Below are 72,089 nucleotides of genomic sequence, written 5' to 3' on the forward strand. Positions count from 1 at the left end.
GTGAACTGATCGCAAAAAGAGAACAGAAGACAGATGGAGTAATGAAGACAGAGGGAGAAATGAAGAAAGAGAGGAATGATGGCACAGAGTGATCTAAAGTCAGAGGGAAACTGTTGACAGAGAGAGAGCTGAAGTCAGAGGGAGAACTGAAGGCAGGATGAACTGATCACAGAAAGAGAACTGAATGCAGATGTAGTAATGAAGACAGAGAGAGAACTGAAAACAGGATGAACTGATCACAGCAAGGGAACTGAATGCAGATGGAGTAATGAAGACAGAGGGAGAAATGAAGAAAGGGTTCACTGATCACTGAAAGAGAACTGAATGCAGATGGAGTAATGAAGAGAGAGGGTGAAATAAGAAAGGGTGGAATGAAGACACAGAGAGATCTGAAGTCAGAGGGAGAATGTCGACAGAGAGGGAACTGAAGTCAGTGACATAACTGAAGACAGGGTGAACTGATCACAGAAAGAGAACTGAATGCAGATGGAGCAATGAAGACAGAGGGAGAAATGAAGGAAGGGTGAACTGATCACAGAAAGAGAACTTAATGCAGATGTCGTAATGAAGACAGAGGGAGAAATGAAGGAAGGGTGAACTGATCACAGAAAGAGAACTTAATGCAGATGTAGTAATGAAGACAGAGAGAGAACTGAAAACAGGATGAACTGATCACAGCAAGGGAACTGAATGCAGATGGAGTAATGAAGACAGAGGGAGAAATGAAGAAAGGGTTCACTGATCACTGAAAGAGAACTGAATGCAGATGGAGTAATGAAGACAGAGGGAGAAATGAAGAAAGGGTGGACTGAAGGCACAGAGAGATATAAAGTCAGAGGGAGACAGTCGACAGGGAGAACTGAAGTCAGAGGGGGAACTGAAGACAGGGTGAACTGATCACAAAAAGAGAACTGAAGACAGATGGAGTAATGAAGACAGAGAGAGAACTGAAAACAGGATGAACTGATCACAGCAAGGGAACTGAATGCAGATGGAGTAATGAAGACAGAGAGAGAACTGAAGACCGGATGAACTGATCACAGAAAGAGAACTGAATGCAGATGGAGTAATGAAGACAGAGGGAGAAATGAAGAAAGGGTGGACTGATCACAGAAAGAGAACTGAATGCAGAGTGAGAAATGAAGACAGAGGGCGAAATGAAGAAAGGGTGGACTGAAGACACAGAGAGATCTAAAGTCAGAGGGAGACTGTCGACAGAGAGAGAGCTGAAGTCAGATGGAGAGCTGAAGGCAGTGTGAACTGATCACAGAAAGAGATCTGAATGCAGATGGAGCAATGAAGACAGAGGCAGAAATGAAGGAAGGGTGAACTGACCACAGAAACAGAACTTAATGCAGATGTAGTAATGAAGACAGAGGGGGAAATGAGGACAGGGTGGACTGATCACAGAAAGAGAACTGAATGCAGACGGAGTAATGAAGACAGAGGTGGAAATGAAGACAGGGTGGATTGAAGTCACAGAGAGATCTAAAGTCAGAGGGAAATTGTTGATAGAGAGAGAGCCGAAGTCAGAGGGAGAACTGAAGGAAGGGAGGACTGAAGACACAGAGAGATATAAAGTCAGAGGGAGACTGTCGACAGAGAGAACTGAAGTCAGAGGGGGAACTGAAGACAGGGTGAACTGATCACAAAAAGAGAACTGAAGACAGATGGAGTAATGAAGACAGAGAGATAACTGAAAACAGGACGAACTGATCACAGCAAGGGAACTGAATGCAGATGGAGTAATTAAGACAGAGGGAGATTTGAAGAAAGGGTGGACTGAAGACACAGAGAGATATAAAGTCAGAGGGAGACTGTCGACAGAGAGAACTGAAGTCAGAGGGGGAACTGAAGACAGGGTGAACTGATCGCAAAAAGAGAACAGAAGACAGATGGAGTAATGAAGACAGAGGGAGAAATGAAGAAAGAGAGGAATGATGGCACAGAGTGATCTAAAGTCAGAGGGAAACTGTTGACAGAGAGAGAGCTGAAGTCAGAGGGAGAACTGAAGGCAGGATGAACTGATCACAGAAAGAGAACTGAATGCAGATGTAGTAATGAAGACAGAGAGAGAACTGAAAACAGGATGAACTGATCACAGCAAGGGAACTGAATGCAGATGGAGTAATGAAGACAGAGGGAGAAATGAAGAAAGGGTTCACTGATCACTGAAAGAGAACTGAATGCAGATGGAGTAATGAAGAGAGAGGGTGAAATAAGAAAGGGTGGAATGAAGACACAGAGAGATCTGAAGTCAGAGGGAGAATGTCGACAGAGAGGGAACTGAAGTCAGTGACATAACTGAAGACAGGGTGAACTGATCACAGAAAGAGAACTGAATGCAGATGTAGTAATGAAGACAGAGAGAGAACTGAAAACAGGATGAACTGATCACAGCAAGGGAACTGAATGCAGATGGAGTAATGAAGACAGAGGGAGAAATGAAGAAAGGGTTCACTGATCACTGAAAGAGAACTGAATGCAGATGGAGTAATGAAGAGAGAGGGTGAAATAAGAAAGGGTGGAATGAAGACACAGAGAGATCTGAAGTCAGAGGGAGAATGTCGACAGAGAGGGAACTGAAGTCAGTGACATAACTGAAGACAGGGTGAACTGATCACAGAAAGAGAACTGAATGCAGATGGAGCAATGAAGACAGAGGGAGAAATGAAGGAAGGGTGAACTGATCACAGAAAGAGAACTTAATGCAGATGTCGTAATGAAGACAGAGGGAGAAATGAAGGAAGGGTGAACTGATCACAGAAAGAGAACTTAATGCAGATGTAGTAATGAAGACAGAGAGAGAACTGAAAACAGGATGAACTGATCACAGCAAGGGAACTGAATGCAGATGGAGTAATGAAGACAGAGGGAGAAATGAAGAAAGGGTTCACTGATCACTGAAAGAGAACTGAATGCAGATGGAGTAATGAAGACAGAGGGAGAAATGAAGAAAGGGTGGACTGAAGGCACAGAGAGATATAAAGTCAGAGGGAGACAGTCGACAGGGAGAACTGAAGTCAGAGGGGGAACTGAAGACAGGGTGAACTGATCACAAAAAGAGAACTGAAGACAGATGGAGTAATGAAGACAGAGAGAGAACTGAAAACAGGATGAACTGATCACAGCAAGGGAACTGAATGCAGATGGAGTAATGAAGACAGAGGAAGAAATGAAGAAAGGGTGGACAGATCACAGAAAGAGAACAGAATGCAGATGGAGTAATGAAGACAGAGGGAGAAATGAAGAAAGGGTTCACTGATCACTGAAATAGAACTGAATGCAGATGGAGTAATGAAGACAGAGGGAGAAATAAGAAAGGGTGGATTGAAGACACAGAGAGATCTGAAGTCAGAGGGAGAATGTCGACAGATATAGAACTTTTTTTAGTTTAGAGATACAGCACTGAAACAGGCCCTTCGGCCCACCGAGTCTGTGCCGACCATCAACCACCCATTTATACTAATCCTACACGAATCCCATATTCGAATAACATCCCCACCTGTCCCTATATATTTCCCTACCACCTACCAATACTAGGGTCAATTTATAATGGCCAATTAACCTATCAACCTGCAAGTCTTGGGCATGTGGGAGGAAACCGGAGCACCCGGAAGAAACCCACGCAGACACAGGGAGAACTTGCAAACTCCGCACAGGCAGTACCCAGAATCGAACCCGGGTCCCCGGAGCTGTGAGGCTGCAGTGCTAACCACTGTGCCACTGTGCCGCCCTGAAGTCAGTGAGAGAACTGAAGACAGGGTGAACTGATCACAGAAAGAGAAATGAATGCAGATGGAGCAATGAAGATATAGGGAGAAATGAAGGAAGGGTGAACTGATCACAGAAAGAGAACTTAATGCAGATGTAGTAATGAAGACAGAGGGAGAAATGAAGACAGGGTGGACTGATCACAGAAAGTGAACTGACTGCAGATGGAGTAATGAAGACAGAGGGAGAAAAGAAGAAAGGGTGGACTGAAGACACAGAGGGATCTAAAGTCAGAGGGAGAAGTTCGACAGAGAGAGAGCTGAAGTCAGAGGGAGAACTAAAGGCAGGATGAACTGATCACAGAAAGAGAACTGAATGCAGATGTAGTAATGTAGACAGAGAGAACTGAAGACAGGATGAACTGATCACAGAAAGAGAACTGAATGCAGATGGATTAATGAAGACAGAGGGAGAAATGAAGAAAGGGTGGACTTATCACTGAAAGAGAACTGAATGCAAATGGAGTAATGAAGACAGAGGGAGAAGTGAAGACAGGGTGAACTGAACACAGAAAGAGAACTGAATGCAGATGGAGTAATGACAGACAGAGGGAGAACAGAAGAAAGGGTGGACTGAAGACAAAAATAGATCTAAAGTCAGAGGGTGTCTGTCGACACAGAGAAATCAGAAGTCAGAGGGAGAACTGAAGACAGGGTGAACAGATGATTGAAAGAGAACTGGCGACAGAGGGAGAAATGAAGAGAGGGTCATTTGATCACAGGAAGAGAACTGAATGCAGATGGAGTAATGAGGACACAGGGAGAATGAAGAAAGGGTGGACTGATCACAAATAGCGAAATGAAGACAAATGGAGTAATGATGACAGAGGGAGAAATGAAGAAAGTATGGACTGATTACAGAAAGAGAACATGAATGCAGATTGAGAAATCAAGACACAGGGCGAAATGACGAAAGGGTGGACTGAAGACACAGAGAGATCTAAAATCAGAGGTACACTGTCGACAGAGAGAGAGCTGAAGTCAGAGGGAGAACAGAAGACAGGGTGAACTGATGACAGAAATAGAACTGACGACAGTTGGAGTAATGAAGACAGAGGCAGAAATGAAGACAGTGTGCACTGATCACAGCAAGTGAACTGAATGTAGATGGAGTAATGAAGACAGAGGGTGAAATGAAGAAAGGGTGGACTGAAGACACAGAGTGATCTAAAGTCAGAGGGAGACTGCTGACAGACAGAGAGCTGAAGTCAGAGGGAGAACTGAAGAAAGGTTGGACTGAAGACACAGAGAGATCGAAAGTCAGAGGGAGTCTGTCGACAGAGAGAGAACTGAGGTCAGAGGGACAACTGAAGACAAGGTGAACTGATCACAGAAAGAGAACTGAATGCAGATGGAGTAATGAAGACAGAGGGAGAAATAAGAAATGGTGGACTGATCGCAGAAAGAGAACTGAATGCAGATGAAGCAATGAAGACAGATGGAGAAGTGAAGAAACGGTGGACTGATCACAGAAAGAGAACTGAATGCAGATGGAGTAATGAAGACAGAGGGAGAAATGAAGAAAGGGAGAACTGAAGACACAGAGAAATCTAATGTCAGATGGTGACTGTCAACAGAGAGAAAAGTGATGTCAGAGGGAGAACTGAAGATCGGGTGAACTGATGACAGAAATAGAACTGACGACAGATGTAGTAATGAAGACAGAGGCAGAAATGAAGATAGGGTGGACTGATCACAGAAAGTGAACTGAATGTAGATGGAGTAATGAAGACAGAGGGTGAAATGAAGAAAGGGTGGACTGATTACAGAAAGAGAACTGAATGCAGATGGAGTAATGAAGACAGAGGGAAAAGTGATGACAGGGTGAAATGATCACATGAAGAGAACTGAATGCAGATGGAGTTATGAAGTCAGAGTGAGAAATGAAGAAAGGGTGGACTGAAGACAAAAAGAGATCGAAAGACAGATGGTGACTGCCGACAGAGAGAAAATTGAAGTCAGAGGGAGAACTGAAGACAGTGTCAACTGATGACAGAAATCGAACTGACGACAGATGGAGTAAAGAAGACAGAGGCAGAAATGAAGACAGGGTGGACTGATCACAGAAAGTGAACTGAATGTAGATGAAGTAATGAAGACAGAGGGAGAAATGAAGACAGGGTGGACTGATCACAGAAAGTGAACTGACTGCAGATGGAGTAATGAAGACAGAGGGAGAAAAGAAGAAAGGGTGGACTGAAGACACAGAGGGATCTAAAGTCAGAGGGAGAAGTTCGACAGAGAGAGAGCTGAAGTCAGAGGGAGAACTAAAGGCAGGATGAACTGATCACAGAAAGAGAACTGAATGCAGATGTAGTAATGTAGACAGAGAGAACTGAAGACAGGATGAACTGATCACAGAAAGAGAACTGAATGCAGATGGATTAATGAAGACAGAGGGAGAAATGAAGAAAGGGTGGACTTATCACTGAAAGAGAACTGAATGCAAATGGAGTAATGAAGACAGAGGGAGAAGTGAAGACAGGGTGAACTGAACACAGAAAGAGAACTGAATGCAGATGGAGTAATGACAGACAGAGGGAGAACAGAAGAAAGGGTGGACTGAAGACAAAAATAGATCTAAAGTCAGAGGGTGTCTGTCGACACAGAGAAATCAGAAGTCAGAGGGAGAACTGAAGACAGGGTGAACAGATGATTGAAAGAGAACTGGCGACAGATGGAGTAATGAAGACAGAGGGAGAAATGAAGAGAGGGTCATTTGATCACAGAAAGAGAACTGAATGCAGATGGAGTAATGAGGACACAGGGAGAATGAAGAAAGGGTGGACTGATCACAAATAGCGAAATGAAGACAAATGGAGTAATGATGACAGAGGGAGAAATGAAGAAAGTATGGACTGATTACAGAAAGAGAACATGAATGCAGATTGAGAAATCAAGACACAGGGCGAAATGACGAAAGGGTGGACTGAAGACACAGAGAGATCTAAAATCAGAGGTACACTGTCGACAGAGAGAGAGCTGAAGTCAGAGGGAGAACAGAAGACAGGGTGAACAGATGACAGAAATAGAACTGACGACAGTTGGAGTAATGAAGACAGAGGCAGAAATGAAGACAGTGTGCACTGATCACAGCAAGTGAACTGAATGTAGATGGAGTAATGAAGACAGAGGGTGAAATGAAGAAAGGGTGGACTGAAGACACAGAGTGATCTAAAGTCAGAGGGAGACTGCTGACAGACAGAGAGCTGAAGTCAGAGGGAGAACTGAAGAAAGGTTGGACTGAAGACACAGAGAGATCGAAAGTCAGAGGGAGTCTGTCGACAGAGAGAGAACTGAGGTCAGAGGGACAACTGAAGACAAGGTGAACTGATCACAGAAAGAGAACTGAATGCAGATGGAGTAATGAAGACAGAGGGAGAAATAAGAAATGGTGGACTGATCGCAGAAAGAGAACTGAATGCAGATGAAGCAATGAAGACAGATGGAGAAGTGAAGAAACGGTGGACTGATCACAGAAAGAGAACTGAATGCAGATGGAGTAATGAAGACAGAGGGAGAAATGAAGAAAGGGAGAACTGAAGACACAGAGAAATCTAATGTCAGATGGTGACTGTCAACAGAGAGAAAAGTGATGTCAGAGGGAGAACTGAAGATCGGGTGAACTGATGACAGAAATAGAACTGACGACAGATGTAGTAATGAAGACAGAGGCAGAAATGAAGATAGGGTGGACTGATCACAGAAAGTGAACTGAATGTAGATGGAGTAATGAAGACAGAGGGTGAAATGAAGAAAGGGTGGACTGATTACAGAAAGAGAACTGAATGCAGATGGAGTAATGAAGACAGAGGGAAAAGTGATGACAGGGTGAAATGATCACATGAAGAGAACTGAATGCAGATGGAGTTATGAAGTCAGAGTGAGAAATGAAGAAAGGGTGGACTGAAGACAAAAAGAGATCGAAAGACAGATGGTGACTGCCGACAGAGAGAAAATTGAAGTCAGAGGGAGAACTGAAGACAGTGTCAACTGATGACAGAAATCGAACTGACGACAGATGGAGTAATGAAGACAGAGGCAGAAATGAAGACAGGGTGGACTGATCACAGAAAGTGAACTGAATGTAGATGAAGTAATGAAGACAGAGGGAGAAATGAAGACAGGGTGGACTGATCCCTGAAAGAGAACTGAATGCGGATGGAGTAATGAAGACAGAGGGAGAAATGAAGAAAGGGTGGACTGAAGACACAGAGAGATCTAACGTCAGAGGGAGACTGTCGGCAGAGAGAGAGAGCTGAAGTCAGAGGGAGAACTGAAGGCAGGGTGAACTGATCACAGAAAGAGAACTGAATGCAGATGGAGCAATGAAAACAGAGGGAGAACTGAAGAAAGGGTGGACTGATCACAGAAAGAGAACTGAATGCAGATGGAGTAATGAAGACAGAGTGAGAAATGAAGAAAGGGTTCACTGAAGACAAAAAGAGATCTAAAGTCAGATGGTGACTGTCGACAGAGAGAAAACTGAAGTCAGAGGGAGAACTGAAGACAGGGTGCACTGATGACAGAAATAGAACTGACCACAGATGGAGTAATGAAGACAGTGGCAGAAATGAAGACAGGGTGGACTGATCACAGAAAGTGAACTGAATGTAGATGGAGTAATGAAGAGAGAGGGAGAAATGAAGAAAGGGTGGACTGAAGACACAGTGTGATCTAAAGTCAGAGGGAGACTGTTGACAGAGAGAGAGCTGAAGTCAGAGGCAGAACGGAAGAAAGGTTGGACTGAAGACACAGAGAGATCTAATGTCAGAGAGAGTCCGTCGACAGAGAGAAAACTGAGATCAGAGGGAGAACTGAAGACACGGTGAACTGATCATAGAAAGAGAACTGAATGCAGATGGAGTATTGAAGACAGAGGGAGAAATGAAGAAACGGTGGACTGATCACAGAAAGAGAACAGAATGCAGATTGAGTAATGAAGAGAGAGAGAGGACGGAAGTCAGGATGAACTGATCACAGAAAGAGAACTGAATGCAGATGAAGCAATGAAGACAGGTGGAGAAATGATGAAACGGTGGACTGATCACAGAAAGAGAACTGAATGCAGATGGAGTAATGAAGACAGAGGGAGAAATGAAGAAAGGGAGAACTGAAGACACAGAGCAATCTAATGTCAGATGGTGACTGTCGACAGAGGGAAAACTGAAGTCAGAGGGAGAACTGAAGACAGGGTGAACTGATGTCAGAAAGTGAACTGAATGCAGATGGAGTAATGAAGACAGAGTGAGAAATGAAGAAAGGGTGGACTGAAGACAAAAAGAGATCTAAAGTCAGATGGTAACAGTCGACAGAGAGAAAACTGAAGTCAGAGGGAGAACTGAAGACAGGGTGACCTGATGACAGAAATAGAACTGACGACAGATGTAGTCATGAAGACAGCGGCAGAAATGAAGATAGGGTGGACTGATTACAGAAAGTGAACTGAATGTGGATGGAGTAATGAAGACAGAGGGTGAAATGAAGAAAGGGTGGACTGATTACAGAAAGAGAACTGAATGCAGATGGAGTAATGAAGACAGAGGGAAAAGTGACGACAGGGTGAACTGATCACATAAAGAGAACTGAATGCAGATGGAGTAATGAAGACAGAGTGAGAAATGAAGAAAGGGTGGACTGAAGACAAAAAGAGATCGAAAGACAGATGGTGACTGCCGACAGAGAGAAAATTGAAGTCAGAGGGAGAAATGAAGACAGTGTGAACTGATGACAGAAATAGAACTGACGACAGATGGAGTAATGAAGACAGAGGCAGAAATGAAGACAGGGTGGACTGATCGCAGAAAGTGAACTGAATGTAGATGGAGTAATGCAGACAGAGGGAGAAATGAAGAAAGGGTGGACTGAAGACACAGAGAGATCTAAAGTCAGAGGGAGAACTGAATGCAGGGTGAACTGATCACAGAAAGAGAACTGAATGCAGATGGAGTAATGAAAACAGAGGGAGAACTGAAGACAGGATGAACTGATCACAGAAAGAGAACTGAATGCAGATGAAGCAATGAAGACAGATGGAGAAGTGAAGAAACGGTGGACTGATCACAGAAAGAGAACTGAATGCAGATGGAGTAATGAAGACAGAGGGAGAAAGAAGAAATGGTGGACTGATCGCAGAAAGAGAACTGAATGCAGATGGAGTAATGAAGACAGAGAGAGGACTGAAGACAGGATGAACTGATCACAGAAAGAGAACTGAATGCAGATGAAGCAATGAAGACAGATGGAGAAGTGAAGAAACGGTGGACTGATCACAGAAAGAGAACTGAATGCAGATGGAGTAATGAAGACAGAGGGAGAAATGAAGAAAGGGAGAACTGAAGACACAGAGAAATCTAATGTCAGATGGTGACTGTCGACAGAGAGAAAAGTGATGTCAGAGGGAGAACTGAAGACAGGGTGAACTGATGACAGAAATAGAACTGACGACAGATGTAGTAATGAAGACAGAGGCAGAAATGAAGATCGGGTGGACTGATCACAGAAAGAGAACTGAATGCAGATGGAGCAATGAAGACAGAGGGAAAAGTGATGACAGGGTGAAATGATTACATAAAGAGAACTGAATGCAGATGGAGTTATGAAGTCAGAGTGAGAAATGAAGAAAGGGTGGACTGAAGACAAAAAGAGATCTAAAGACAGATGGTGACTGCCGACAGGGAGAAAATTGAAGTCAGAGGGAGAACTGAAGACAGTGTCAACTGATGACAGAAATAGAACTGACGACAGATGGAGTAATGAAGACAGAGCCAGAAATGAAGACAGGGTGGACTGATCACAGAAAGTGAAATGAATGTAGATTGAGTAATGAAGACAGAGGGAGAAATGAAGAAACGGTGGACTGATCCCAGAAAGAGAACTGAATGCAGATGGCGTAATGCTGACAGAGGGAGAAATGAAGAAAGGGTGGACTGATCGCAGAAAGAGAACTGAATTCAGATGGAGTAATGAAGACAGAGAGAGGACTGAAGACAGGATGAACAGATCACAGAAAGAGAACTGAATGCAGATGGAGTAATGAAGACAGAGGGAGAAATGAAGAAAGGGAGAACTGAAGACACAGAGAAATCTAATGTCAGATGGTGACTGCCGACAGAGAGAAAACTGAAGTCAGAGGGAGAACTGAAGACTGGGTGAACTGATGACAGAAATGGAACTGACGACAGATGGAGTAATGAAGACAGAGGCAGAAATGAAGAAAGGGTGGACTGAAGACACAGAGAGATCTAAAGTCAGAGGGAGACTGTCGACAGAGAGAGAGCTGAAGTCAGAGGGAGAACTGAAGGCAGGGTGAACTGATCACAGAAAGAGAACTGAATGCAGATGGAGTAATGAAAACAGAGGGAGAACTGAAGAAAGGGTGGACTGATCACAGAAAGAGAACTGAATGCAGATGGAGTAATGAAGACAGAGGGAGAAATGAAGAAAGGGTGGACTGAAGACAAAAAGAGATCTAAAGTCAGAGGGTGACTGTCGACAGAGAAAACTGAAGTCAGAGGGAGAACTGAAGGCAGGTTGAACTGATCACAGAAAGAGAACTGAATGCAGATGGAGTAATGAGGACAGAGTGAGAAATGAAGAAAGGGTTCACAGAAGACAAAAACAGATCTAAAGTCAGATGGTGACAGTCGACAGAGAGAAAACTGAAGTCAGAGGGAGAACAGAAGACAGTGTGAACTGATGACAGAAACAGAACTGTCGACAGATGGAGTAATGAAGACAGAGGCAGAAATGAAAACAGTGTGGACTGATCACTGAAAGTGAACTGAATGTAGATGGAGTAATGAAGACAGAGGGTGAAATGAAGAAATGGTGGACTGATTACAGAAAGAGAACTGAATGCAGATGGAGTAATGAAGACAGAGGGAAAAGTGACGACAGGGTGAACTGATCACATAAAGGGAACTGAATGCAGATACAGTAATGAAGACAGAGTGAGAAATGAAGAAAGGGTGGACTGAAGACAAAAAGAGATCTAAAGACAGATGGTGACTGCCGACAGAGGGAAAATTGAAGACAGAGGGAGAACTGAAGACAGTGTGAACTGATGACAGAAATAGAACTGACGACAGATGGAGTAATGAAGACAGAGCCAGAAATGAAGACAGGGAGGACTGATCACAGAAAGTGAAATGAATGTAGATTGAGTAATGAAGACAGAGGGAGAACTGAAGAAAGGGTGGACTGATCACAGAAAGAGAACTGAATGCAGATGGAGTAATGAAGACAGAGGGAGAAATGAAGAAAGGGTGGTCTGACGACAAAAAGAGATCTAAAATCAGAGGGTGACTGTCGACAGAGAGAAAACTGAAGTCAGAGGGAGAACTGAAGGCAGGGTGAACTGATCACAGAAAGAGAACTGAATGCAGATGGAGGAATGAGGACAGAGTGAGAAATGAAGAATGGGTTCACTGAAGACAAACAGAGATCTAAAGTCAGATGGAGTAATGAAGACAGAGGGAGAAATGAAGAAATGGTGGACTGATCGCAGAAAGAGAACTGAATGCAGATGGAGTAATGAAGACAGAGAGAGGACTGAAGACAGGATGAACTGATCACAGAAAGAGAACTGAATGCAGATGGAGTAATGAAGACAGAGGGAGAAATGAAGAAAGGGAGAACTGAAGACACAGATAAATCTAATGTCAGATGGTGACTGTCGACTGAGAGAAAACTGAAGTCAGAGGGAGAACTGAAGACTGGGTGAACTGATGACAGAAATGGAACTGACGACAGATGTAGTAATGAAGACAGAGGCAGAAATGAAGAAAGGGTGGACTGAAGACACAGAGAGATCTAAAGTCAGAGGGAGACTGTCGACAGAGAGAGAGCTGAAGTCAGAGGGAGAACTGAAGGCAGGGTGAACTGATCACAGAAAGAGAACTGAATGCAGATGGAGTTATGAAAACAGAGGGAGAACTGAAGAAAGGGTGGACTGATCACAGAAAGAGAACTGAATGCAGATGGAGTAATGAAGACAGAGGGAGAAATGAAGAAAGGGTGGACTGAAGACAAAAAGAGATCTAAAGTCAGAGGGTGACTGTGGACAGAGAGAAAACTGATGTCAGAGGGAGAACTGAAGGCAGGTTGAACTGATGACAGAAATAGAACTGTCGACAGATGGAGTAATGAAGACAGAGGCAGAAATGAAGACAGTGTGGACTGATCACAGAAAGTGAACTGAATGTAGATGGAGTAATGAAGACAGAGGGTGAAATGAAGAAAGGGTGGACTGAAGACACAGAGTGATCTAAAGTCAGAGGGAGATGCTGACAGAGAGAGATCTGAAGTCAGAGGGAGAACTGAAGAATGGTTGGACTGAAGAGACAGAGAGATCTAAAGTCAGAGGGAGTCTGTCGACAGAGAGAGAACTGAGGTCAGAGGGAGAACTGAAGACAAGGTGAACTGATCACAGAAAGAGAACTGAATGCAGATGGAGTAATGAAGACAGAGGGAGAAATGAAGAAATGGTGGACTGATCGCAGAAAGAGAACTGAATGCAGACGGAGTAATGAAGACAGAGAGAGGATTGAAGAAAGGATGAACAGATCACAGAAAGAGAACTGAATGCAGATGAAGCAATGAAGACAGATGGAGACCTGAAGTAACGGTGGACTGATCACAGAAAGAGAACTGAATGCAGATGGAGTAATGAAGACAGAGGGAGAAATGAAGAAAGGGAGAACTCAAGACACAGAGAAATCTAATGTCAGATGGTGACTGTCGACAGAGAGAAAAGTGATGTCAGAGGGAGAACTGAAGACAAGGTGAACTGATGACAGAAATAGAACTGACGACAGATGTAGTAATGAAGACAGAGGCAGGAATGAAGACAGGGTGGATTGACCACAGAAAGTGAACTGAATGCAGATGGAATAATGAAGACAGAGGGAGAAATGAAGAAAGTGTGGACTGAAGACACAGTGTGATCTAAAGTCAGAGGGAGACTGTTGACAGAGAGAGAGCTGAATTTAGAGGCAGAACTGAAGGTAGGTTGAACTGATCGCAGAAAGAGAACTGAATGCAGATGGAGTAATGAAAGCAGAGGTAGAACTGAAGAAAGGGTGGACTGATCACAGAAAGAGAACTGAATGCAGATGGAGTGATGAAGACAGAGGGAGAACTGAAGAAAGGGTGGACTGAAGACAAAAAGAGATCTAAAGTCAGAGGGTGACTGTCGACAGAGAGAAAACTGAAGTCAGGGGGAGAACTGAAGGCAGGGTGAACTGATCACAGAAAGAGAACTGAATGCAGATGAAGTAATGAGGACAGAGTGAGAAATGAAGAAAGGGTTCACTGAAGACAAAAAGAGATCTAAAATCAGATGGAGTAATGAAGACAGAGGGAGAAATGAAGAAATGGTGGACTGATCGCAGAAAGAGAACTGAATGCAGATGGAGTAATGAAGACAGAGAGAGGACTGAAGACAGGATGAACTGATCACAGAAAGAGAACTGAATGAAGATGGAGTAATGAAGACAGAGGGAGAAATGAAGAAAGGGAGAACTGAAGACACAGAGAAATCTAATGTCAGATGGTGACTGTCGACAGAGAGAAAACTGAAGTCAGAGGGAGAACTGAAGACAGGGTGAACTGATGACAGAAATGGAACTGACGACAGATGTAGTAATGAAGACAGAGGCAGAAATGAAGAAAGGGTGGACTGAAGACACAGAGAAATCTAAAGTCAGAGGGAGACTGTCGACAGAGAGAGAGCTGAAGTCAGAGGGAGAACTGAAGGCAGGGTGGACTGATCACAGAAAGAGAACTGAAAGCAGATGGAGTAATGAAGACAGAGGGAGAAATGAAGAAAGGGTGGACTGAAGACAAAAAGAGATCTAAAGTCAGAGGGTGACTGTCGACAGAGAGAAAACTGAAGTCAGAGGGAGAACTGAAGGCAGGTTGAACTGATCACAGAAAGAGAACTTAATGCAGATGGAGTAATGAGGACAGAGTGAGAAATGAAGAAAGGGTTCACTGAAGACAAAAAGATATCTAAAGTCAGATGGTGACTGTCGACAGAAAGAAAACTGAAGTCAGAGGGAGAACAGAAGACAGGGTGAACTGATGACTGAAATAGAACTGTCGACAGATGGAGTAATGAAGACAGAGGCAGAAATGAAGACAGTGTGGACTGATCACAGAAAGTGAACTGAATGTAGATGGAGTAATGAAGACAGAGGGTGAAATGAAGAAATGGTGGACTGATTACAGAAAGAGAACTGAATGCAGATGGAGTAATGAAGACAGAGGGAAAAGTGTCGACAGGGTGAACTGATCACATAAAGAGAACTGAATGCAGATGGAGTAATGAAGACAGCGTGAGAAATGAAGAAAGGGTGGACTGAAGACAAAAAGAGATCGAAAGACAGATGGTGACTGCCGACAGAGGGAAAATTGAAGTCAGAGGGAGAACTGAAGACAGTGTGAACTAATGACAGAAATAGAACTGACGACAGATGGAGTAATGAAGACAGAGCCAGAAATGAAGACAGGGTGGACTGATCACAGAAAGTGAAATGAATGTAGATTGAGTAATGAAGACAGAGGGAGAAATGAAGAAACGGTGGACTGATCCCAGAAAGAGAACTGAATGCAGATGGAGTAATGCTGACAGAGGGAGAAATGAAGAAAGGGTGGACTCAAGACACAGAGAGATCGAAAGTCAGAGGGAGACTGTCGACAGAGAGAGTGCTGAAGTCAGAGGGAGAACTGAAGGTAGGTTGAACTGATCGCAGAAAGAGAACTGAATGCAGATGGAGTAATGAAAGCAGAGGGAGAACTGAAGAAAGGGTGGACTGATCACAGAAAGAGAACTGAATGCAGATGGAGTAATGAAGACAGAGGGAGAAATGAAGAAAGGGTGGACTGAAGACAAAAAGAGATCTAAAGTCAGAGGGTGACTGTCGACAGAGAGAAAACTGAAGTCAGAGGGAGAACTGAAGGCAGGGTGAACTGATCACAGAAAGAGAACTGAATGCAGATGGAGTAATGAGGACAGAGTGAGAAATGAAGAAAGGGTTCACTGAAGACAAACAGAGATCTAAAGTCAGATGGAGTAATGAAGACAGAGGGAGAAATGAAGAAATGGTGGACTGATCGCAGAAAGAGAACTGAATGCAGATGGAGTAATGAAGACAGAGAGAGGACTGAAGGCAGGATGCACTGATCACAGAAAGAGAACTGAATGCAGATGGAGTAATGAAGACAGAGGGAGAAATGAAGAAAGGGAGAACTGAAGACACAGAGAAATCTAATGTCAGATGGTGACTGTCGACAGAGAGAAAACTGAAGTCAGAGGGAGAACTGAAGACTGGGTGAACTGATGACAGAAATGGAACTGACGACAGATGTAGTAATGAAGACAGAGGCAGAAATGAAGAAAGGGTGGACTGAAGACACAGAGAGATCTAAAGTCAGAGGGAGACTGTCGACAGAGAGAGAGCTGAAGTCAGAGGGAGAACTGAAGGCAGGGTGAACTGATCACAGAAAGAGAACTTAATGCAGATGGAGTAATGAGGACAGAGTGAGAAATGAAGAAAGGGTTCACTGAAGACAAAAAGATATCTAAAGTCAGATGGTGACTGTCGACAGAAAGAAAACTGAAGTCAGAGGGAGAACAGAAGACAGGGTGAACTGATGACTGAAATAGAACTGTCGACAGATGGAGTAATGAAGACAGAGGCAGAAATGAAGACAGTGTGGACTGATCACAGAAAGTGAACTGAATGTAGATGGAGTAATGAAGACAGAGGGTGAAATGAAGAAATGGTGGACTGATTACAGAAAGAGAACTGAATGCAGATGGAGTAATGAAGACAGAGGGAAAAGTGTCGACAGGGTGAACTGATCACATAAAGAGAACTGAATGCAGATGGAGTAATGAAGACAGCGTGAGAAATGAAGAAAGGGTGGACTGAAGACAAAAAGAGATCGAAAGACAGATGGTGATTGCCGACAGAGGGAAAATTGAAGTCAGAGGGAGAACTGAAGACAGTGTGAACTAATGACAGAAATAGAACTGACGACAGATGGAGTAATGAAGACAGAGCCAGAAATGAAGACAGGGTGGACTGATCACAGAAAGTGAAATGAATGTAGATTGAGTAATGAAGACAGAGGGAGAAATGAAGAAACGGTGGACTGATCCCAGAAAGAGAACTGAATGCAGATGGAGTAATGCTGACAGAGGGAGAAATGAAGAAAGGGTGGACTCAAGACACAGAGAGATCGAAAGTCAGAGGGAGACTGTCGACAGAGAGAGTGCTGAAGTCAGAGGGAGAACTGAAGGTAGGTTGAACTGATCGCAGAAAGAGAACTGAATGCAGATGGAGTAATGAAAGCAGAGGGAGAACTGAAGAAAGGGTGGACTGATCACAGAAAGAGAACTGAATGCAGATGGAGTAATGAAGACAGAGGGAGAAATGAAGAAAGGGTGGACTGAAGACAAAAAGAGATCTAAAGTCAGAGGGTGACTGTCGACAGAGAGAAAACTGAAGTCAGAGGGAGAACTGAAGGCAGGGTGAACTGATCACAGAAAGAGAACTGAATGCAGATGGAGTAATGAGGACAGAGTGAGAAATGAAGAAAGGGTTCACTGAAGACAAACAGAGATCTAAAGTCAGATGGAGTAATGAAGACAGAGGGAGAAATGAAGAAATGGTGGACTGATCGCAGAAAGAGAACTGAATGCAGATGGAGTAATGAAGACAGAGAGAGGACTGAAGGCAGGATGCACTGATCACAGAAAGAGAACTGAATGCAGATGGAGTAATGAAGACAGAGGGAGAAATGAAGAAAGGGAGAACTGAAGACACAGAGAAATCTAATGTCAGATGGTGACTGTCGACAGAGAGAAAACTGAAGTCAGAGGGAGAACTGAAGACTGGGTGAACTGATGACAGAAATGGAACTGACGACAGATGTAGTAATGAAGACAGAGGCAGAAATGAAGAAAGGGTGGACTGAAGACACAGAGAGATCTAAAGTCAGAGGGAGACTGTCGACAGAGAGAGAGCTGAAGTCAGAGGGAGAACTGAAGGCAGGGTGAACTGATTACAGAAAGAGAACTGAATGCAGATGGAGTAATGAAAACAGAGGGAGAACTGAAGAAAGGGTGGACTGATCACAGAAAGAGAACTGAATGCAGATGGAGTAATGAAGACAGAGGGAGAAATGAAGAAAGGGTGGACTGAAGAAAAAAGTGATCTAAAGTGAGAGGGTGACTGTGGACTGAGAGAAAACTGAAGTCAGAGGGAGAACTGAAGGCAGGTTGAACTGATCACAGAAAGAGAACTGAATGCAGTTGGGGTAATGAGGACAGAGTGAGAAATGAAGAAAGGGTTCACTGAAGACAAAAAGAGATCTAAAGTCAGATGGTGACTGTCGACAGAGAGAAAACTGAAGTCAGAGGGAGAACAGAAGACAGTGTGAACTGATGACAGAAATAGAAGTGTCGACAGATGGAGTAATGAAGACAGAGGCAGAAATGAAGACAGTGTGGACTAATCACAGAAAGTGAACTGAATGTAGATGGAGTAATGAAGACAGAGGGTGAAATGAAGAAAGGGTGGACTGAAGACACAGAGTGATCTAAAGTCAGAGGGAGATGCTGACAGAGAGAGAGCTGAAGTCAGAGGGAGAACTGAAGAAAGGTTGGACTGAAGAGACAGAGAGATCTAAAGTCAGAGGGAGTCTGTCGACAGAGAGAGAACTGAGGTCAGAGGGAGAACTGAAGACAAGGTGAACTGATCACAGAAAGAGAACTGAATGCAGATGGAGTAATGAAGACAGAGGGAGAAATGAAGAAATGGTGGACTGATCGCAGAAAGAGTACTGAATGCAGATGGAGTAATGAAGACAGAGAGAGGATTGAAGAAAGGATGAACTGATCACAGAAAGAGAACTGAATGCAGATGGAGTAATGAAGACAGATGGAGACCTGAAGTAACGGTGGACTGATCACAGAAAGAGAACTGAATGCAGATGGAGTAATGAAGACAGAGGGAGAAATGAAGAAAGGGAGAACTGAAGACACAGAGAAATCCAATGTCAGATGGTGACTGTCGACAGAGAGAAAACTGAAGTCAGAGGGAGAACTGAAGACAGGGTGAACTGATGACAGAAATATAATTGACGACAGATGGAGTAATGAAGACAGAGGCAGAAATGAAGACAGGGTGGACTGATCACAGAAAGTGAAATGAATGTAGATGGAGTAATGAACACAGAGGGAGAAATGAAGAAACGGTGGACTGATCCCAGAAAGAGAACTGAATGCAGATGGAGTAATGAAGACAGAGGGAGAAATGAAGAAACGGTGGACTGAAGACACAGAGAGATCTAAATTCAGAGGGAGACCGTCGACAGAGAGAGAGCTGAAGTCAGAGGGAGAACTGAAGGCAGGGTGAACTGATCACAGAAAGAGAACTGAATGCAGATGGAGTAATGAAAACAGAGGGAGAACAGAAGAAAGGGTGGACTTATCACAGAAAGAGAACTGAATGCAGATGGAGTAATGAAGACAGAGGGAGAAATGAAGAAAGGGTGGACTGAAGACAAAAAGACATCTAAAGTCAGAGGGTGACTGTCGACAGAGGGAATACTGAAGTCAGAGGGAGAACTGAAGGCAGGTTGAACTGATCACAGAAAGAGAACTGAATGCACATGGAGTAATGAGGACAGAGTGAGAAATGAAGAAAGGGTTCACTGAAGACAAATAGTGATCTAAAGTCAGATGGTGACTGTCGACAGAGAGAAAACTGAAGTCAGAGGGAGAACTGAAGGCAGGGTGATCTGATCACAGAAAGAGAACTGAATGCAGATGGAGTAATGAGGAGAGAGTGTGAAATGAAGAAAGGGTTCACTGAAGACAAAAAGTGATCTAAAGTCAGATTGTGACTGTCGACATAGGGAAAACTGAAGTCAGAGTGAGAACTGAAGACCGGGGAACTGATGACAGAAATAGAACTGACGACAGATGGAGTAATGAAGACAGAGGCAGAAATGAAGACAGGGTGGACTGATCACAGAAAGTGAACTGAATGTAGATGGAGTAATGAAGACAGAGGGAGAAATGAAGAAAGGGTGGACTGAAGACACAGATTGATCTAAAGTCAGAGGGAGAATGTTGACAGAGAGAGAGCTGAAGTCAAAGGGAGAACTGAAGAAAGGTTGGACTGAAGACACAGAGAGTTATAAAGTCAGAGGGAGACGGTCGACAGAGAGAACTGAAGTCAGAGGGAGAACTGAATACAGGGTGAACTCATCACAAAAAGAGAACTGAAGACAGATGGAGTAATGAAGAAAGAGGGAGAAATGGGAAATGGTGGACTGATCGCAGAAAGAGAACTGAATGCAGATGGTGTAATGAAGACAGAGGGAGAAATGAAGAAAGGGTGGACTGATCACAGAAAGGGAACTGAATGAAGATGGAGTAAAGAAGACAGAGGGAGAAATGAAGAAAGGGTGGACTGAAGACACAGAGTGATCTTAAGTCAGAGGGAGATGCTGACAGAGAGAGAGCTGAAGTCAGAGGGAGAACTGAAGAAAGGTTGGACTGAAGAGACAGAGAGATCTAAAGTCAGAGGGAGTCTGTCGACAGAGAGAGAACTGAGGTCAGAGGGAGAACTGAAGACAAGGTGAACTGATCACAGAAAGAGAACTGAATGCAGATGGAGTAATGAAGACAGAGGGAGAAATGAAGAAATGGTGGACTGATCGCAGAAAAGTACTGAATGCAGATGGAGTAATGAAGACAGAGAGAGGATTGAAGAAAGGATGAACTGATCACAGAAAGAGAACTGAATGCAGATGGAGTAATGAAGACAGATGGAGACCTGAAGTAACGGTGGACTGATCACAGAAAGAGAACTGAATGCAGATGGAGTAATGAAGACAGAGGGAGAAATGAAGAAAGGGAGAACTGAAGACACAGAGAAATCCAATGTCAGATGGTGACTGTCGACAGAGAGAAAACTGAAGTCAGAGGGAGAACTGAAGACAGGGTGAACTGATGACAGATATATAACTGACGACAGATGGAGTAATGAAGACAGAGGCAGAAATGAAGACAGGGTGGACTGATCACAGAAAGTGAAATGAATGTAGATGGAGTAATGAACACAGAGGGAGAAATGAAGAAACGGTGGACTGATCCCAGAAAGAGAACTGAATGCAGATGGAGTAATGAAGACAGAGGGAGAAATGAAGAAACGGTCGACTGAAGACACAGAGAGATCTAAATTCAGAGGGAGAGCGTCGACAGAGAGAGAGCTGAAGTCAGAGGGAGAACTGAAGGCAGGGTGAACTGATCACAGAAAGAGAACTGAATGCAGATGGAGTAATGAAAACAGAGGGAGAACAGAAGAAAGGGTGGACTTATCACAGAAAGAGAACTGAATGCAGATGGAGTAATGAAGACAGAGGGAGAAATGAAGAAAGGGTGGACTGAAGACAAAAAGACATCTAAAGTCAGAGGGTGACTGTCGACAGAGGGAATACTGAAGTCAGAGGGAGAACTGAAGGCAGGTTGAACTGATCACAGAAAGAGAACTGAATGCACATGGAGTAATGAGGACAGAGTGAGAAATGAAGAAAGGGTTCACTGAAGACAAATAGTGATCTAAAGTCAGATGGTGACTGTCGACAGAGAGAAAACTGAAGTCAGAGGGAGAACTGAAGGCAGGGTGATCTGATCACAGAAAGAGAACTGAATGCAGATGGAGTAATGAGGAGAGAGTGAGAAATGAAGAAAGGGTTCACTGAAGACAAAAAGTGATCTAAAGTCAGATTGTGACTGTCGACATAGGGAAAACTGAAGTCAGAGTGAGAACTGAAGACCGGGGAACTGATGACAGAAATAGAACTGACGACAGATGGAGTAATGAAGACAGAGGCAGAAATGAAGACAGGGTGGACTGATCACAGAAAGTGAACTGAATGTAGATGGAGTAATGAAGACAGAGGGAGAAATGAAGAAAGGGTGGACTGAAGACACAGATTGATCTAAAGTCAGAGGGAGAATGTTGACAGAGAGAGAGCTGAAGTCAAAGGGAGAACTGAAGAAAGGTTGGACTGAAGACACAGAGAGTTATAAAGTCAGAGGGAGACGGTCGACAGAGAGAACTGAAGTCAGAGGGAGAACTGAATACAGGGTGAACTCATCACAAAAAGAGAACTGAAGACAGATGGAGTAATGAAGAAAGAGGGAGAAATGGGAAATGGTGGACTGATCGCAGAAAGAGAACTGAATGCAGATGGTGTAATGAAGACAGAGGGAGAAATGAAGAAAGGGTGGACTGATCACAGAAAGGGAACTGAATGAAGATGGAGTAAAGAAGACAGAGGGAGAAATGAAGAAACGGTGGACTGATCCCAGAAAGAGAACTGAATGCAGATGGAGTAATGAAGACAGAGGGAGAAATGGAGAAAGGGTGGACTGAAGACTTAGAGAGATCTAAAGTCAGAGGGAGACTGTCGACAGAGACAGAGCTGAAGTCAGAGGGAGAACTGAAGGCAGGGTGAACTGATCACAGAAAGAGAACTGAATGCAGATGGAGTAATGAAAACAGAGGGAGAACTGAAGAAAGGGTGGACTGATCACAGAAAGAGAACTGAATGCAGATGGAGTAATGAAGACAGAGGGCGAAATGAAGAAAGGGTGGACTGAAGACAAAAAGAGATCTAAAGTCAGAGGGTGACTGTCGACAGAGAGAAAACTGAAGACTGAGGGAGAACTGAAGGCAGGGTGAACTGATCACAGAAAGAGAACTGAATGCAAATCTAGTAATGAGGACAGAGGGAGAAATGAAGATAGTGTGGACTGAAGAAACAGGGAGATCTAAAGTCAGAGGGAGTCTGGCGACCGAGAGAAGACTGATGTCAGAGGAGAACTGAAGACAGGGTGAACTGATGACAGAAATAGAACTGACGACAGATGGAGTAATGAAGACAGAGGGAGAAATGAAGACCGGGTGGACTGATCACAGAAAGTGAACCGAATGCAGATGGAGTAATGAAGACAGAGGGAGAAATGAAGAAAGGGTGGACTGAAGACACAGAGAGATCTAAAGTCAGAGGGAGACTGTTGACAGAGAGAGAGCTGAAGTCAGAGGGAGAACTGAAGAAAGGGCAGACTGAAGACTCAGAGAGATATATGGGTGGCACAGTGGCGCAGTGGTTCGCACCGCAGCCTCACAGCTCCAGGGACCCGGGTTCGATTCCGGGTACTGCCTGTGTGGAGTTTGCAAGTTCTCCCTGTGTCTGCGTGGATTTTCTCCTGTTGCTCCGGTTTCCTCCCACAAGCCAAAAGACTTGCAGTAGGTAAGTTGGCCATTATAAATTGTCACTAGTATAGGTAGGTGGTGTGGTAATACAGAGACAGGTGGGGATGTTTGGTAGGAATGTAGGATTCGTATAAATGGGTGGTTGATGTTCGGCACAGACTCGGTGGGCCGAAGGGCCTGTTTCAGTGTAGTATCTCTAATCTAATAAAGTCAGAGGGAGACCGTCGACAGAGAGAACTGAAGTCAGAGGGAGGACTGAAGACAGGGTGAACTGATCACAAAAAGAGAACTGAAGACAGATGGAGTAATGAAGACAGAGAGAAGACTGAAGACAGGATGAACTGATCACAGAAAGAGATCTGAATGCAGATGGAGTAATGAGGAGAGAGGGAGAAATGAAGAAACGGTGGACTGATCCCAGAAAGAGAACTGAATGCAGATGGAGTAATGAAGACAGAGGGAGAAATGAAGAAAGGGTGGACCGATAACAGAAAGAGAACTGAATGCAGATGGAGTAATGAAGACAGAGGGAGAAATGAAGAAACGGTGGACTGATCCCAGAAAGAGAACTGAATGCAGATGGAGTAATGAAGACAGAGGGAGAAATGAAGAAAGTTTGGACTGAAGACACAGAGAGATCTAAAGTCAGAGGGAGACTGGCGACAGAGAGAGAGCTGAAGTCAGAGGGAGAACTGAAGGCAGGGTGAACTGATCACAGAAAGAGAATTGAATGCAGATGTAGTAATGAAAACAGAGGGAGAACTGAAGAAAGGGTGGACTGATCACAGAAAGAGAACTGAATGCAGATGGAGTAATGAAGACAGAGGGAGAAATGAAGAAAGGGTGGACTGAAGACAAAAAGAGATCTAAAGTCAGAGGGTGACTGTCGACAGAGAGAAAACTGAACTCAGAGGGAGAACTGAATGCAGGGTGAACTGATCACAGAAAGAGAACTGAATGCAGATGGAGTAATGAGGACAGAGGGAGAAATGAAGATAGTGTGAACTGAAGACACAGAGAGATCTAAAGTCAGAGGGAGTCTGTCGACATAGCGAAAACTGATGTCAGAGGGAGAACTGAAGACAGGGTGAACTGATGACAGAAATAGAACTGACGACAGATGGAGTAATGAAGACAGAGGGAGAAATGAAGACCTTGTGCGCTGATCACAGAAAGTGAACCGAATGCAGATGGAGTAATGAAGACAGAGGGAGAAATGATGAAAGGGTGGACTGAAGACACAGAGAGATCTAAAGTCAGAGGGAGACTGTCGACAGAGAGAACTGAAGTCAGAGGGAGGACTGAAGACAGGGTGAACTGATGACAGAAATAGAACTGACGACAGATGGAGTAATGAAGACAGAGGCAGAATTGAAGACTGGGTGGACAGATTACAGAAAATGAACTGAATGTAGATGGACTAATGAAGACAGAGGGAGTAATGAAGAAACGGTGGACTGATCCCAGAAAGAGAACTGAATGCAGATGGAGTAATGAAGAAAGAGGGAGAAATGAAGAAAGTGTGGACTGATCACAGAAAGAGAACTGAATGCAGATGGAGTAATGAAGACAGAGGGAGAAATGAAGAAAGGGTGTACTGAAGACACAGAGAGATCTCAAGTCAGAGGGAGACTGTCGACAGAGAGAGAACTGAAGTCAGAGGGACAACTGAAGGCAGGGTGAACTGATCACAGAAAGAGAACTGAATGCTGATGGAGTAATGAAGACAGAGGGAGAAATGAAGAAAGGGAGAACTGAAGAGACAGAGAAATCTAATGTCAGATGGTGACTGTCGTCAGAGAGACAATTGAAGTCAGAGGGAGAACTGAAGACAGGGAGAACTGATGACAGAAATAGAACTGACGACAGATGTAGTAATGAAGACAGAGGCTGAAATGAAGACAGGGTGGACTGATCACAGAAAGTGAACTGAATGTGGATGGAGTAATGAAGACAGAGGGTGAAATGAAGAAAGGGTGGACTGATTACAGAAAGGGAACTGAATGCAAATGGAGTAATGAAGACAGAGGGAAAAGTGACGACAGGGTGAACTGATCAGAGAAAGAGAACTGAATGCAGATGGAGTAATGAAGACAGAGAGAGAAATGAAGAAAGGGTGGACTGAAGACAAAAAGAGATCTAAAGTCAGATGGTGACTGTCGACAGAGAAAACTGAAGTCAGAGGGAGAACTGAAGACAGGGTGAACTGATGACAGAAATAGAACTGACGACAGATGGAGTAATGAAGACAGAGGCAGAATTGAAGACAGGGTGGACAGATTACAGAAAGTGAACTGAATGTAGATGGACTAATGAAGACAGAGGGAGAAATGAAGAAACGGTAGACTGATCCCAGAAAGAGTACTGAATGCAGATGGAGTAATGAAGACAGAGGGAGAAATGAAGAAAGGGTGGACTGAAGACACAGAGAGATCTAAAGTCAGAGGGAGACTGTCAGCAGACAGAGAGCTGAAGTCAGAGGGAGAACTGAAGGCAGGGTGGACTATTCACAGAAAGAGAACTGAATGCAGATGGAGTAATGAAGAAAGAGAGAGGACTGAAGACAGGATGAACTTATCACAGAAAGAGAACTGAATGTAGATGGAGTAGTGAAGACCGAGGGAGAAATGAAGAAAGGGTATACTGAAGACACAGAGAAATCTAAAGTCAGAGGGAGACTGTCGACATGGAGAGAACTGAAGTCAGAGGGAGAACTGAAGGGAGCGTGAACTGATCACAGAAAGAGAACAGAATGCAGATGGAGTAATGAGGACAGAGGGTGAAATGAAGAAAGAGTGGACTGAAGACACAGAGAGATCTAAAGTCAGAGAGAGTCTGTCGACAGAGAGAGAACTGAGGTCAGAGGGAGAACTGAAGACAGAGTGAACTGATGACAGAAATAGAACTGACGACAGATGGAGTAATGAAGACAGAAGGAGAAATTAAGACCTTGTGCGCTGATCACAGAAAGTGAACCGAATGCAGATGGAATAATGAAGACAGAGGGAGAAATGATGAAAGGGTGGACTGAAGACAAAAAGAGATCTAAAGACAGAGGGAGACTGTCGACAGAGAGAACTGAAGTCAGAGGGAGGACTGAAGACAGGGTGAACTGATGACAGAAATAGAACTGACGACAGATGGAGTAATGAAGACAGAGGCAGAATTGAAGACTGGGTGGACAGATTACAGAAAGTGAACTGAATGTAGATGGACTAATGAAGACAGAGGGAGAAATGAAGAAACGTGGACTGATCCCAGAAAGAGAACTGAATGCAGATGGAGTAATGAAGACATAGGGAGAAATGAAGAAAGTGTGGACTGATCACAGAAAGAGAACTGAATGCAGATGGAGTAATGAAGACAGAGGGAGAAATGAAGAAAGGGTGTACTGAAGACACAGAGAGATCTAAAGTCAGAGGGAGACTGTCGACAGAGAGAGAACTGAAGTCAGAGGGACAACTGAAGGCAGGGTTAACTGATCACAGAAAGAGAACTGAATGCAGATGGAGTAATGAAGACAGAGGGAGAAATGAAGAAAGGGAGAACTGAAGACACAGAGAAATCTAATGTCAGATGGTGACTGTCGACAGAGAGACAATTGAAGTCAGAGGGAGAACTGAAGACAGGGAGAACTGATGACAGAAATAGAACTGACGACAGATGTAGTAATGAAGACAGAGGGTGAAATGAAGAAAGGGTGGACTGATTACAGAAAGAGAACTGAATGCAGATGGAGTAATGAAGACAGAGGGAAAAGTGACGACAGGGTGAACTGATCACAGAAAGAGAACTGAATGCAGATGGAGTAATGAAGACAGAGAGAGAAATGAAGAAAGGGTGGACTGAAGACAAAAAGAGATCTAAATCAGATGGTGACTGTCGACAGAGAGTAAAACTGAAGTCAGAGGGAGAACTGAAGACAGGGTGAACTGATGACAGAAATAGAACTGACGACAGATGGAGTAATGAAGACAGAGGCAGAATTGAAGACAGGGTGGACAGATTACAGAAAGTGAACTGAATGTAGATGGACTAATGAAGACAGAGGGAGAAATGAAGAAACGGTGGACTGATCCCAGAAAGAGTACTGAATGCAGATGGAGTAATGAAGACAGAGGGAGAAATGAAGAAAGGGTGGACTGAAGACACAGAGAGATCTAAAGTCAGAGGGAGACTGTCGACAGAGAGAGAGCTGAAGTCAGAGGGAGAACTGAAGGCAGTGTGGACTGATCACAGAAAGAGAACTGAATGCAGATGGAGTAATGAAGAAAGTGAGAGGACTGAAGACAGGATGAACTGATCACAGAAAGAGAACTGAATGTAGATGGAGTAGTGAAGACCGAGGGAGAAATGAAGAAAGGGTGTACTGAAGACACAGAGAAATCTAAAGTCAGAGGGAGACTGTCGACATGGAGAGAACTGAAGTCAGAGGGAGAACTGAAGGGAGCGTGAACTGATAACAGAAAGAGAACAGAATGAAGATGGAGTAATGAGGACAGAGGGAGAAATGAAGAAAGAGTGGACTGAAGACACAGAGAGATCTAAAGTCAGAGAGAGTCTGTCGACAGAGAGTGAACTGAGGTCAGAGGGAGAACTGAAGACAGAGTGAATTGATGACCGAAAGAAAACAGACGACAGATGGAGTAATGAAGACAGTGGGAGAAATGAAGACAGCGTGGACTGATCACAGAAATTTAACTGATTGCAGATGGAGTAATGAGGACAGAGGGAGAAATGAAGAAAGGGTGGACTGAAGACACAGTGAGATCTAAAGTCAGAGAGAGGCTGTTGACAGAGAGAGAGCTGAATTCATAGGGAGAACAGAATAAAGGGTGGACTGAAGACACAGAGAGATCTAAAGTCAGAGGGAGACTGTCGACAGAGAGAACTGAAGTCAGAGGGAGAACTGAAGACAGGGTGAACTGATCACAAAAATGGAACTGAAGACACATGGAGTAATGAAGACAGCGGGAGAATTGAAGAAAGGGTGGACTGATCACAGAAAGAGAACTGAATGCAGATGGAGTAATGAAGACAGAGGGAGAAATGAAGAAAGGGTGAACTGATCACAGAAAGGGAACTGAATGCAGATGGAGTAATGAAGACAGCGGGCGAAATGAAGAAAGGGTGGACTGAAGGCACAGAGATCTCTGAAATCAGAGGGAGACTGCCGGCAGAGAGAGAACAGAATTCAGAGGAAGTACTGAAGACAGGGTGAACTGATCACAAATAGAGAACTGAAGACAGATGGAGTAATGAAGACAGAGGGAGAAATGAAGAAATGGTGGACTGATCGCAGAAAGAGAACTGAATGCAGATGGAGTAATGAAGACAGAGAGAGGACTGAAGACAGGATGAACTGATCACAGAAAGAGAACTGAAAGCAGATGGAGTAATGAAGGCAGAATGAGAAATGAAGAAAGGGTGGACTGATCACAGGAAGAGAACTGAATGCAGATGGAGTAATGAAGACAGAGGGAGAAATGAAGAAAGGGTGTACTGAAGACACAGAGAGATCAAAAGTCAGAGGGAGACTGTCGACAGAGAGAGAACTGAAGTCAGAGGGACCACTGAAGGCAGGGTGAACTGATCACAGAAAGAGAACTGAGTGCAGATGTAGTAATGAAAACAGAGAGGGAACTGAAGACAGGGTGACCTGATCACAGAAAGAGAACTGAATGCAGATGGAGTAATGAAGACAGAGGGAGAAATGAAGAAATGGTGGACTGATCGCAGAAAGAGAACTGAATGCAGATGGAGTAATGAAGACAGAGAGAGGACTGAATTCAGGATGAACTGATCACAGAAAGAGAACTGAATGCAAAAGAAACAATGAAGACAGATGGAGAAATGAAGTAACGATGGACTGATCACAGAAAGTGAACTGAATGCAGATAGAGTAATGAAGACAGAGGGAGAAATGAAGAAAGGGAGAACTAAAGACACAGAGAAATCTAATGTCAATTGGTGACTGTCGACAGAGATAAAACTGAAGTCAGAGGGAGAACTGAAGACAGGGTGAACTGATGACAGACATAGAACTGACGACAGATGTAGTAATGAAGACAGAGGCAGAAATGAAGACAGGGTGGACTGATCACAGAAATTGAACTGAATGTGGATGGAGTAATGAAGACAGAGGGTGAAATGAAGAAAGGGTGGACTGATTACAGAAAGAGAACTGAATGCAGATGGAGTAATGAAGACAGAGTGAGAAATGAAGAAAGGGTGGACTGAAGACAAAAGAGATCTAAAGTCAGATGGTGACTGTCGACAGAGAGAAAACTGAAGTCAGAGGGAGAACTGAAGACAGGGAGAACTGATGACAGAAATAGAACTGACGACAGATGGAGTAAAGAAGACTGAGGCAGAAATGAAGACAGGGTGGACTGATTACAGAATGTGAACTGAATGTAGATGGACTAATGAAGACAGAGGGAGAAATGAAGAAACGGTGGACTGATCCCAGAAAGAGAACTGAATGCAGATGGAGTAATGAAGACAGAGAGAGGACTGAAGACAGGATGAACTGATCACAGAAAGAGAACTGAATGCAGATGGAGTAATGAAGACCGAGGGAGAAATGAAGAAAGGGTAGACTGATCACAGAAAGAGTACTGAATGCAGATGGAGTAATGAGGACAGAGGGAGAAATGAAAAAAGGGTGGACTGAAGACACAGAGAGATCTAAAGTTAGAGGGATTCTGTCGACAGAGAGAGAACTGAGGTCAGAGGGAGAACTGAAGACAGGGTGAACTGATGACCGAAAGAGAACAGATGACAGATGGAGTAATGAAGACAGTGGGAGAAATGAAGACAGGGTGGGCTGATCACAGAAAGTGAACTGAATGCAGATGGAGTAATGAGGACAGAGGGAGAAATGAAGAATGAGTGGACTGAAGACACAGAGAGATCTAACGTCAGAGGGAGGCTGTTGACAGAGAGCTGCAGTCATAGGGAGAACAGAATAAAGGGTGGAATGAAGACAAAGAGAGTTTTAAAGTCAGAGGGAGACTGTCGACAGAGAGAACTGAAGTCAGAGGGAGAATTGATGACAGGGTGAACTGATCACAAAGATAGAACTGAAGACAGATGGAGTAATGAAGACAGCGGGAGAATTGAAGAAAGGGTGGACTGATCACAGAAAGAGAACTGAATGCAGATGGACTAATGAAGACAGAGGGAGAAATGAAGAAAGGGTGACCTGATCACAGAAAGAGAACTGAATGCAGATGGAGTAATGAAGACAGCGGGCGAAATGAAGAAATGTTGGACAGATCACAGAAAGAGAACTGAATGAAGATGGAGTAATGAAGACAGAGGGAGAAATGAAGAAACGGTGGACTGATCCCAGAAAGAGAACTGAATGCACATGGAGTAATGAAGACAGAGGGAGAAATGAAGAAAGGGTGGACTGAAGACACAGAGAGATCTAAAGTCAGAGGGAGACTGTCGACAGGGAGAGAGCTGAAGTCAGAGGGAGAACTGAAGGCAGGGTGAAATGATCACAGAAAGAGAACTGAATGCAGATGGAATAATTAAGACAGAGGGAGAAATGATGAAAGGGTGGACTGAAGACAAAAAGAGATCTAAAGTCAGAGGGTGACTGTCGACAGAGAGAAAACTGAAGTCAGAGGGAGAACTGAAGGCAGGGTGAACTGATCACAGAAAGAGATCTGAATGCAGATGGAGTAATGAGGACAGAGGGAGAAATGAAGAAACGGTGGACTGATCCCAGAAAGAGATCTGAATGCAGATGGAGTAATGAAGACAGAGGGAGAAATGAAGAAAGGGTGGACTGATCACAGAAAGAGAACTGAATGCAGATGGAGTAATGAAGACAGAGGGAGAAATGAAGAAACGGTGGACTGATCACAGAAAGAGAACTGAATTCAGATGGAGTAATGAAGACAGAGGGAGAAATGAAGAAAGGGTGGACTGAAGACACAGAGAGATCTAAAGTCAGAGGGAGACTGTCGACAGGGAGAGAGCTGAAGTCAGAGGGAGAACTGAAGGCAGGGTGAAATGATCACAGAAAGAGAACTGAATGCAGATGGAATAATTAAGACAGAGGGAGAAATGATGAAAGGGTGGACTGAAGACAAAAAGAGATCTAAAGTCAGAGGGTGACTGTCGACAGAGAGAAAACTGAAGTCAGAGGGAGAACTGAAGGCAGGGTGAACTGATCACAGAAAGAGATCTGAATGCAGATGGAGTAATGAGGACAGAGGGAGAAATGAAGAAACGGTGGACTGATCGCAGAAAGAGATCTGAATGCAGATGGAGTAATGAAGACAGAGGGAGAAATGAAGAAAGGGTGGACTGATCACAGAAAGAGAACTGAATGCAGATGGAGTAATGAAGACAGAGGGAGAAATGAAGAAACGGTGGACTGATCACAGAAAGAGAACTGAATTCAGATGGAGTAATGAAGACAGAGGGAGAAATGAAGAAAGGGTGGACTGAAGACACAGAGAGATCTAATGTCAGAGGGAGACTGTCGACAGAGATAGAGCTGAAGTCAGAGGGAGAACTGAAGGCAGGGTGAACTGATCACAGAAAGAGAATTGAATGCAGATGGAGTAATGAAAACGGAGGGAGAACTGAAGAAACGGTGGACTGATCACAGAAAGAGAACTGAATGCAGATGGAGTAATGAAGGCAGAGAGAGGACTGAAGACAGGATGAACTGATCACAGAAAGAGAACTGAATGCAGATGAAGCAATGAAGACAGATGGAGAAATGAAGAAACGGGGAATGATCACAGAAAGAGAACTGAATGCTGATGGAGTAATGAAGACAGAGGGAGAAATGAAGAAAGGGAGAACTGAAGACACAGAGAAATCTAACGTCAGATGGTGACTGTCGACGGAGAGAAAACTGAAGTCAGAGGGAGAACTGAAGACAGGGTGAACTGATGACAGAAATAAAACTGACGACAGATGTAGTAATGAAGGCAGAGGCAGAAATGAAGACAGGGTGGACTGATCACAGAAAGTGAACTGAATGTGGTTGGAGTAATGAAGACAGAGGGTGAAATGAAGCAAGGGTGGACTGATTACAGAAAGAGAACTGAATGCAGATGGAGTAAAGAAGACAGAGGGAAAAGTGACGACAGGGTGAACTGATCCCAGAAAGAGAACTGAATGCAGATGGAGTAATGAAGACAGAGTGAGAAATGAAGACAGGGTGGACTGATCACAGGAAGAGAACTGAATGCAGATGGAGTAATGAAGACAGAGGGAGAAATGAAGAAATGGTGGACTGATCGCAGAAAGAGAACTGAATGCAGATGGAGTAATGAAGACAGAGAGAGGACTGAATTCAGGATGAACTGATCACAGAAAGAGAACTGAATGCAAAAGAAACAATGAAGACAGATGGAGAAATGAAGAAACTGTGGACTGATCACAGAAACAGAACTGAATGCAGATGGTGACTGTCGACAGAGAGAAAACTGAAGTCAGAGGGAGAACTGAAGACAGGGTGAACTGATGACAGAAATAGAACTGACGACAGATGGAGTAAAGAAGACTGAGGCAGAAATGAAGTCAAGGTGGACTGATTACAGAAAGTGAACTGAATGTAGATGGACTAATGAAGACAGAGGGAGAAATGAAGAAAGGGAGAACTAAAGACACAGAGAAATCTAATGTCAATTGGTGACTGTCGACAGAGAGAAAACTGAAGTCATAGGGAGAACTGAAGACAGGGTGAACTGATGACAGAAATAGAACTGACGACAGATGTAGTAATGAAGACAGAGGCAGAAATGAAGACAGGGTGGACTGATCACAGAAAGTGAACTGAATGTGGATGGAGTAATGAAGACAGAGGGTGAAATGAAGAAAGGGTGGACTGATTACAGAAAGAGAACTGAATGCAGATGGAGTAATGAAGACAGAGGGAAAAGTGACGACAGGGAGAACTGATCACCGAAAGAGAACTGAATGCAGATGGAGTAATGAAGACAGAGTGAGAAATGAAGAAAGGGTGGACTGAAGACAAAAGAGATCTAAAGTCAGATGGTGACTGTCGACAGAGAGAAAACTGAAGTCAGAGGGAGAACTGAAGACAGGGTGAACTGATGACAGAAATAGAACTGACGACAGATGGAGTAAAGAAGACTGAGGCAGAAATGAATCAGGGTGGACTGATTACAGAAAGTGAACTGAATGTAGATGGACTAATGAAGACAGAGGGAGAAATGAAGAAACGGTGGATTGATCCCAGAAAGAGAACTGAATGCAGATGGAGTAATGAAGACAGTGGGAGTAATGAAGAAAGGTTGGACTGAAAACACAGAGAGATCGAAAGTCAGAGGGAGACTGTCGACAGAGAGAGAGCTGAAGTCAGAGGGAGAACTGAAGGCAGGGTGAACTGATCACAGAAAGAGAACTGAATGCAGATGGAGTAATGAAAACAGAGGGAGAACTGAAGAAAGGCTGGAGTGATCACAGAAAGAGAACTTAATGCAGATGGAGTAATGATGACAGAGAGAGGACTGAAGACAGGATGAACAGATCACAGAAAGAGAACTGAATGCAGATGGAGTAATGAAGACCGAGGGAGAAATGAAGAAAGGGTGGACTGATCACAGAAAGAGAACTGAATGCAGATGGAGTAATGAAGACAGAGGAAGAAATGAAGAACGGGTGTACTGAAGACAGAGAGAAATCTAAAGTCAGAGGGAGACTGTCGACAGGGAGAGAACTGAAGTCAGAGGGAGAACTGAAGGCAGGTTGAACTGATCACAGAAAGAGAACTGAATGCAGATGGAGTAATGAAAACAGAGGGAGAACTGAAGAAAGGGTGGACTGATCACAGAAAGAGAACTGAATGCAGATGGAGTAATGAAGACCGAGGGAGAAATGAAGAAAGGGTAGACTGATCACAGAAAGAGTACTGAATGCAGATGGAGTAATGAGGACAGAGGGAGAAATGAAAAAAGGGTGGACTGAAGACACAGAGAGATCTAAAGTTCGAGGGATTCTGTCGACAGAGAGAGAACTGAGGTCAGAGGGAGAACTGAAGACAGGGTGAACTTGTGACCGAAAGAGAACAGACGACAGATGGAGTAATGAAGACAGTGGGAGAAATGAAGACAGGGTGGGCTGATCACAGAAAGTGAACTGAATGCAGATGGAGTAATGAGGACAGAGGGAGAAATGAAGAAAGAGAGGACTGAAGACACAGAGAGATCTAACGTCAGAGGGAGGCTGTTGACAGAGAGCTGCAGTCATAGGGAGAACAGAATAAAGGGTGGAATGAAGACAAAGAGAGTTTTAAAGTCAGAGGGAGACTGTCGACAGAGAGAACTGAAGTCAGAGGGAGAATTGATGACAGGGTGAACTGATCACAAAAATAGAACTGAAGACAGAGGGAGTAATGAAGACAGCGGGAGAATTGAAGAAAGGGTGGACTGATCACAGAAAGAGAACTGAATGCAGATGGACTAATGAAGACAGAGGGAGAAATGAAGAAAGGGTGACCTGATCACAGAAAGAGAACTGAATGCCGATGGAGTAATGAAGACAGCGGGCGAAATGAAGAAATGTTGGACAGATCACAGAAAGAGAACTGAATGAAGATGGAGTAATGAAGACAGAGGGAGAAATGAAGAAACGGTGGACTGATCCCAGAAAGAGAACTGAATGCACATGGAGTAATGAAGACAGAGGGAGAAATGAAGAAAGGGTGGACTGAAGACACAGAGAGATCTAAAGTCAGAGGGAGACTGTCGACAGGGAGAGAGCTGAAGTCAGAGGGAGAACTGAAGGCAGGGTGAAATGATCACAGAAAGAGAACTGAATGCAGATGGAATAATTAAGACAGAGGGAGAAATGATGAAAGGGTGGACTGAAGACAAAAAGAGATCTAAAGTCAGAGGGTGACTGTCGACAGAGAGAAAACTGAAGTCAGAGGGAGAAATGAAGACCGGGTGGACTGATCACAGAAAGTGAACCGTATACTGATGGAGTAATTAAGACAGAGGGAGAAATGATGAAAGGGTGTACTGAAGACACAGAGAGATCTAAAGTCAGAGGGAGACTGTTGACAGAGAGAGAGCTGAAGTCAGAGGGAGATCTGAAGAAAGGGCGGACTGAAGAATCAGAGATATATATGGGTGGCACAGTGGCGCAGTGGTTCGCACCACAGCCTCACAGCTCCAGGGACCCGGGTTCGATTCCGGGTACTGCCTGTGTGGAGTTTGCAAGTTCTCCCTGTGTCTGCATGGGTTTTCTCTGGGTGCTCCGGTTTCCTCCCACAAGCCTAAAGACTTGCAGGTTGATAGGTAAATTGGCCATTATAAATTGACACTAGTATAGGTAGGTGGTAGGGAAATATAGAGACAGGTGGGGATGTTTGGTAGGAATGTAGGATTCGTATAAATGGGTGGTTGATGTTCGGCACAGACTCGGTGGGCCGAAGGGCCTGTTTCAGTGTAGTATCTCTAATCTAATAAAGTCAGAGGGAGACTGTCGACAGAGAGAACTGAAGTCAGAGGGAGGACTGAAGACAGGGTGAACTGATCACAGAAAGAGAACTGTATGCAGATGGAGTAATGAAGAGAGAGGGGGAAATGGTGGACTGATCGCAGAAAGAGAACTGAATGCAGATGGAGTAATGAAGACAGAGAGAGGACTGAAGTCAGGATGAACTGATCACAGAAAGAGAACTGATAGCAGATGAAACAATGAAGACAGATGGAGAAATGAAGAAACGGTTAACTGATCACAGACAGAGAACTGAAGGCAGATGGAGTAATGAAGGCAGATGGAGAAATGAAGAAAGGGTGAACTGAAGACACAGAGAAATCTAATGTCAGATGGTGACTGTCGACAGAGAGAAAACTGAAGTCAGAGGGAGAACTGAAGACAGGGTGAACTGATGACAGAAATAGAACTGACGACAGATGTAGTAATGAAGACAGAGGCAGAAATGAAGACAGGATGGACTGATCACAGAAAGAGAACTGAATGTGGATGGAGTAATGAAGACAGAGGGTGAAATGAAGAAAGGGTGGACTGATTGCAGAAAGAGAACTGAATGCAGATGGAGTAATGAAGACAGAGGGAAAAGTGACGACAGGGTGAACTGATCACAGAAAGAGAACTGAATGCAGATGGAGTAATGAAGACCGAGGGAGAAATGAAGAAAGGGTGGACTGATCACAGAAAGAGAACTGAATGCAGATGGAGTAATGAAGGCAGAGGGAGAAATGAAGAAAAGGGGGACTGATTGCAGAAAGAGAACTGAATGCAGATGGAGTAATGAAGACAGAGGAAAAAGTGACGACAGGGTGAACTAATCACAGAAAGAGAACTGAATGCAGATGGAGCAATGAAGAGAGAGTGAGCACTGAAGACAGGATGAACTGATCACAGAAAGAGAACTGAATGCAGATGGAGTAATGAAGACCGAGGGAGAAATGAAGACAGGGTGGACTGATCACTGAAAGAGAACTGAATGCAGATGGAGTAATGAAGACCGAGGGAGAAATGAAGAAAGGGTGGTCTGATCTCAGGAAGAGAACTGAATGCAGATGGAGTAATGAAGACCGAGGGAGAAATGAAGAAAGGGTGGTCTGATCTCAGGAAGAGAACTGAATGCAGATGGAGTAATGAGGACAGAGGGAGAAATGAAGAAAGGGTGGACTGAGGACACAGAGAGATCGAAAGTCAGAGAGAGGCTGTTGACAGAGAGAGAGCAGAAGTCATAGGGAGAACAGAATAAAGGGTGGACTGAAGACAAAGAGAGGTTTAATGTCAGAGGGAGACTGTCGACAGAGAGAACTGAAGTCAGAGGGAGAACTGAAGACAGCGTGAACTGATCACAAAAATAGAACTGAAGACAGATGCAGTAATGAAGACAGCGGGAGAATTGAAGAAAGGGCGGACTCATCACAGAAAGAGAACTGAATGCAGATGGAGTAATGAAGACAGAGGGAGAACTGAAGACAGGGTGAACTGATGACAGAAATAGAACTGACGACAGATGTAGTAATGAAGACAGAGGCAGAAATGAAGACAGGATGGACTGATCACAGACAGAGAACTGAATGTGGATGGAGTAATGAAGACAGAGGGTGAAATGAAGAAAGGGTGGACTGATTGCAGAAAGAGAACTGAATGCAGATGGAGTAATGAAGACAGAGGGAAAAGTGACGACAGGGTGAACTGATCACAGAAAGAGAACTGAATGCAGATGGAGTAATGAAGACCGAGGGAGAAATGAAGAAAGGGTGGACTGATCACAGAAAGAGAACTGAATGCAGATGGAGTAATGAAGACAGAGGGAGAAATGAAGAAAAGGGGGACTGATTGCAGAAAGAGAACTGAATGCAGATGGAGTAATGAAGACAGAGGAAAAAGTGACGACAGGGTGAACTGATCACAGAAAGAGAACTGAATGCAGATGGAGCAATGAAGAGAGAGTGAGCACTGAAGACAGGATGAACTGATCACAGAAAGAGAACTGAATGCAGATGGAGTAATGAAGACCGAGGGAGAAATGAAGACAGGGTGGACTGATCACTGAAAGAGAACTGAATGCAGATGGAGTAATGAAGACCGAGGGAGAAATGACGAAAGGGTGGTCTGATCTCAGGAAGAGAACCGAATGCAGATGGAGTAATGAGGACAGAGGGAGAAATGAAGAAAGGGTGGACTGAGGACACAGAGAGATCGAAAGTCAGAGAGAGGCTGTTGACAGAGAGAGAGCAGAAGTCATAGGGAGAACAGAATAAAGGGTGGACTGAAGACAAAGAGAGGTTTAAAGTCAGAGGGAGACTGTCGACAGAGAGAACTGAAGTCAGAGGGAGAACTGAAGACAGCGTGAACTGATCACAAAAATAGGACTGAAGACAGATGCAGTAATGAAGACAGCGGGAGAATTGAAGAAAGGGCGGACTCATCACAGAAAGAGAACTGAATGCAGATGGAGTAATGAAGACAGAGGGAGAAATGAAGAAAGGGTGAACTGATCACAGAAAGAGAACTGAATGCAGATGGAGTAATGAAGACAGCGGGCGAAATGAAGAAAGGGTGGACTGAAGCCACAGAGTGATCTGAAATCAGAGGGAGACTGTCGGCAGAGAGAGAACTGAATTCAGAGGAAGTACTGAAGACAGGGTGAACTGATCACGAAAAGATAACTGAAGACAGATGGAGTAATGAAGACAGAGGGAGAAATGAAGAAATGGTGGACTGATCGCAGAAAGAGAACTGAATGCAAATGGAGTAATTAAGACAGAGAGAGGACTGAAGATAGGATGAACTGATGACAGAAAGAGAACTGAATGCAGATGGAGTAATGAAGACAGAGGGAGAAATGAAGAAACGGTGGACTGATCACAGAAAGAGAACTGAATGCAGATGGAGTAATGAAGACAGAGGGAGAAATGATGAAAGGGTGGACTGGAGACAATAAGAGATCTAAAGTCAGAGGTTGACTGTCGACAGAGAGAAAACTGAAGTCAGAGGGAGAACTGAAGGCAGGGTGAACTGATCACAGAAAGAGAACTGAATGCAGATAGAGTAATGAGGACAGTGGGAGAAATGAAGATAGTGTGGACTGAAGACACAGAGAGATCTAAAGTCAGAGGGAGTCTGTCGACATAGAGAAAACTGATGTCAGAGGGAGAACTGAAGACAGGGTGAACTGATGACAGAAATAGAACTGACGACAGATGGAGTAATGAAGACAGAGGGAGAAATGAAGACCGGGTGGACTGATCACAGAAAGTGAACCGTATGCAGATGGAGAAATTAAGACAGAGGGAGAAATGAAGAAAGGGTGGACTGATCACAGAAAGAGAACTGAATGCAGATGGAGTAATGAAGACAGAGGGAGAAATGAAGAAAGGGTGAACTGATCAGAGAAAGAGAACTGAATGCAGATGGAGTAATGAAGACAGATGGAGAAAAGAAGAAAGGGTGGACTGAAGACACAGAGAGATCTAAAGTCAGAGGGAGACTGTCGACAGAGAGAGAGCTGAAGTCAGAGGGAGAACTGAAGGCAGGGTGGACTGATCACAGAAAGAGAACTGAATGCAGATGGAGTAATGAAGAAAGAGAGAGGACTGAAGACAGGATGAACTGATCACAGAAAGAGAACTGAATGCAGATGGAGTAATGAAGACAGAGGGAGAAATGAATAAAGGGTGGACTGAAGACACAGAGAGAGCTAAAGTCAGAGGGAGACTGTCGAAAGAGAGAGAGCTGAAGTCAGAGGGAGAACTGAAGGCAGGGTGAACTGATCACAGAAAGAGAATTGAGTGCAGATGGAGTAATGAGGACAGAGGGAGAAATGAAGATAGTGTGGACTGAAGAGACAGAGAGATCTAAAGTCAGAGGGAGTCTGTCGACATAGAGAAAACTGATGTCAGAGGGAGAACTGAAGACAGGGTGAACTGATGACAGAAATAGAACTGACGTCAGCTGGAGTAATGAAGACAGAGGGAGAAATGAAGACCGGGTGTACTGATCACAGAAAGTGAACCGAATGCAGATGGAGTAATGAAGACAGAGGGAGAAATGATGAAAGGGTGTACTGAAGACACAGAGATATATATGGGCGGCACAGTGGCGCAGTGGTTCGCACCACAGCCTCACAGCTCCAGGGACCCGGGTTCGATTCCGGGTACTGCCTGTGTGGAGTTTTCAAGTTCTCCCTGTGTCTGCGTGGGTTTTCTCCGGGTGCTCCGGTTTCCTCCCACAAGCCAAAGGACTTGCAGGTTGACTGGTAAATTGGCCTTTATAAATTGACACTGGTATAGGTAGGTGGTAGGGAAATATAGAGACAGGTGGGGATGTTTGGTAGGAATGTAGAATTCGTATAAATGGGTGGTAGATGTTCGGCACAGACACGGTGGGCCGAAGAGCCTGTTTCAGTGCTGTATCTCTAATCTAATAAAGTCAGAGGGAGACCGTCGACAGAGAGAACTGAATTCAGAGGGAGAACTGAAGGCAGGGTGAACTGATCACAAAAATAGAACTGAAGACAGATGGAGTAATGAAGACAGCGGGAGAATTGAAGAAAGGGTGGACTGATCACAGAAAGAGAACTGAATGCAGATGGAGTAATGAAGACAGAGAGAGGACTGAAGACAGGATGAACTGATCACAGAAAGAGAACTGAATGCAGATGGAGTAATGAAGACAGAGGGAGAAATGAAGAAAGGATGGACTGATCACAGAAAGAGAACTGAATGCAGATGGAGTAATGAAGACAGAGGGAGAAATGAAGAAAGGGTGGACTGAAGACACAGAGAGATATAAAGTCAGAGGGAGACTGTCGACAGAGAGAGAACTGAAGTCAGAGGGACCACTGAAGGCAGGGTGAACTGATCACAGAAAGAGAACTGAATGCAGATGGAGAACTGAAGAGAGAGGGGGAAATGGTGGACTGATCGCAGAAAGAGAACTGAATGCAGATGGAGTAATGAAGACAGAGAGAGGACTGAAGTCAGGATGAACTGATCACAGAAAGAGAACTGATAGCAGATGAAACAATGAAGACAGATGGAGAAATGAAGAAACGGTGGATTGATCACAGACAGAGAACTGAATGCAGATGGAGTAATGAAGGCAGATGGAGAAATGAAGAAAGGGTGAACTGAAGACACAGAGAAATCTAATGTCAGATGGTGACTGTCGACAGAGAGAAAACTGAAGTCAGAGGGAGAACTGAAGACAGGGTGAACTGATGACAGAAATAGAACTGACGACAGATGTAGTAATGAAGACAGAGGCAGAAATGAAGACAGGATGGACTGATCACAGAAAGAGAACTGAATGTGGATGGAGTAATGAAGACAGAGGGTGAAATGAAGAAAGGGTGGACTGATTGCAGAAAGAGAACTGAATGCAGATGGAGTAATGAAGACAGAGGGAAAAGTGACGACAGGGTGAACTGATCACAGAAAGAGAACTGAATGCAGATGGAGTAATGAAGACCGAGGGAGAAATGAAGAAAGGGTGGACTGATCACAGAAAGAGAACTGAATGCAGATGGAGTAATGAAGACAGAGGGAGAAATGAAGAAAAGGGGGACTGATTGCAGAAAGAGAACTGAATGCAGATGGAGTAATGAAGACAGAGGAAAAAGTGACGACAGGGTGAACTGATCACAGAAAGAGAACTGAATGCAGATGGAGCAATGAAGAGAGAGTGAGCACTGAAGACAGGATGAACTGATCACAGAAAGAGAACTGAATGCAGATGGAGTAATGAAGACCGAGGGAGAAATGAAGACAGGGTGGACTGATCACTGAAAGAGAACTGAATGCAGATGGAGTAATGAAGACCGAGGGAGAAATGAAGAAAGGGTGGTCTGATCTCAGGAAGAGAACTGAATGCAGATGGAGTAATGAAGACCGAGGGAGAAATGAAGAAAGGGTGGTCTGATCTCAGGAAGAGAACTGAATGCAGATGGAGTAATGAGGACAGAGGGAGAAATGAAGAAAGGGTGGACTGAGGACACAGAGAGATCGAAAGTCAGAGAGAGGCTGTTGACAGAGAGAGAGCAGAAGTCATAGGGAGAACAGAATAAAGGGTGGACTGAAGACAAAGAGAGGTTTAAAGTCAGAGGGAGACTGTCGACAGAGAGAACTGAAGTCAGAGGGAAAACTGAAGACAGCGTGAACTGATCACAAAAATAGAACTGAAGACAGATGCAGTAATGAAGACAGCGGGAGAATTGAAGAAAGGGCGGACTCATCACAGAAAGAGAACTGAATGCAGATGGAGTAATGAAGACAGAGGGAGAAATGAAGAAAGGGTGAACTGATCACAGAAAGAGAACTGAATGCAGATGGAGTAATGAAGACAGCGGGCGAAATGAAGAAAGGGTGGACTGAAGCCACAGAGAGATCTGAAATCAGAGGGAGACTGTCGGCAGAGAGAGAACTGAATTCAGAGGAAGTACTGAAGACAGGGTGAACTGATCACGAAAAGATAACTGAAGACAGATGGAGTAATGAAGACAGAGGGAGAAATGAAGAAATGGTGGACTGATCGCAGAAAGAGAACTGAATGCAGATGGAGTAATTAAGACAGAGAGAGGACTGAAGATAGGATGAACTGATGACAGAAAGAGAACTGAATGCAGATGGAGTAATGAAGACAGAGGGAGAAATGAAGAAACGGTGGACTGATCACAGAAAGAGAACTGAATGCAGATGGAGTAATGAAGACAGAGGGAGAAATGAAGAAAGGGTGGACTGAAGACACAGAGAGAGCTAAAGTCAGAGGGAGAACTGAAGGCAGGGTGAACTGATCACAGAAAGAGAACGGAATGCAGATGGAGTAATGAAAACACAGGGCGAACTGAAGAAAGGGTGGACTGATCACAGAAAGAGAACTGAATGCAGATGGAGTAATGAAGACAGAGGGAGAAATGATGAAAGGGTGGACTGGAGACAATAAGAGATCTAAAGTCAGAGGTTGACTGTCGACAGAGAGAAAACTGAAGTCAGAGGGAGAACTGAAGGCAGGGTGAACTGATCACAGAAAGAGAACTGAATGCAGATGGAGTAATGAGGACAGCGGGAGAAATGAAGATAGTGTGGACTGAAGACAAAGAGAGATTTAAGTCAGAGGGAGTCTGTCGACATAGAGAAAACTGATGTCAGAGGGAGAACTGAAGACAGGGTGAACTGATGACAGAAATAGAACTGACGACAGATGGAGTAATGAAGACAGGGGGGAGAAATGAAGACCGGGTGGACTGATCACAGAAAGTGAACCGTATGCAGATGGAGAAATTAAGACAGAGGGAGAAATGATGAAAGGGTGTACTGAAGACACAGAGAGATCTAAAGTCAGAGGGAGACTGTTGACAGAGAGAGAGCTGAAGTCAGAGGGAGAACTGAAGAAAGGGCGGACTGAAGAATCAGAGATATATATGGGCGGCACAGTGGCGCAGTGGTTCGCACCACAGCCTCACAGCTCCAGGGACCCGGGTTCGATTCCGGGTACTGCCTGTGTGGAGTTTGCAAGTTCTCCCTGTGTCTGCATGGGTTTTCTCCGGGTGCTCCGGTTTCCTCCCACAAGCCTAAAGACTTGCAGGTTGATAGGTAAATTGGCCATTATAAATTGACACTAGTATAGGTAGGTGGTAGGGAAATATAGAGACAGGTGGGGATGTTTGGTAGGAATGTAGGATTCGTATAAATGGGTGGTTGATGTTCGGCACAGACTCGGTGGGCCGAAGGGCCTGTTTCAGTGCAGTATCTCTAATCTAATAAAGTCAGAGGGAGAACGTCGACAGAGAGAACTGAAGTCAGAGGGAGGACTGAAGACAGGGTGAACTGATCACAAAAAGAGAACTGAAGACAGATGGAGTAATGAAGACAGCGGGAGAATTGAAGAAAGGCTGGACTGATCACAGAAAGAGAACTGAATGCAGATGGAGTAATGAAGACAGAGGGAGAAATGAAGAAAGGGTGAACTGATCAGAGAAAGAGAACTGAATGCAGATGGAGTAATGAAGACAGATGGAGAAAAGAAGAAAGGGTGGACTGAAGACAAAAAGAGATCTAAAGTCAGAGGGCGACTGTCGACAGAGGGAAAACTGAAGTCAGAGGCAGAACTGAAGACAGGGTGATCTGATGACAGAAAGAGATCTGACGACAGATGGAGTAATGAAGACAGAGGGAGAAATTAAGACAGGATGGACTGATTCAGAAAGTGAACTGAATGCAGATGGAGTAATGAAGACAGAGGGAGAAATGATGAAAGGGTGGACTGAAGACACAGAGAGATTTAATGTCAGAGGGAGACTGTTGACAGGGAGAGGGCGCTGAAGTCAGAGGGAGAACTGAAGACAGGGTGAACTGATCACAGAAAGAGAAGTGAAGACAGATGGAGTAATGGAGACAGAGGGAGAAATGAAGAAAGAGTGGACTGATCGCAGAAAGAGAACTGAATGCAGATGGAGTAATATAGACAGAGGGAGAAATGAAGAAACGTTGGACTGAAGACAAAAAGAGATCTAAAGTCAGAGGGTGACTGTCGACAGAGAGAAAACTGAAGTCAGAGGGAGAACTGAAGGCAGGGTGAACTGATGTCTTTAAGAGAACTGTTGACAGAGAGAGAGCTGAAGTCAGAGGGAGAACTGAAGAAAGGGTGGACTGAAGACACAGAGAAATATAAAGTCAGAGGTAGACTGTCGACAGACAGAAGTGAAGTCAGAGGGAGAAATGAAGAAAGGGTGGACTGATCACAGAAAGTGAACTGAATGCAGATGGAGTAATGAGGACAGAGGGAGAAATGAAGAAAGGGTGGACTGAAGACACAGAGAGATCTAAAGTCAGAGGGAGACTGTTGACAGAGAGAGAGATCAAGTCATAGGGAGAACAGAACAAAGGGTGGACTGAAACAACGAGAGATTTAAAGTCAGAGGGAGACTGTCGACAGAGAGAACCGAAGTCAGGGTGGACTGATCACAGAAAGTGAACTGAATGCAGATGGAGTAAAGAAGACAGAGGGAGAAATGACGAAAGGGTGAACTGATCACAGAAAGAGAACTGAATGCAGATGGAGTAATGAAGACAGAGCGCGAAATGAAGAATGGGTGGACTGAAGACACAGAGAGATCTAAAATCAGAGGGAGACTGCCGACAGAGAGAGAACAGAATTCAGAGGAAGTACTGAAGACAGGGTGAATTGATCACAAAATGAGAACTGAAGACCGATGGAGTAATGAAGACAGAGGGAGAAATGAAGACAGGGTGAACTGATCACAGAAAGAGAACTGAATGCAGATGGATTAATGAAGAAAGAGGGAGAAATGAAGAAAGGGTGGACTGAAGACAAAAAGAGATCTAAAGTCAGAGGGAGTCTGTCGACAGAGAGAGAACTGAGGTCAGAGGGAGATCTGAAGATTGGGTGAACTGATGACCGAAAGAGAACAGACGACAGATGGAGTAATGAAGACAGAGGGAGAAATGAAGACAGGGTGGACTGATCACAGAAAGTGAACTGAATGCAGATGGATTAATGAGGACAGAGGGAGAAATGAAGAAAGGGTGGACTGGAGACACAGAGAGATCTAAAGTCAGAGGGAGACTGTTGACAGAGAGAGAGATGAAGTCATAGGGAGAACAGAATAAAGGGTGGACTGAAGACAAAGAGAGATTTAAAGTCAGAGTGAGACTGTCGACAGAGAGAACTGAAGTCAGAGGGAGAACTGAAGACAGGGTGAACTGATCACAAAAATAGAACGGAAGACAGATGGAGTAATGAAGACAGCGGGAGAATTGAAGAAAGGGTGGACTGATCACAGAAAGTGAACTGAATGCAGATGGACTAATGAAGACAGAGGGAGAAATGAAGAAAGGGTGAACTGATCACAGAAAGGGAACTGAATGCAGATGGAGAAATGAAGACAGAGGGCGAAATGAAGAAAGGGAGGACTGAAGACACAGAGAGATCTAAAATCAGAGGGAGACTGCCGACAGAGAGAGAACAGAATTCAGAGGAAGTACTGAAGACAGGGTGAACTGATCACAAAAAGAGGACTGAAGACCGATGGAGTAATGAAGACAGAGGGAGAAATGACAAAAGGGTGGAAAGATCACAGAAAGAGAACTGAATGCAGATGGAGTAATGAAGACAGAGGGAGAAATGAAGACAGGGTGAACTGATCACAGAAAGAGAACTGAATGCAGATGGATTAATGAAGGCAGATATAGAAATGAAGAAAGGGTGGACTGAAGACAAAAAGAGAACTAACGTCAGAGGGCGACTGTCGACAGAGAGAAAACTGAATTCAGAGGGAGAACTGAAGAGAGGGTGATCTGATGACAGAAAGACGACTGACGACAGATGGAGTAATGAAGACAGAGCGAGAAATTAAGACAGGATGGACTGATCACAGAAAGTGAACTGAATGCAGATGGAGTAATGAAGACAGAGGGAGAAATGAAGAAAGGGTGGACTGAAGACAAAGAGAGTTTTAATGTCAGAGGGAGACTATTGACAGAGAGAGAGCTGAAGTCAGAGGAAGTACTGAAGACAGGGAGAACTGATCACAAAAAGAGGACTGAAGACCGATGGAGTAATGAAGACAGAGGAAGAAATGACGAAAGGGTGGAAAGATCACAGAAAGAGAACTGAATGCTGATGGAGTAATGAAGACAGAGGGAGAAATGAAGAGAGGGTGAACTGATCACAGAAAGAGAACCGAATGCAGATGGATTAATGAAGACAGAGGGAGAAATGAAGAAAGGGTGGACTGAAGACAAAAAGAGATCTAAAGTCAGAGGGAGGCTGTCGACAGAGAGAGAACTGAGGTCAGAGGGAGATCTGAAGACTGGGTGAACTGATGACCGAAAGAGAACAGACGACCGATGGAGTAACGAAGACAGAGGGAGAAATGAAGAAAGGGAGGACTGAAGACACAGAGAGATCTAAAATCAGAGGGAGACTGCCGACAGAGAGAGAACAGAATTCAGAGGAAGTACTGAAGACAGGGTGAACTGATCACAAAAAGAGGACTGAAGACCGATGGACTAATGAAGACAGAGGGAGAAATGACGAAATGGTGGACTGAAGACACAGAGAGATCTAAAGTCAGAGGGAGACTGTCGACAGGGAGAGAACTGAAGTCAGAGGGAGAACTGAAGGGAGGGTGAACTGATCACAGCAAGAGAACAGAATGCAGATGGAGTAATGAGGACAGAGGGAGAAATGAAGAAAGGATGGACTGAAGACACAGAGAGATCTACAGTCAGAGGGAGTCTGTCGACAGAGAGAGCACTGAGGTCAGAGGGAGAACTGAAGACAGTGTGAATTGATGACCGAAAGAGAACAGACGACAGATGGAGTAATGAAGACAGTGGGAGAAATGAAGACAGTTTGGACTGATCACAGAAAGAGAACTGAATGCAGATGGAGTAATGAGGACAGAGGGAGAAATGAAGACAGGGTGAACTGATCACAGAAAGAGAACTGAATGCAGATGGATTAATGAAGACAGATATAGAAATGAAGAAAGGTTGGACTGAAGACAAAAAGAGATCTAAAGTCAGAGGGTGACTGTCGACAGATAGAAAACTGAAGTCAGAGGGAGAACTGAAGACAGGGTGATCTGATGACAGAAAGAGAACTGACGACAGATGGAGTAATGAAGACAGAGGGAGAAATTAAGACAGGATGGACTGATCACAGAAAGTGAACTGAATGCAGATGGAGTAATGAAGACAGAGGGAGAAATGAAGAAAGGGCGGACTGAAGACACAGAGAGATTTAATGTCAGAGGGAGACTGTTGACAGAGAGAGAGCTGAAGTCATAGGGAGAACAGAATAAAGGGTGGACTGAAGACAAAGAGAGATGTAAAGTCAGAGGGAGACTGTTGACAGAGAGAGAGCAGAAGTCAGAGGGAGAAATGAAGACAGGGTGAACTGATCACAGAAAGAGAAGTGAAGACAGATGGAGTAATGAAGACAGAGGGAGAAATGAAGACAGAGTGGACTGATCACAGAAAGTGAACTGAATGCAGATGGAGTAATGAAGACAGAGGGAGAAATGAAGAAAGGGCGGACTGAAGACACAGAGAGATTTAATGTCAGAGGTAGACTGCTGACAGAGAGAGAGCTGAGGTCAGAGGGAGAAATGAAGACAGGGTGAACTGATCACAGAAAGAGAAATGAAGTCAGATGGAGTAATGAAGACAGAGGGAGAAATGAAGAAAGAGTGGACTGATCGCAGCAAGAGAACTGAATGCAGATGGAGTAATGTAGAAAGAGGGAGAAATGAAGAAAGGTTGGACTGAAGACAAAAAGAGATCTAAAGTCAGAGGGAGACTGTCGACAGAGAGAAAACTGAAGTCAGAGGGAGAACTGAAGACAGGGTGAATTGATCACAAAATGAGAACTGAAGACCGATGGAGTAATGAAGACAGAGGGAGAAATGAAGACAGGGTGAACTGATCACAGAAAGAGAACTGAATGCAGATGGATTAATGAAGAAAGAGGGAGAAATGAAGAAAGGGTGGACTGAAGACAAAAAGAGATCTAAAGTCAGAGGGAGTCTGTCGACAGAGAGAGAACTGAGGTTAGAGGGTGATCTGAAGATTGGGTGAACTGATGACCGAAAGAGAGCCGACGACTGATGGAGTAATGAAGACAGCGGGAGAATTGAAGAAAGGGTGGACTGATCACAGAAAGTGAACTGAATGCAGATGGACTAATGAAGACAGAGGGAGAAATGAAGAAAGGGTGAACTGATCACAGAAAGAGAACTGAATGCAGATGGAGTAATGAAGACAGAGGGCGAAATGAAGAAAGGGAGGACTGAAGACACAGAGAGATCTAAAATCAGAGCGAGACTGACGACAGAGAGAGAACAGAATTCAGAGGAAGTACTGAAGACAGGGTGAACTGATCAGAAAATGAGAACTGAAGACCGATGGAGTAATGAAGACAGAGGAGAAATGACGAAAGTGTGGAAAGATCACAGAAAGAGAACTGAGTGCAGATGGAGTAATGAAGACAGAGGGAGAAATGAAGACAGGGTGAACTGATCACAGAAAGAGAACTGAATGCAGATGGATTAATGAAGACAGAGGGAGAAATGAAGAAAGGGTGGACTGAAGACAAAAAGAGATCTAAAGTCAGAGGGAGGCAGTCGACAGAGAGAGAATTGAGGTCAGAGGGAGATCTGAAGACTGGGTGAACTGATGACCGAAAGAGAACAGACGACAGATGGAGTAATGAAGACAGAGGGAGAAATGAAGACAGGGTGGACTGATCACAGAAAGTGAACTGAATGTAGATGGAGTAATGAGGACAGAGGGAGAAATGAAGAAAGGGTGGACTGAAGACACAGAGAGATCTAAAGTCAGAGGGAGACTGTTGAAAGAGAGAGAGCTGAAGTCATAGGGAGAACAGAATAAAGTGTGGACTGAAGACAAAGAGATATTTATAGTCAGAGTGAGACTGTCGACAGAGAGAACTGAAGTCAGAGGGAGAACTGAAGACAGGGTGAACTGAGCACAAAAATAGAACTGAAGACAGATGGAATAATGAAGACAGAGGGCGAAATGAAGAAAGGGAGGACCGAAGACACAGAGAGATCTAAATTCAGAGAGAGACTGCCGACAGAGAGAGAACGGAATTCAGAGGAAGTACTGAAGACAGGGTGAACTGATCACAAAAAGAGTACTGAAGACCGATGGAGTAATGAAGACAGAGGGAGAAATGACGAAAGGGTGGAAAGATCACAGAAAGAGAACTTAATGCAGATGGAGTAATGAAGACAGAGGGAGAAATAAAGACAGTGTGAACTGATCACAGAAAGAGAACTGAATGCAGATGGATTAATGAAGACAGATGGAGAAATGAAGAAAGGGTGGACTGAAGACAAAAAGAGATCTAAAGTCAGAGGACGACTGTCGACAGATAGAAAACTGAAGTCAGAGGGAGAACTGAAGACAGGGTGATCTGATGACAGAAAGAGAACTGACGACAGATGGAGTAATGAAGACAGAGGGAGAAATTAAGACAGGATGGACTGATCACAGAAAGTGAACTGAATGCAGATGGAGTAATGAAGACAGAGGGAGAAATGAAGAAAGGGCGGACTGAAGACACAGAGAGATTTAATGTCAGAGGGAGACTGTTGACAGAGAGAGAGCTGAAGTCAGAGGGAGAAATGAAGACAGGGTGAACTGATCACAGAAAGAGAAGTGAAGACAGATAGATAATGAAGACAGAGGGAGAAATGAAGAAAGAGTGGACTGATCGCAGAAAGAGAACTGAATGCAGATGGAGTAATGTAGACAGAGGGAGAAATGAAGAAAGGTTGGACTGAAGACAAAAAGAGATCTAAAGTCAGAGGGTGACTGTCGACAGAGAGAAAACTGAAGTCAGAGGGAGAACTGAAGACAGGGTGAACTGATGACCGAAAGAGAACTGACGACAGATGGAGTAATGAAGACAGAGGGAGAAATTAAGACAGGATGGACTGATCACAGAAAGTGAACTGAATGCAGATGGAGTAATGAAGACAGAGGGAGAAATGAAGAAAGGTTGGACTGAAGACAAAAAGAGATCTAAAGTCAGAGGGTGACTGTCGACAGAGAGAAAACTGAAGTCAGAGGGAGAACTGAGGGCAGTGTGAACTGATCACAAAAAGAGAACTGAAGACAGATGGAGTAATGAAGACAGAGGGAGAAATGATGAAAGGGTGGACTGATCACAGAAAGTGAAATGAATGCAGATGGAATAATGAAGACAGAGGGAAAAATGAAGAAAGGGTGGACTGATCGCAGAAAGAGAACTGAATGCAGATGGAGTAATGAAGACAGAGGGAGAAATGAAGACAGGGTGAACTGATCACAGAAAGTGAACTGAATGCAGATGGAATAATGAAGACAGAGGGAAAAATGAAGAAAGGGTGGACTGATCGCAGAAAGAGAACTGAATGCAGATGGAATAATGAAGACAGAGGGAGAAATGACGAAAGGGTGGAAAGATCACAGAAAGAGAACTGAATGCAGATGGAGTAATGAAGACAGAGGGAGAAATGGAGACAGGGTGAACTGATCACAGAAAGAGAACTGAATGCAGATGGATTAATGAAGACAGATAGAGTAATGAAGAAAGGGTGGACTGAAGACAAAAGAGAGATCTAAAGTCAGAGGGTGACTGTCGGCAGAGAGAAAACTGAAGTGAGAGGGAGAACTGAAGACAGGGTGAACTGATGACCAAAAGAGAACTGACGACAGATGGAGTAATGAAGACAGAGGGAGAAATGAAGAAAGGGTGGACTGAAGACACAGAGAGATCTAAACTCAGAGGGAGATGGTCGACAGAGAGAACTGAAGTCAGAGGGAGAACTGAAGACAGGGTGAACTGATCACAAAAATAGAACTGAAGACAGATGGAGTAATGAAGACAGCGGGAGAAATGAAGAAAGGGTGCCTGATCGCTGAAAGAGAACTGAATGCAGATGGAGTAATGAAGACAGAGGGCGAAATGAAGAAAGGGAGGACTGAAGACACAGAGAGATCTAAAATCAGAGCGAGACTGACGACAGAGAGAGAACAGAATTCAGAGGAAGTACTGAAGACAGGGTGAACTGATCAGAAAATGAGAACTGAAGACCGATGGAGTAATGAAGACAGAGGAGAAATGACGAAAGTGTGGAAAGATCACATAAAGAGAACTGAGTGCAGATGGAGTAATGAAGACAGAGGGAGAAATGAAGACAGGGTGAACTGATCACAGAAAGAGAACTGAATGCAGATGGATTAATGAAGACAGAGGGAGGAATGAAGAAAGGGTGGACTGAAGACAAAAAGAGATCTAAAGTCAGAGGGAGGCTGTCGACAGAGAGAGAATTGAGGTCAGAGGGAGATCTGAAGACTGGGTGAACTGATGACCGAAAGAGAACAGACGACAGATGGAGTAATGAAGACAGAGGGAGAAATGAAGACAGGGTGGACTGATCACAGAAAGTGAACTGAATATAGATGGAGTAATGAGGACAGAGGGAGAAATGAAGAAAGGGTGGACTGAAGACACAGAGAGATCTAAAGTCAGAGGGAGACTGTTGAAAGAGAGAGAGCTGAAGTCATAGGGAGAACAGAATAAAGTGTGGACTGAAGACAAAGAGATATTTATAGTCAGAGTGAGACTGTCGACAGAGAGAACTGAAGTCAGAGGGAGAACTGAAGACAGGGTGAACTGAGCACAAAAATAGAACTGAAGACAGATGGAATAATGAAGACAGAGGGCGAAATGAAGAAAGGGAGGACCGAAGACACAGAGAGATCTAAATTCAGAGAGAGACTGCCGACAGAGAGAGAACGGAATTCAGAGGAAGTACTGAAGACAGGGTGAACTGATCACAAAAAGAGTACTGAAGACCGATGGAGTAATGAAGACAGAGGGAGAAATGACGAAAGGGTGGAAAGATCACAGAAAGAGAACTTAATGCAGATGGAGTAATGAAGACAGAGGGAGAAATAAAGACAGGGTGAACTGATCACAGAAAGAGAACTGAATGCAGATGGATTAATGAAGACAGATGGAGAAATGAAGAAAGGGTGGACTGAAGACAAAAAGAGATCTAAAGTCAGAGGGCGACTGTCGACAGATAGAAAACTGAAGTCAGAGGGAGAACTGAAGACAGGGTGATCTGATGACAGAAAGAGAACTGACGACAGATGGAGTAATGAAGACAGAGGGAGAAATTAAGACAGGATGGACTGATCACAGAAAGTGAACTGAATGCAGATGGAGTAATGAAGACAGAGGGAGAAATGAAGAAAGGGCGGACTGAAGACACAGAGAGATTTAATGTCAGAGGGAGACTGTTGACAGAGAGAGAGCTGAAGTCAGAGGGAGAAATGAAGACAGGGTGAACTGATCACAGAAAGAGAAGTGAAGACAGATAGATAATGAAGACAGAGGGAGAAATGAAGAAAGAGTGGACTGATCGCAGAAAGAGAACTGAATGCAGATGGAGTAATGTAGACAGAGGGAGAAATGAAGAAAGGTTGGACTGAAGACAAAAAGAGATCTAAAGTCAGAGGGTGACTGTCGACAGAGAGAAAACTGAAGTCAGAGGGAGAACTGAAGACAGGGTGAACTGATGACCGAAAGAGAACTGACGACAGATGGAGTAATGAAGACAGAGGGAGAAATTAAGACAGGATGGACTGATCACAGAAAGTGAACTGAATGCAGATGGAGTAATGAAGACAGAGGGAGAAATGAAGAAAGGTTGGACTGAAGACAAAAAGAGATCTAAAGTCAGAGGGTGACTGTCGACAGAGAGAAAACTGAAGTCAGACGGAGAACTGAGGGCAGTGTGAACTGATCACAAAAAGAGTACTGAAGACCGATGGAGAAATGAAGACAGAGGAGAAATGACGAAAGGGTGGAAAGATCACAGAAAGAGAACTTAATGCAGATGGAGTAATGAAGACAGAGGGAGAAATAAAGACAGGGTGAACTGATCACAGAAAGAGAACTGAATGCAGATGGATTAATGAAGACAGATGGAGAAATGAAGAAAGGGTGGACTGAAGACAAAAAGAGATCTAAAGTCAGAGGGCGACTGTCGACAGATAGAAAACTGAAGTCAGAGGGAGAACTGAAGACAGGGTGATCTGATGACAGAAAGAGAACTGACGACAGATGGAGTAATGAAGACAGAGGGAGAAATTAAGACAGGATGGACTGATCACAGAAAGTGAACTGAATGCAGATGGAGTAATGAAGACAGAGGGAGAAATGAAGAAAGGGCGGACTGAAGACACAGAGAGATTTAATGTCAGAGGGAGACTGTTGACAGAGAGAGAGCTGAAGTCAGAGGGAGAAATGAAGACAGGGTGAACTGATCACAGAAAGAGAAGTGAAGACAGATAGATAATGAAGACAGAGGGAGAAATGAAGAAAGAGTGGACTGATCGCAGAAAGAGAACTGAATGCAGATGGAGTAATGTAGACAGAGGGAGAAATGAAGAAAGGTTGGACTGAAGACAAAAAGAGATCTAAAGTCAGAGGGTGACTGTCGACAGAGAGAAAACTGAAGTCAGAGGGAGAACTGAAGACAGGGTGAACTGATGACCGAAAGAGAACTGACGACAGATGGAGTAATGAAGACAGAGGGAGAAATTAAGACAGGATGGACTGATCACAGAAAGTGAACTGAATGCAGATGGAGTAATGAAGACAGAGGGAGAAATGAAGAAAGGTTGGACTGAAGACAAAAAGAGATCTAAAGTCAGAGGGTGACTGTCGACAGAGAGAAAACTGAAGTCAGAGGGAGAACTGAGGGCAGTGTGAACTGATCACAAAAAGAGAACTGAAGACAGATGGAGTAATGAAGACAGAGGGAGAAATGATGAAAGGGTGGACTGATCACAGAAAGTGAAATGAATGCAGATGGAATAATGAAGACAGAGGGAAAAATGAAGAAAGGGTGGACTGATCGCAGAAAGAGAACTGAATGCAGATGGAGTAATGAAGACAGAGGGAGAAATGAAGACAGGGTGAACTGATCACAGAAAGTGAACTGAATGCAGATGAAATAATGAAGACAGAGGGAAAAATGAAGAAAGGGTGGACTGATCGCAGAAAGAGAACTGAATGCAGATGGAATAATGAAGACAGAGGGAGAAATGACGAAAGGGTGGAAAGATCACAGAAAGAGAACTGAATGCAGATGGAGTAATGAAGACAGAGGGAGAAATGGAGACAGGGTGAACTGATCACAGAAAGAGAACTGAATGCAGATGGATTAATGAAGACAGATAGAGTAATGAAGAAAGGGTGGACTGAAGACAAAAGAGAGATCTAAAGTCAGAGGGTGACTGTCGGCAGAGAGAAAACTGAAGTGAGAGGGAGAACTGAAGACAGGGTGAACTGATGACCAAAAGAGAACTGACGACAGATGGCGTAATGAAGACAGAGGGAGAAATGAAGAAAGGGTGGACTGAAGACACAGAGAGATCTAAACTCAGAGGGAGACGGTCGACAGAGAGAACTGAAGTCAGAGGGAGAACTGAAGACAGGGTGAACTGATCACAAAAATAGAACTGAAGACAGATGGAGTAATGAAGACAGCGGGAGAAATGAAGAAAGGGTGCCTGATCGCTGAAAGAGAACTGAATGCAGATGGAGTAATGAAGACAGAGGGCGAAATGAAGAAAGGGAGGACTGAAGACACAGAGAGATCTAAAATCGGAGCGAGACTGACGACAGAGAGAGAACAGAATTCAGAGGAAGTACTGAAGACAGGGTGAACTGATCAGAAAATGAGAACTGAAGACCGATGGAGTAATGAAGACAGAGGAGAAATGACGAAAGTGTGGAAAGATCACAGAAAGAGAACTGAGTGCAGATGGAGTAATGAAGACAGAGGGAGAAATGAAGACAGGGTGAACTGATCACAGAAAGAGAACTGAATGCAGATGGATTAATGAAGACAGAGGGAGAAATGAAGAAAGGGTGGACTGAAGACAAAAAGAGATCTAAAGTCAGAGGGAGGCTGTCGACAGAGAGAGAATTGAGGTCAGAGGGAGATCTGAAGACTGGGTGAACTGATGACCGAAAGAGAACAGACGACAGATGGAATAATGAAGACAGAGGGAGAAATGAAGACAGGGTGGACTGATCACAGAAAGTGAACTGAATGTAGATGGAGTAATGAGGACAGAGGGAGAAATGAAGAAAGGGTGGACTGAAGACACAGAGAGATCTAAAGTCAGAGGGAGACTGTTGAAAGAGAGAGAGCTGAAGTCATAGGGAGAACAGAATAAAGTGTGGACTGAAGACAAAGAGATATTTATAGTCAGAGTGAGACTGTCGACAGAGAGAACTGAAGTCAGAGGGAGAACTGAAGACAGGGTGAACTGAGCACAAAAATAGAACTGAAGACAGATGGAATAATGAAGACAGAGGGCGAAATGAAGAAAGGGAGGACCGAAGACACAGAGAGATCTAAATTCAGAGAGAGACTGCCGACAGAGAGAGAACGGAATTCAGAGGAAGTACTGAAGACAGGGTGAACTGATCACAAAAAGAGTACTGAAGACCGATGGAGAAATGAAGACAGAGGAGAAATGACGAAAGGGTGGAAAGATCACAGAAAGAGAACTTAATGCAGATGGAGTAATGAAGACAGAGGGAGAAATAAAGACAGGGTGAACTGATCACAGAAAGAGAACTGAATGCAGATGGATTAATGAAGACAGATGGAGAAATGAAGAAAGGGTGGACTGAAGACAAAAAGAGATCTAAAGTCAGAGGGCGACTGTCGACAGATAGAAAACTGAAGTCAGAGGGAGAACTGAAGACAGGGTGATCTGATGACAGAAAGAGAACTGACGACAGATGGAGTAATGAAGACAGAGGGAGAAATTAAGACAGGATGGACTGATCACAGAAAGTGAACTGAATGCAGATGGAGTAATGAAGACAGAGGGAGAAATGAAGAAAGGGCGGACTGAAGATACAGAGAGATTTAATGTCAGAGGGAGACTGTTGACAGAGAGAGAGCTGAAGTCAGAGGGAGAAATGAAGACAGGGTGAACTGATCACAGAAAGAGAAGTGAAGACAGATAGATAATGAAGACAGAGGGAGAAATGAAGAAAGAGTGGACTGATCGCAGAAAGAGAACTGAATGCAGATGGAGTAATGTAGACAGAGGGAGAAATGAAGAAAGGTTGGACTGAAGACAAAAAGAGATCTAAAGTCAGAGGGTGACTGTCGACAGAGAGAAAACTGAAGTCAGAGGGAGAACTGAAGACAGGGTGAACTGATGACCGAAAGAGAACTGACGACAGATGGAGTAATGAAGACAGAGGGAGAAATTAAGACAGGATGGACTGATCACAGAAAGTGAACTGAATGCAGATGGAGTAATGAAGACAGAGGGAGAAATGAAGAAAGGTTGGACTGAAGACAAAAAGAGATCTAAAGTCAGAGGGTGACTGTCGACAGAGAGAAAACTGAAGTCAGAGGGAGAACTGAGGGCAGTGTGAACTGATCACAAAAAGAGAACTGAAGACAGATGGAGTAATGAAGACAGAGGGAGAAATGATGAAAGGGTGGACTGATCACAGAAAGTGAAATGAATGCAGATGGAATAATGAAGACAGAGGGAAAAATGAAGAAAGGGTGGACTGATCGCAGAAAGAGAACTGAATGCAGATGGAGTAATGAAGACAGAGGGAGAAATGAAGAAAGGGTGGACTGATCGCAGAAAGAGAACTGAATGCAGATGGAATAATGAAGACAGAGGGAGAAATGACGAAAGGGTGGAAAGATCACAGAAAGAGAACTTAATGCAGATGGAGTAATGAAGACAGAGGGAGAAATAAAGACAGGGTGAACTGATCACAGAAAGAGAACTGAATGCAGATGGATTAATGAAGACAGATGGAGAAATGAAGAAAGGGTGGACTGAAGACAAAAAGAGATCTAAAGTCAGAGGGCGACTGTCGACAGATAGAAAACTGAAGTCAGAGGGAGAACTGAAGACAGGGTGATCTGATGACAGAAAGAGAACTGACGACAGATGGAGTAATGAAGACAGAGGGAGAAATTAAGACAGGATGGACTGATCACAGAAAGTGAACTGAATGCAGATGGAGTAATGAAGACAGAGGGAGAAATGAAGAAAGGGCGGACTGAAGACACAGAGAGATTTAATGTCAGAGGGAGACTGTTGACAGAGAGAGAGCTGAAGTCAGAGGGAGAAATGAAGACAGGGTGAACTGATCACAGAAAGAGAAGTGAAGACAGATAGATAATGAAGACAGAGGGAGAAATGAAGAAAGAGTGGACTGATCGCAGAAAGAGAACTGAATGCAGATGGAGTAATGTAGACAGAGGGAGAAATGAAGAAAGGTTGGACTGAAGACAAAAAGAGATCTAAAGTCAGAGGGTGACTGTCGACAGAGAGAAAACTGAAGTCAGAGGGAGAACTGAAGACAGGGTGAACTGATGACCGAAAGAGAACTGACGACAGATGGAGTAATGAAGACAGAGGGAGAAATTAAGACAGGATGGACTGATCACAGAAAGTGAACTGAATGCAGATGGAGTAATGAAGACAGAGGGAGAAATGAAGAAAGGTTGGACTGAAGACAAAAAGAGATCTAAAGTCAGAGGGTGACTGTCGACAGAGAGAAAACTGAAGTCAGAGGGAGAACTGAGGGCAGTGTGAACTGATCACAAAAAGAGAACTGAAGACAGATGGAGTAATGAAGACAGAGGGAGAAATGATGAAAGGGTGGACTGATCACAGAAAGTGAAATGAATGCAGATGGAATAATGAAGACAGAGGGAAAAATGAAGAAAGGGTGGACTGATCGCAGAAAGAGAACTGAATGCAGATGGAGTAATGAAGACAGAGGGAGAAATGAAGAAAGGGTGGACTGATCGCAGAAAGAGAACTGAATGCAGATGGAATAATGAAGACAGAGGGAGAAATGACGAAAGGGTGGAAAGATCACAGAAAGAGAACTGAATGCAGATGGAGTAATGAAGACAGAGGGAGAAATGGAGAAAGGGTGGACTGAAGACAAAAGAGAGATCTAAAGTCAGAGGGTGACTGTCGGCAGAGAGAAAACTGAAGTCAGAGGGAGAACTGAAGACAGGGTGAACTGATGACCGAAAGAGAACTGACGACAGATGGAGTAATGAAGACAGAGGGAGAAATGAAGAAAGGGTGGACTGAAGACACAGAGAGATCTAAACTCAGAGGGAGACGGTCGACAGAGAGAACTGAAGTCAGAGGGAGAACTGAAGACAGGGTGAACTGATCACAAAAATAGAACTGAAGACAGATGGAGTAATGAAGACAGCGGGAGAAATGAAGAAAGGGTGCCTGATCGCTGAAAGAGAACTGAATACAGATCGAGTAATGAAGACAGAGAGAGAAATGAAGAAAGGGTGGACTGAAGACACAGAGAGTTCTAAAGTCAGAGGGAGACGGTCGACAGAGAGAACTGAAGTCAGAGGGAGAACTGAAGACAGGGTGAACTGATCACAAAAATAGAACTGAAGACAGATGGAGTAATGAAGACAGCGGGAGTAATGAAGAAATGGTGCCTGATCACAGAAAGAGAACTGAATGCAGATGGAGTAATGAAGAAAGAGAGCGAAATGAAGAAAGTTTGGACTGAAGACACAGAGGCATCTAAAGTCAGAGGGAGACTGCCGACAGAGAGTGAATTGATGTCAGAGGGAGAACTGAAGACAGGGTGAACTGATGACAGAAAGATAACTGACGACAGATGGAGTAATGAAGACAGAATGAGAAATGAAGACAGGGTGGACAGATCACAGAAAGAGAACTGAATGCAGATGGAGTAATGAAGACAGAGGGAGAAATGAAGAAAGGTGGACTGAAGACACAGAGAGATCTAAAGTCAGAGGGAGACTGTTGACAGAGAGAGAGCTGAAGTCAGAGGGAGAACTGAAGAAAGGGTGGACTGAAGACACAGAGAGATGTACGGTCAGAGGGAGGCAGTCGACAGAGAGAACTGAAGTCAGAGGGAGAACTGAAGACAGGGTGAACTGATCGCAAAAATAGAACTGAAGACAGATGGAGTAATGAAGACAGCGGGAGTAATGAAGAAAGGGTGCCTGATCACAGAAAGAGAACTGAATGCAGATGGAGTAATGAAGAAAGAGAGCGAAATGAAGAAAGTTTGGACTGAAGACACAGAGGCATCTAAAGTCAGAGGGAGACTGCCGACAGAGAGTGAATTGATGTCAGAGGGAGAACTGAAGACAGGGTGAACTGCTCACAAAAAGAGTACTGAAGACAGATGGAGTAATGAAGACAGAGGGCGAAATGAAGAAAGGGTGGACTGATCGCAGAAAGAGAACTGAATGAAGTTGGAGCAATGAAGACAGAGGGAGAAACGAAGAAAGGGTGGACTGATCACAGAAAGAGAACTGAATGCCGATTGAGAAATCAAGACAGAGGGCGAAATGAAGAATGGGTGGACTGAAGACACAGAGAGAATTATAGTCAGAGGGAGACTGTCGACAGAGAGAGTGCTGAAGTCAGAGGGAGAACTGAAGACACGGTGAACTGATGACAGAAAGAGAGCTGAATGCAGATGTAGCAATGAAGTCAGAGAGAGAACTGAAGACTGGATGAACTGATCGCAGAAAGTGAACTGAAAGTAGATGGAGTATTGAAGACAGAGGGAGAAATGAAGAAAGGTGGACTGAAGGCACAGAGAGATCTAAAGTCAGAGGGAGACTGTTGACAGAGAGAGAGCTGAAGTAAGAGGGCAACTGTAGAAAGGGTGGACTGAAGACACAGAAAGATATAAAGTCAGAGGGAGGCAGTCGACAGAGAGAACTGACGTCAGATGGAGAACTGAAGACAGGGTGAACTGATCACAAAAAGAGAACTGAAGACAGATGGAGTAATGAAGACAGAGGGAGAAATGAAGAAAGGGTGGACTGAAGACCAAAATAGATCTAAAGTCAGAGGGTGACGGTCGACAGAGAGAAAACTGAATTCAGAGGGAGAACTGAAGACAGGGTGAACTGATGACAGAAAGATAACTGACGACAGATGGAGTAATGAAGACAGAATGAGAAATGAAGACAGGGTGGACAGATCACAGAAAGAGAACTGAATGCAGATGGAGTAATGAAGACAGAGGGAGAAATGAAGAAAGGTGGACTGAAGACACAGAGAGATCTAAAGTCAGAGGGAGACTGTTGACAGAGAGAGAGATGAAGTCAGAGGGAGAACTGAAGAAAGGGTGGACTGAAGACACAGAGAGATGTACGGTCAGAGGGAGGCAGTCGACAGAGAGAACTGAAGTCAGAGGGAGAACTGAAGACAGGGTGAACTGATCACAAAAAGAGATCTGAAGACTGATGGAGTAATGAGGAGTGAGGGAGAAATGAAGAAAGGGTGGACTGATCACAGAAAGGGAACTGAATGCAGGTTGAGAAATCAAGACAGAGGGAGAAATGAAGAAAGGGTGAACTGATCACAAAATGAGAACTTAAGGCAGATGGATTAATGAAGACAGAGGAAGAAATCAAGAAAGGGTGGACTGAAGACACAGAGAGATCTAAAGTCATAAGGAGACTGTCGACAGAGGGAAAACTGAAGTCAGAGGGAGAACTGAAGGCAGGTTGAACTGATCACAGAAAGAGAACTGAATGCAGATGTCGTAATGAAGACAGAGAGAGAACTGAAGACAGGATGAACTGATCACAGAAGGAGAACTGAATGCAGATGGAGTAATGAAGACAGAGGGGGAAATGAAGCAAGGGCGGACTGAAGACACAGAGAGATCCAAAATCAAAGAGAGACTTTCGAAAGAGAGAGAACTGAAGCCAGATGGAGAACTGAAGACAGGGTGAACTGATCACAAAAAGAGAACTGCGGATAGCTGACGTATTGAAGACAGAGGGAGAAATGAAGAAATTGTGGACTAATCACAGAAAGAGAACTGAATGCAGATGGAGTAATGAAGACAGAGGGAGAAATGAAGAAAGGGTGGACTGAAGACACAGAGAAATCTAAAGTCAGAGGGAGACTGTCGACGGAGGGAGAACAGAAGGCAGGGTGAACTGATCACAGAAAGAGAACTGAATTCAGATGGAGTAATGAAGACGGAGGGAGAAGTGAGGACAGGGTGAACACATCACAGAAGGAGAACTGAATGCAGATGGAGTAATGAAGACAGAGGGGGAAATGAAGCAAGGGTGGACTGAAGACACAGAGAGATCCAAAATCAAAGGGAGACTTTCGAAAGAGAGAGAACTGAAGTCAGATGGAGAACTGAAGACAGGGTGAACTGATCACAAAAAGAGAACTGAGGATCGATGACGTATTGAAGACAGAGGGAGAAATGAAGAAATTGTGGACTAATCACAGAAAGAGAACTGAATGCAGATGGAGTAATGAAGACAGAGGGAGAAATGAAGAAAGGGTGGACTGAAGACACAGAGAAATCTAAAGTCAGAGGGAGACTGTCGACGGAGGGAGAACAGAAGGCAGGGTGAACTGATCACAGAAAGAGAACTGAATTCAGATTGAGTAATGAAGACAGAGGGGAAGTGAAGACAGGGTGAACTGATCACAGAAAGGGAACTGAATGCAGATGGAGTAATGAAGACAGAGGGAGAAATGAAGAAAGGGTGGACTGAAGAGAAAAGAGATCTAAAGTCAGAGGGCGACTGTCGACAGAGAGAAGACTGAAGTCAGAGGGAGAACTGAAGACAGGGTGAACTGATCACAAAAAGAGAACTGAGGATAGATGACGTATTGAAGACAGAGGGAGAAATGAAGAAATTGTGGACTAATCACAGAAAGAGAACTGAATGCAGATGGAGTAATGAAGACAGAGGGAGAAATGAAGAAAGGGTGGACTGAAGACACAGAGAAATCTAAAGTCAGAGGGAGACTGTCGACGGAGGGAGAACAGAAGGCAGGGTGAACTGATCACAGAAAGAGAACTGAATTCAGATTGAGTAATGAAGACAGAGGGGAAGTGAAGACAGGGTGAACTGATCACAGAAAGGGAACTGAATGCAGATGGAGTAATGAAGACAGAGGGAGAAATGAAGAAAGGGTGGACTGAAGAGAAAAGAGTTCTAAAGTCAGAGGGCGACTGTCGACAGAGAGAAGACTGAAGTCAGAGGGAGAACTGAAGACAGGGTGAACTGATCACAGAAACAGTACTGACGACAGATGGAGTAATGAAGACAGAGGGAGATATGAAGAAAGAGTGGACTGATCACAGAAAGAGAACTGAATGCAGATGGAGTAATGAAGACAGAGGGAGAAATGAAGAAAGGTTTGACTGAAGACAAAAAGAGATCTAAAGTCAGAGGGAGACTGTCGACAGGGAGAAAACTGATGTCAGAGGGAGAAGTGAAGACAGGGTGACCTGATGACGGAAAGAGAACTGACGACAGATGGAGCAATGAAAACAGAGGGAGAAATGAAGACAGGGTGGACTGATCACAGAAAGTGAACTGAATGCAGATGGACTAATGAAGACAGAGGGAGAAATGAAGAAAGGGTGGACTGAAGACACAGACAGATCTAAAGTCAGAGGGAGACAGTTGAAAGAGAGAGAGCTGAAGTCAGAGGGAGAACTGAAGAAAGGGTGGACTGAAGACACAGAGAGATATAAAGTCAGAGGGAGACTGTCGACAGACAGAACTGAAGTCAGAGGGAGAACTGAAGACAGGGTGAACTGCTCACAAAAAGTGAACTGAATGCAGATGGAGTAATGAAGACAGAGGGAGAAATGAAGAAAGGGTGGACTGATCACAGAAAGAGAACTGAATGCAGATTGAGAAATCAAGAAAGAGGGCGAAATGAAGAAAGGGGGGACTGAAGACACAGAGAGATCTAAAGTCGGAAGGAGACTGTCGACAGAGAGAGAGCTGAAGTCAGAGGGAGAACTGAAGGCAGGATGAACTGATCACAGAAAGTGAACTGAATGCAGATGGAGTAATGAAGACAGAGGGAGAACTGAAGAAAGAGTGGACTGATGACACAGACAGATCTAAAGTCAGAGGGAGACTGTTGAAAGAGAGAGAGCTGAAGTCAGAGGGAGAACTGAAGAAAAGGTGGAGTGAAGACACAGAGAGATATATAGTCAGAGGGAGACTGTCGACAGACAGAACTGAAGTCAGAGGGAGAACTGAAGACAGGGTGAACTGCTCACAAAAAGTGAACTGAATGCAGATGGAGTAATGAAGACAGAGGGAGAAATGAGTAAAGGGTGGACTGATCACAGAAAGAGAACTGAATGCAGATTGAGAAATCAAGAAAGAGGGCGAAATGAAGAAAGGGTGGACAGAAGACACAGAGAGATCTAAAGTCAGAAGGAGACTGTCGACAGAGAGAGAGAGCTGAAGTCAGAGGGAGAACTGAAGGCAGGATGAACTGATCACAGAAAGTGAACTGAATGCAGATGGAGTAATGAAGACAGAGGGAGAACTGAAGAAAGGGTGGACTGAAGACACAGACAGATGTAAAGTCAGAGGGAGACTGTCGACAGACAGAACTGAAGTCAGAGGGATAACTGAGGACAGGGTGAACTGCTCACAAAAAGTGAACTGAATGCAGGTGGAGAAATGAAGACATAGGGAGAAATGAGGAAAGGGTGGACTGATCACAGAATGAGAACTGAATGCAGATTGAGAAATCAAGACAGAGGGCGATTTGAAGAAGGGGTGGTCTGAAGACACAAAGAGATCTAAAGTCAGAAGGAGACTGTCGACAGAGAGAGAGCTGAAGTCAGAGGGAGAACTGAAGGCAGGTTTGACTGATCACAGAAAGTGAACTGAATGCAAATGGAGTAATGAAGACAGAGGGAGAAATGAAGAAATGGTGGACTGAAGACACACAGAGATCTAAAGTCAGAGGGAGACTGTTGACACAGAGAGAGCTGAAGTCAGAGGGTGAACTGATGAAAGGGTGGACTGAAGACACAGTGAGATATAAAGTCAGAGGCAGACCGTCCACAGAGAGAACTGAAGTCAGAGGGAAAACTGAAGACAGGGTGAACTGAACACAAAAAGAGAACTGAAGACAGATGGAGTAATGAAGACAGAGGGAGAAATGAAGAAAGGGTGGACTGATCGCAGAAAGAGAACTGAATGCAGATGGAATAATGAAGACAGGGAGAGGACTGTAGACAGGACGAACTGATCACTGAAAGAGAACTGAATGCAGATGGAGTAATGAAGACAGAGGGAGAAATGAAGAAAGGGAGAACTGAAGATACAGAGATATTTAAAGTCAGAGGGAGTCTGCCGACAGAGAGAGAGCTAAAGTCAGAGGGAGAACTGAAGGCAGGGTGAACTGATCACAGAAAGAGAACTGAATGCAGATGGAGCAATGAAAACAGAGGGAGAACTGAAGAAAGGGTGGACTGATGACACAGACAGTTTTAAAGTCAGAGGGAGACTGTGGAAAGAGAGAGAGAGCAGAAGTCAGAGGGAGAACTGAAGAAAAGGTGGACTGAAGACACAGAGAGGTATATAGTCAGAGGGAGACTGTCGACAGACAGAACTGAAGTCAGAGGGAGAACTGAAGACAGGGTGAACTGCTCACAAAAAGTGAACTGAATGCAGATGGAATAATGAAGACAGAGGGAGAAATGAGTAAAGGGTGGACTGATCACAGAAAGAGAACTGAATGCAGATTGAGAAATCAAGACAGAGGGCGAAATGAAGAAAGGGTGGACAGAAGACACAGAGAGATCTAAAGTCAGAAGGAGACTGTCGACAGAGAGAGAGAGAGCTGAAGTCAGAGGGAGAACTGAAGGCAGGTTGAACTGATCACAGAAAGTGAACTGAATGCAGATGGAGTAATGAAGACCGAGGGAGAACTGAAGATAGGGTGGACTGAAGACACAGACAGATATAAAGTCAGAGGGAGACTGTCGACAGAGAGAGAGCTGAAGTCAGAGGGAGAACTGAAGGCAGGGTGAACTGATCACAGAAAGAGAACAGAATGCAGATGGAGCAATGAAAACAGAGGGAGAACTGAAGAAAGAGTGGACTGATCACAGAAAGAGAACTGAATGCAGATGGAGTAATGAAAACAGAGGGAGAAATGAAGAAAGGGTGGACTGAAGACAGAAAGAGATCTAAAGTCAGAGGGTGACTGTCAACAGAGAGAAAACTGAAGTCAGAGGGGGAACTGAAGACAGAAAGAGAACTGACGACAGAGGGAGAAATGAAGACAGGGTGGACTGATCACAGAAAGTGATCTGAATGCAGATGGAGTAATGAAGACAGAGGGAGAAATGAAGGAAGGGTGAACTGATCACAGATAGAGAACTGAATGCAGATTGAGAAATCAAGACAGGGGGCGAAATGAAGAAAGGGTGGACTGATCACAGAAAGTGAACTGAATGCAGATGCAGTAATGATGACAGAGTGTGGACTGAAGACAGGATGAACTGATCACAGAAAGAGAACTGAAAGCAGATGGGGTAATGAAGACGAAGGGAGAAATGAATAAATGTTGGACTGAAGACACAGAGCTATCGAAAGTCAGAGCGCGCCTGTTGACAGAGGGAGAGCTGAAGTCAGAGGGAGAACTGAAGAAAGGGTGGACTGATGACACAGAGATATAAAGTCAGAGGGCGACTGTCGACAGAGAGAACTGAAGTCAGAGGGAGAACTGAAGACAGGGTGAACTGATCACAAAAATAGAACTGAAGACAGATGGAGTAATGAAGAGAGAGGGAGAAATGAAGAAAGGGTGGACTGATCACAGAAAGAGAACTGATTGCAGATGGAGTAATGAAGACAGTGGGAGAAATGAAGAAAGGGTGAACTGATCACAGATAGAGAACTAAATGCAGATTGAGAAATCAAGACAGGGGGCGAAATGAAGAAAGGGTGGACTGAAGACACAGAGAGATCTAAATTCAGAGGGAGACTGTCGACAGAGAGAGAGCTGAGGTCAGAGGGAGAACTGAAGGCAGGGTAAACTGATCACAGAAAGAGAAGTGAATGCAGATGGAGTAATGAAGACAGAGGGAGTAATGAAGAAAGGGTGGACTGAAGACACAGAGAGATCTGAAGTCAGAGGGATACTGTCGACAGAGAGAGAGCTGAAGTCAGAGGGAGAACTGAAGGCAGGTTGAACTGATCACAGAAAGAGAACTGAATGCAGATGTAGTAATGAAGACAGAGAGAGAACTGAAGACAGGATGACTTGATCACAGAAAGAAAACTGAATGCAGATGGAGTAATGAAGACAGAGCGAGAAGTGAAGAAAGGTTGGACTGAAAACACAGAGAGATCTAAAATCTGATGGAGACTGTCGACAGAGAGAGAGCTGAAGTGAGAGGGAGAACTGAAGACAGGGTGAAATGATCACAGAAAGAGAACGGAATGCAGTTGGAGTAATGAAGTCAGAGGGAGAAATGAAGACAGGGTGAACTGATCACAGAAAGGGAACTGAATGCAGATTGAGTAATGAAGACAGAGAGATAACTGAAGACAGGGTGAACTGAAGACAGAGAGATCTAACGTCAGATGGTGACTGTCGACAGAGAGAGAGCTGAGGTCAGAGGGAGAAATGAAGACAGGGTGAACTGATCACAGAAAGAGAACTGAATGCAGATGGAGTAATGAAGACAGAGGGAGAAATGAAGAAAAGGTGGACTGAAGACAGAGAGATCTAACGTCAGATGGTGACTGTCGACAGAGAGAGAACTGAACTCAGAAGGAGAACTGAAGACAGGGTGAACTGATCACAGAAAGAGAACTGAATGCAGATGGAGTAATGAAGACAGAGGGAGAAATGAAGAAAAGGTGGACTGAAGACAGAGAGATCTAACGTCAGATGGTGACTGTCGACAGAGAGAGAACTGAACTCAGAAGGAGAACTGAAGACAGTGTGAACTGATCACAGAAAGAGAACTGAATGCAGAATGGAGTAATGAAGACAGAGGGAGAAATGAAGACAGGGTGAACTGATCACAGAAATAGAACTGAAGGCAGATGGAGTAAAGAAGATAGAAGGAGAAATGAAGTAAGGGTGGCCTGATCACCGAAAGAGAGCTGAATGCAGATGCAGTAATGAAGACAGAGGGAGAAATGAAGAAAGGGTTGACTGAAGACACAGAGAGATCTAAAGTCAGTGGGAGAATGTCGACAGAGAGAGAACTGAATTCAAAGGGAGAACAGAAGACACAGAGACAACTGAAGACAGAGGAATAACTGAAGGCAGAGTTAGGACAGCGGGAGGTGGAGGAGCAGATATGTGGTCAGATTTTGGAAAGATGTAAAGGTAACAGGCTTATCTGAAGGACATTCGTGAACTAGATGGGTTTTCACAGTAATTGATAATGGTTTCAATGTCACCATTAGACGAGATATATTTTTATTCCAGATTTATTAATTGATTCAAATTTCACCATCTGCCGTGGTGGGATTCGAACACATGTCCTCAGACCATTAGCCTGCGCCTCTTGATTACTATCTCGTGACATTACCACTGCACCACCACCTCCCTTCAGTTCTCCCAATGTCTTCATTTCTCCCGCTGTCTTTAGTTCTCCCTCGGTCTTCAGTTCTCCATCTTTCTTCAGTTCTCCATCTGTTTTCAGTTCAGTCTCTGTCTTCAGCTCTCTGCAGTCCATTACCAAAGATTTTATAGCAGAGCATTTAGAGAACATTGGTAGAAACGGGAAGGGTCAGCAAGGATTTACGAAAGGGAAATCATGCTTGACAAATCTACTCGAATTCTTCGTGGATGCAACCAGTAGAGTTGATGAAGGGGAGCAGTGGATGTGGTTCATTTGGACTTCCAGAAGGCTTCCGACAAAGTCCCACATAAGAGAATAATATTTGAATTAGAATTAGAATTAGAACATAACAGCGCAGTACAGGCCCTTCGGCCCTCGATGTTGCGCCGACCTGTGAAACCATCTGACCTACACTATTCCATTTTCATCCATATGTCTATCCAATGTCCACTTAAATGCCCTTAAAGTTGGCGAATCTACTACTGCTGCAGGCAGGGCGTTCCACGCCCTTACTACTCTCTGAGTAAAGAAACTACCTCTCACATCGGTCCTATATCTATCACCCCTCAACTTGAAGCTATGTCCCCTCATGTTTGCCATCACCATCCGAGGAAAAAGACGCTCACTATCCACCCTATCTAACCCTCTGATTATCTTATATGTCTCTATTAAGTCACCTCTCCTCCTCCTTCTCTCCAATGAAAACAACCTCAAGTCCCTCAGCCTTTCCTCGTAAGACCTTCCCTCCATACCAGGCAACATCCTAGTAAATCTCCTCTGCACCCTTTCCATAGCTTCCACATCCTTCCTATAATGCGGTGACCAGAACTGCACGCAATACTCCAGGTGCGGTCTCACCAGAGATTTGTACAGCTGCAGCATGGCCTCGTGGCTCCGAAACTCGACCCCCCTACCAATAAAAGCTAACACACCATATGCCTTCTTAACAGCTCTATTAACCTGGTTAGCAACCTTCAGGGATTTATGCACCTGGACACCAAGATCTCTCTGTTCATCGACACTACCAAGAATCTTCCCATTCGCCCAGTACTCTGCATTCCTGTTACTCCGTCCAAAGTGAATCACCTCACACTTTTCCGCATTAAACTCCATTTGCCATCTCTCAGCCCAGCTCTGCAGCCTATCTATGTCTCTCTGTACCCTACAACATCCTTCGGCACTCTCCACAACTCCACCGACCTTAGTGTCATCTGCAAATTTACGAACCCACCCTTCTACACCCTCTTCCAGGCCATTTATAAAAATGACAAACAGCAGTGGCCCCAAAACAGATCCTTGCGGTACACCACTAGCAACTAAACTCCAGGATGAACATTTGCCATCAACCACCACCCTCTGTCTTCTTTCAGCTAGCCAATTTCTGATCCAAAGCTCTAAATCACCTTCAACCCAATACTTCCGCATTTTCTGCAATAGCCTACCGTGGGGAACCTTATCAAACGCCTTACTGAAATCCATATACACCACATCCACTGCTTTACCCTCATCCACCTGTTTGGTCACCTTCTCGAAAAAGTCAATAAGGTTTGTGAGGCACGACCTACCCGTCACAAAACCGTGCTGACTATCTCTAATGAACTTATTCTTTTCAAGATGATGATAAATCCTGTCTCTTATAACCTTTTCCAACATTTTACCCACAACCGAAGTAAGGCTCACAGGTCTATAATTACCAGGGCTGTCTCTACTCCCCTTCTTGAACAAGGGGACAACATTTGCAATCCTCCAGTCTTCTGGCACTATTCCTGTCGACAATGACGACATAAAGAAAAAGGATCAAAGATCAATCTCCTCCCTAGCTTCCCAGAGAATTCTAGGATAAATCCCATCTGGCCCAGGGGACTTATCTATTTTCACACTTTCCAAAATTGCTAACACCTCCTCCTTGTGAACCTCAATCCCATCTAGCCTCGTAGCCTGAATCTCAGTATTCTCAACAACATTTTCTTTCTCTACTGTAAATACTGACGCAAAATATTCATTTCACACTTCCCCTATCTCCTCTGATTCCACACACAACTTCCCACTAGTATCCATGATTGGCCCTAATCTAACTCTAGTCATTCTTTTATTCCTGATATACCTATAGAAAGCCTTAGGGTTTTCCCTGATCCGATCAACCAATGACTTTTCGTGTCCTCTCCTTGCTCTTCTTAGCTCTCCCTCTAGATCCTTCCTGGCTAGCTTGTAGCTCTCAAGCGCCCTAACTGAGCCTTCACGTCTCATCCTAACATAAGCCTTCTTCTTCCTCTTGACAAGCGCTTCAACTTCTTTAGTAAACCACGGCTCCCTCGCACGACAACTTCCTCCCTGCCTCACAGGTACATACTTATCAAGGACACGCAGTAGCTGCTCCTTGAATAAGCTCCACATTTCGATTGTTCCCAACCCCTGCAGTTTCCTTCCCCATCCTAAGCATCCTAAATCTTGCCTAATCGCATCATAATTTCCTTTCCCCCAGTTATAATTCTTGCCCTGCGGTATATACCTGTCCCTGCCCATCGCTAAGGTAAACCTAACCGAATTGTGATCACTATCACCAAAGTGCTCACCTACATCTAAATCTAACACCTGGCCGGGTTCATTTCCCAGTACCAAATCCAATGTGGCATCGCCCCTGGTTGGCCTGTCTACATACTGTGTCAGAAAACCCTCCTGCACACACTGGACAAAAACTGACCCATCTAAAGTACTCGAACTGTAGTATTTCCAGTCGATATTTGGAAAGTTAAAGTCCCCCACAACAACTAACCGGTTACTCTCACCCCTGTCGAGAATCATCTTCGCTAACCTTTCCTCTACATCTCTGGAACTATTCGGAGGTCTATAAAGGACTCCCAACAGGGTAACCTCACCTCTCCTGTTTCTAACCTCGGCTCATACTACCTCAGTAGACGAGTCCTCAAACGTCCTTTCTGTCGCTGTAATACTCTCCTTGATTAACAATGCCACCCCACCCCCCCCCACCCTTCTTTAACCATCTTCTCTGTTCTTACTGAAACATCTAAATCCCGGAATCTGCAACATCCATTCCTGCCCCTGCTCTACCCATGTCTCCGAAATGGCCACTACATCGAGATCCCAGGTACCAACCCATGCTGCAAGCTCATCCACCTTATTCCGGATGCTTCTGGCATTGAAATAGACACACTTTAAACCAGGTTCTTGCTTGCCAGTGCCCTCTTGCGTCCTTGTAACCATATCCCTGACCTCACTATTCTCAACATCCTGTACACTGGCACGACAATTTAGGTTCCCATTCCCCTGCTGAATTAGTTTAAACGCCCCCGAAGAGCACTAGCAAACCTCCCCCCCAGGATATTGGTACCCCTCTGGTTCAGGTGAAGACCATCCTGTTTGTAGAGGTCCCACCTACCCCAGAAAGAGCCCCAATTATCGAGGAAACCAAAACCCTCCCTCTCGCACCATCCCTGCAGCCTCGTGTTCAACTCCTCTCTCTCCCTATTCCTCGCTTCGCTATCACGTGGCACGGGCAACAACCCAGAGATAACAACTCTGTTTGTTCTCGCTCTAAGCTTCCACCCTAGCTCCCTGAATTTCTGCCTTAAATCCCCATCTCTCTTCCTACCTATGTCGTTGGTGCCTATGTGGACCACGACTTGGGGCTGCTCCCCCTCCCCATTAAGGATCCCAAAAACACGATCCGAGACATCACGAACCCTGGCACCTGGGAGGCAACATACCAACCGTGAGTCTCCCTCGTTCCCACAGAACCTCCTATCTGTTCCCCTAACTATGGAGTCCCCAATGACTAATGTTCTGCTCCTCTTCCCCCTTCCCTTCTGAGCAACAGGGACAGACTCTGTGCCAGATATCTGTACCCCATTGCTTACCCCTGGTAAGTCGTCCCCCGCAACAGTATCCAAAACGGTATCCCTGTTGTTGAGGGAAACGGCCACAGGGGATCCCTGCACTGCCTGCTGGTTCCCTCTCCTTCCCCTGACGGTAACCCATCTACCTACTTCTTTTACCTGAGGTGTGACTACCTCCCCATAACTCCTCTCAATAACCTCCTCCGCCTCCCGAATGATCCGAAGTTCATCCAGCTCCAGCTCCAGTTCCCTAATGCGGTTCTCGAGGAGCTGGAGTTGGGTGCACTTCCCACAGATGCAGTCAGCAGGGACACTCTTGGCGACCCTTACCTCCCACATTCTGCAGGAGGAACATACAACTGCCTTAACCTCCATTCCCACTATTCCAAATTCCCAACAAATCTACTGAAAAACCAAAAAAACCAATAGTCAAAACTTGTTAGGTTAGCAATCCAACGGACAGAACTTCCTAAATAAAAAGCTTACCTTATCAACACACCATAGCCCTTTTTTTTTGGTTAGAGGAGGAGGGTGGGTGGGAGACACTACACGTGTATTGTCTCGGGTACAGCCACCACACAAATATATACCTTTTTCCTTACCCAGCAGTCCCCTGGTCCTCCGAAAACAAA

Source organism: Heterodontus francisci, unplaced genomic scaffold (assembly GCF_036365525.1).
Source record: "Heterodontus francisci isolate sHetFra1 unplaced genomic scaffold, sHetFra1.hap1 HAP1_SCAFFOLD_730, whole genome shotgun sequence".
In the NCBI taxonomy this organism is placed as follows: domain Eukaryota; kingdom Metazoa; phylum Chordata; class Chondrichthyes; order Heterodontiformes; family Heterodontidae; genus Heterodontus; species Heterodontus francisci.